Consider the following 60,948-nt stretch of genomic DNA (forward strand, 5'->3'; position numbering starts at 1 on the left):
ATTGCTCAGTATTCTGGTCGTTTTTCTCCTGGTACTTGGCTCTACTATTTTGTATTTTGGATTCTGGTTTGTGACTGCTTTTCTCCCTGACATCGTTTTTGGATTTCACTTGTGGTTGTTGTGTTTGGTATTGCTTCTTTCGGCTCTCGGACTTTCTGGATTTTTGGACTTTTGGTTTACGAATTTGGCTTAGCGATTTCAGTTACGGCACCTTAGTAGATTATTTGGCTTTTGAAACTTTTGGTTTAGACTTTGGATTTCAATTGTCTGACTTGGCTCACATCTCTGCATAGGCTCCTACAGTACTTAAATCCCCTGGCTATTGTAACAGATGCAGAAATTCAATAAAATCACCACTGGTTGCCATCTCTGCCATGAAGAGCCGAGACCCAGAAAATGAACCAGAAGCTTTTTTACGGCCATTCCGATGCAAAGTTTCAGAAATAAAATATGAGAAGATTTTGCTGAATGACTTCAGCATTAGTTCTCCAGATGGCACTCAGAAATGGCTACAAGCAAGGCTTACAGGGATTCTGCCACATTTTCTCTGTCAACACGATGGTTTGCTTTTTACAGAAGATGATAAAATGAAGGGAGGCAAACAATCTCTTGGGCAGAAGGTTGCAAACAATGCAAAAGCAGATTGAGGAAGAAAGGGTTTAATATTAAGGCAAAGGGAAGATTATATGGGAATAAGAGTGAAGAGGTCTTGTATGCTTTAGAATTGAGCAAGAAAATTCCCATTTTGTGTTTCAATTAAATAAGGATTTCCAAAGGTTATTACGTCATTTTTCTTAGGTTTTGCTATAAAACAGTTCTGATCTTAATTCATAATTTAAAAAAATAATTATGCATACTCTTTAAAAAAATATGCAATGTTCTCTACAAAACACTGTACATGAATATGAAATGGTTAAAAGAACATTTTCTTAAAGTGCTTACTTTTCCTATGTACAGTATACATTTCAAGATTAAGTATATAAGACTAACTTCTTATATTCTACACAGCATTAATGTACACAATATGACCTGAAAACAACAGCACTATCAGCCATGGATTTTATTTTACTTTGCATTTAGACTAAAATGTTTGCATTTACACTAAAATGTAGATTAAAATGTTCCAATTTTGTCTCATCGGTCCAGAAAAACTAGTTCAGCCTGCTTCCCCAAACTGAGCAACCAGGCAAGGAGGGAACTGTATGGCTGAGTTGCAAGAAGGAAGTGACTATTGAAATTAATCGTCCCAAATCCTGCATGGTTTACAACAAAGAATTTAGGAGACACTGCAAACTTGAGGAAAGTTATTTTGTGGTCAGATGAGACAAAATTGGAACATTTTAGTCTAAATGCAAACATTACATTTTATGCAAACCGAACATACTGCATCACTCAGTCAACACCATCTGTCAAACATGGTAGAGGCAGCACTATGATAACGGGATGCTTCTCATCATCAAAGACTAAGAAACTTGTCAAGGCTAAGGGGAAAATGGATGGAACAAAGTATAGTACACCCTTGTCTGACATGGGGCTTTCATTCCTCTAAAAGTGACCTAATACAGTATGTTATGTAAAAAATAGAGATAGGTTAACATGCCACCCATTAATACCTATATTTGGTATAACATTACACACAAACAAATAACACTACCTAACGTGTACTAAACTATGTATGACATTAAAATCTAATAACATATTATGTTGTAAAATAAATGCATAAGCTATATTATATTTGCGAATGGTAAATAAAAATTATTAAACACTTACCTTTTAATGGTTGTGATGAAGGGTGTCAATGATGCACTCGGAAGCTGATGATTTACTTGTCTGAGGTCATTTGACATTGTCTTTCGCCAATATTATAGCCTTACACTCTTCCATGTAGTGCAACTTTCAGGTGCCCTTTGTTTTGATACAAAACTGCTTTGTAAGGGAATCAACTAAAGCAAAAGTACAAAAATGGTTAAACAGTAAACCTGTGACTTGTTATGAAGATATGACTCTAGGGCATGCGTTACCGTGGAGTTTGGCGGACCGCTTATGATCTGCATAGCTAATTGTTTTGTGTTTCGCAGATATTCGTTTTTTAATGTAAATCAAATCCGGATTGGACATACCCATGTTAGAAAAGGGATTGCTATGTTTTTTTCTTGTTAGTTTTGCTCACGTTTACTGTAACTGATCTTACCCTTAGAAGTCTGTGAGAATTCAGGTTATGTATAAAATATTAAAAAATAATTTAAAATGTGTATACATCATTGCTATTGGAAGGGCCTGAATACTTTTGCTAAGCACTGTATATAGCATTATCTCATTCTTCATAAAAGGCAATCAGTGACAATTACTGATAATTATCATACAAGTTCTACTACTAGATTGAACATTATTATTTTCAGTAAACATTTAGATCTCTTGCTGCTAAATAATTTATTCAGCATATGTCAGGTAATGAGTGGTCTATCTTGTATCAACCATTCTTAAAATATGCATGTGAATAAGACACTAAAAAGGCAGAGAAGCCTTCTTCAGGAAACTGGTTAGTTCTGTGAGTATTTCATGATACTTGAACTAGTAAAAACGTGGCATTTCATATGGATATTTGAGTTTACAGGGTGACAATCCTTTCAGGACATGGTGTGATAGTTCACAGGAACCTAAAATGTAACTGAGGAGGCAATCTGTTGTCACAATGTTTTCAACAACACAATATTTATCTGTACACAGAGATTAACATAATCTGAGAATTCATAATCCATAAAATCTGAACTTCAAATTACCTTCTATAGCACTACCTTTTTTTGCTTTACTATTGAAAACTCAGATTTTAGCTTTTTGCTGCTTCTAGTCAAGAAGCATAATATCCTTCTTTTGGAAAAGGGGAGCTTGTTTTTAATTTTTCAATGTTACAATAATCCAGCATGTAACAGCCGATGTGTTACTATTTTGCTGTGTAAGTATTTAATGTTGGTGTGTGACTGTTAAATTGCAATCACAATAATATCCCAGAGGAGGCACTTATCAAACCATGTGAGCATTATTTTGGAGAAAGACAAAGGCACTACATTATTTATTGCATGGACAGACAGTGAACAGTTACATCGCCATCTGTTGTCCGAAAGAAAATATTGCATTATACCATCCAAATCAGGTTGGCGGATATAAGGAAATGTAAATTGACTTGGAACCAAACGTCACTTATTGTCACACAGTTATTCATACTTTATATATACAGTATAATCTGTAAGCTGTGCTTTTTTTTGAGTTATGTGAAAAGTCAGTATGACTTGTTCTCAGTAACCATCCTATTCATTTCAGTCAAAAGAATGTTTCATTACACCATGTTTTGGCTAGTTAATAAATAACTTAGTCCCATTTTTTGCATTGCTTTTCTTGGCCTTTGAAGTCACACTATGCCCCTGCCATCAAAGTAACATGTTGGTGCACATTATTCCTGTCCAAGGGTAAAGACAGAGCAGGGGGCTATTATCACAGCTATCCTTTAGATGAGATGTTACATTAAGGTCATGTGTATTTGAACAGTAAAGGTCTCATGGCACTTTGTAATAAAGTAGGTGTGTCACCCTTGTGTCTTTGTGAAATTCCACTCTGATCTTGAGCAATCTGCTCTTTCTATACTTCCCCTTTAATTCAATTGGTGAAGCAATTTCTCACTTCTCCACTTGAATTGCTGTGTAGAGGGGATGTTGGGGCATAATGCCTGCCATGCAATGTTTTACTGGTGGATTGAGTTCTCCTCCTATATTCGAGATGCTTTGGGTTAAAACCATAACTTTGCTTAATTAAAGGACCAAGAACATTTGTAGCAAATATTACTTGCAGCAAACATCCATAAACCCTTACCACTTTAAAGAAAGTAAAGGTACTAAAACAGTGCTGTAGCTGTGGTAATTCTTGAACTTTGTAGTCCATTTCCATGAGATTAGAAAGTTTCCATTTATATACTATAGGTATATATGTACATATCACTTTCAAAGCCATCTCTCAGTTTTGTATTCTATATTATACATTTTCTTTAAGTGTACTAATACAAAACTAATAAAATTATTTGCCTTAAGTATTTTTTTTCAAAAACAAAAAGGTATGTTGGTTTAAAATTATTTGACTTGAAATGCCACTGTATACATCAATTTTTCTTAATAGTAATTCATAGTTTTTGACAAGTGCTTTTGTGTTTTAAAAAAGATGAATGCTATGGACAGATCGAATTTATTGGAATAAGGAATAGATGTACAGTACTGTATATATACTGTGAGTATGTTTTTGTAACAATGAGCTTCATATCTGCAATATAAAATCATACCATTGTGCATTTAAGGTAATTCATACAATTATGAATTATGCAGAGGCAAACAGTATTTTTTGCCTTATAACAAAAACACTGTTTAATTGTTGTTTCGTAATAAAATAACAAAAAATATCAATTCTCCCTTTTGGGATTTGGGCTGTTGCTTGAGTTGAGTTCTCTCATTTGAGCAACAAGACTGTTTCATACTACTAAAAGGCTTGTAGTATTAACTAGCAAGGACAAATGTCTGCATCACCTTACATAACTTTTTGTTATTCAGTGCAATGATTGAAATCAAAACTTTTCTCACAGGGGGTGAATGCAGATAGATACTAGATTATATTTCCTTTGTATGTTTCAGTTTATGTGTGGGGGTGTGAGTACAGAGTAGCTTCCCTATTTTTTTCATTCACATGAAGAAGATAGATGCTATTTCTGACACGATTTCTTTTAAAATAATTTGAAACATACTTTATTTTATAAATGATTTCAATTACTGAATATGCCTCAAATTACCAATGGCTTTTTAATGCTATTAAAACCCTATGCACTATGTTAGTATATCATTAGTAAAATATCACATAGTGTATATTTAAATAGCTTTTTCTTAGAATAGTCTGTTTAAATCAGTCATGATAACCATGTGTAGTGATTTAGAAAATAATTGCCACTGAAAAGTAGCTACTGTCGTGAAGAGAGTTTTGCTTTCTTTGCTTACTTCATCACCGATAACATAGGTCATGGAAGAATTTTTTTCTTTCACTATAGTGCTTACTATTTATTTGATTTTATATATAGTATATGTAACAAACAAAGGATTTTTTGGGGAATGCAATTAACTTTGCTTCATATTCTTATGAATCTTATACTTGGATTAATATATTAAGTTTTCTTACAAAAACGTAAATGTGTTTTTTTTTGTTACGTGTTTCAGGAAGCAAGTCATGTATGTGACAGAAGCTTAAATGCTTATTCGCAGGTTTTGCCTTGCAAGGAACAAATCTTTGCAGGTGATTTTGTTACGAATTGGTCAAAGGAAATGAAAGATACATTTTGGTAAATTCTTTTAGAAATTTATTTTCCAGAATAGTACAAAGGTAATCTTTAAGGTTACCTTTTGGCTGTTCAATTAGTTCTTCAAGGACAATTTCTAGACTTTTGTTTTTAGGTTATGTATTCGCAACATTTACAACTAATTTTAGCCTTTAAAAAAAGTTATATAGAGTTCTACTATGCTGTTCAAAAACAAAATAAATTACTGAATGAATAAAAAAGTGAATCATGTATCATTTATGGTTCTTACAAAAGCATGTCTGTTAGCCGAGATTAGATTTCTCAGAGTTATTTTTAATAGATTTAATATTACTATTTTAGTAAAAAAACATGATAGCTCAACAGAAACAATGATATCCTTGGAAAATGCCATGTGTTCATTTAAGAATCTAGATCCTATAAAAAGAATGGGCTTTACATTCACCTGGTCACCTTTGTAAGGGCACTGTTGTCATTCAGGCTCAAACTACATACAACAGCAACCAGTGTAAAGCAGGAGCATAATCTACGGCTCACTTCATCTCAATTAACTCATTGTGTTTGCCACTTGTAAAAACACTAACACCACTGGGAACAGCTCTGCAAGAGCCTAGATTGGAACACAGGACACACTTGAACCTACTGCCTTCTTGTCTCACTGCCAAGTTAGGTTCCCTTTGGAAAATAAAAACAGAGGCACTAGCATACAGCAATCATTCTAATGTGTATTTTAATATAGCTGTATATATATATAAAAAAACATTGATGAGCATCACTAATGTTCATAGATATTTTTCACAAAACAAAATATTATAATTAATATATGTATTTACACAAATATTTAAATACTTCATATAATACTTACAATTTGTCAGTTGAAATCTTTTATTTACTGTGTAATAATACTGAAGTTTATATTTCATGCCCAGGCTTAATTAACCTCAAGTATTCCTGTATATTTTCGTGCCTAAAAAAGTGCTCTAAATTCACGATATGTTTAAACAGTAACTCTATTAATCTTTAATAAATGTTGAATACACCGTGTAAAAGCTATGAATGGACTTGTTATAAATATTTAGAAAGAATGTCATAGATGTCATTTTTGAAGCTTGCTCTTAATCACTGCATTAATTTTATGCGATTTTATGGATATGAAAGTGATATAGATCAGTCCCTTGTATTATCATTGTGTAGAGACAGCTAAATTAACTTATATGAAATTATAGTGCTCTGCCTTTGAGAAAACATTTCAATATCCACTTGGATCCAGGCTGACACCAGACAAACAAGGAAGGGTTGTGGGAGTACTGAAGGTTGAGTGGTCTTTATACGAGGTCAGAAGATGATTACACTGCTACCACATTACAATAAAACATGAGGAATTCCAAACAGGATAACAGAATGAGGGACTGTCCTTGCTTTGATCAGGCTGTTACAACCCTAATACGGAAGAACCGCTTGCTTTATATCCGCATTTAAGATTGCACTCTTCTCGTTGAAACAAGATTTCCTACAGTTGGGACATAAGAATGGTATAACAGGGTTTCTGGACTATTTTTATACTTCGTTTCAATCAACACTCGCACATTCTCAATTATGACAACACATGTTCATTCATTTAGAACATGTCTACAGTTTTAGTATTAATTGATCAATGCCACAGTATGCTTCCCTGGCATGCAAGACTGAACACTTCGGGGGTTTTTTGTGTGCTTTTTTCAGTGGTGTTGTATGGATTACCACAGCTTATATCAGTATGAATGAACAGAATGCATTTTTAGTAGTGGACTCTAAGATTCTATGATTGTATTCAAATAAAAACCTGTAACCAATGTACTTTGAAAATAACAATAACTGTCTTAGGAGCAAATGCTAAGGGATGATTATTGCATTGAATTACCTTGTTTCCTAGAAACAGAAATGGATTGCCTATTGTTCTGTACTGTATATTGTTTATCTATCCATTCAGCGTTGTCCAGTATCCTATGAGAAATTCAGTGGCACCTACAGTAGCTACTTAATATTCCTGACTGTCAAAAAACGAAGAGGTCTCCTGAAATAATGTCTGGCAACTGTCCCTTGCTAAGCAATAAAATTTATTATGCATTTTAAAGAGAATTAACATAAGCACATCCTTTTCAGTAAATGAATCAAGGGACACATGCATTGTAAACTTAGAATGTTTTTCATCAGGTTGAAGGGAATTGCTCCAAATAACCGAGTACAGAACATTTCAAAATGTAAACAAAAGGAGAAATGATTAAAATGGAAATTGTAGAGCAAATTAGACCTATGGTTTAATACATTGTATATTCAATGAAAGCACTCGTTCTTAAAGCAGCTGCTAGTAAATTCTGAATTTTGTCTTCATACATCTCAGATATCCAGTTTCTATGTGATTATTTATAATTGATTGATTATTGACATAATTATTCATGATGCTAAGAACGTATTTTAGTAAAAAAAAATACACATTTACATAAAACCACAACAGCAGAAAGTGACAATGCTCATGTGAACAAAATGTGCAAATACAGTATTTGCCTCAAGTAGCTAAAAAATGATCTTATTTGATATAGCCTCCTAATGAAAAATCGTATATTGTGAAGCACTACATGACTCTAAATGAGATTTTTAAATACTGTAATAGAATATGACACACTGAGTGGTATAACTGAAGATAAGATCATCCTGGCACAAAAGGCTTTAGCAGAGGATTGTAACTGATACAAAAGAAGACAAGCAGATTATCTGGAGGGAACTTCCTGGTTAACTTTCATGGTTAAAACAGTTAGCCAGATTTTTAGGTAGATGTGTTTTGAGGCGAACTCTCATTTTTCAGCCTGGCAGGCAATTCAGTATTTACTCTGTCAGCATTAATCAAAGGTCTCAGTATGAGCTCCTAGCAAGAAAATTCTCCATATGAGGGCAGAAGTTTATGTCCAGGGGAGCAGTCTAGTATCTCCACTGAATTTGGCTCAGTCGGACAATGAAACCATGATCATTACTCATAGACTTCAGTGGGATTTGCAACACATGAGCTTCTTCACTCTGCATGGTTATTAACAGCTGCACTCTGGTGTATGGCATCAGCAATACCTTTTCCCTTTCATGGAATTCTAAGCACTCACACACTCCATCATCTTATTCTCATGAACAGTTTTAACATCCTTGTCCACAAGCATCGTGATTTTCCCGACATTTTCCCATCTTCTATTTTCCCAGTGCATTGACCCTAATGCTTTACTACAGTATATCACCAAAAGGCAACCAAAAAGGCCATATTAACAATACACAGCATATGTTTACAGCTGTGTTCTACATCTCTGCATGCAACCATTGCATTCGACAAAAAAAAAAAAACACTTAAAAAATGTAAAACAACCAAGTTATACACATTCACTGTGTGACAATCATAGCAGACTTAATGCACTGGTGTTAAACAAAGAGTTAATTTATTAACACCAGTGTTTAAATAGTTAAACACTGGTGTTAATTTATAGTCTTTCGCAATAGCACTATGAAGCGGGTTTCAAATAGACCTAAAGACAACAGAATATTTACATGTTGGTAGTGTAATATGAATTTTATACCTCACCATGATCTTTCAAACAAAATTATTTTAATAGCTAAGCATCGCAACAGCAAGGCTACAGTACAATCCCAGTTTGCCTCAAGAAATCTACAGTACCTGTCTGAAGCACACTTCAGCAGATCATTATACTGCACTACTTTGAAGCTCTGGTTGCTTTTAAAACAGTAAATATCAACAGGAATGGTACAAAACAACATTCAAAATGGATATGTTTCAAGTATATGTCATCTACCTCAGATACCAAAAAATAAGATATGCTGCACATGATTAATTCAATGAATTATAATTCAACTGGTGTAGAGGCCAAAGACTTGATATTCACAGTACTACACATTACACTTAATTTTCCTACTACCAATGGCAGGTAAATAAAACACACACACAAGACAATTGTATAATCTATTTTCCTACTCTGAAAATTAAAAAAAACACAAGATATATGATGTAAGAGTGACATCTAGTGGGACATCTAAAACATTTCCACCTCATTGGGAACAGCATTTGGCGAAAAAACAATCCATGAACAACCTCTCCTTAACATAAGCTCTTATGAGTATTATATTTTTACAACTAGCAGTTCAACCACTATTAAAATTAGCAATGATTTGTTGTTAAGCGTTCTTAATCACTACATTTTAAACAATGCTGTTTCTGTTAATATTTTCAGGAAAGCTGATATCAAAGGCAAAATCTAACTAAAAATATATATGTGGGTTAAAATGTCTAGTAGCAAAAAACACAGTGTATTGTTTCCAGTTTGAAACATTCATACAGTTGAGTCGTGAGGAAAAATTGTTCCTCTTATCTTGTTCTGAACAGAAATCTCATGACCACTGCAAAAATCTTAAAACAAACTTCTTGTTCACTCAATGTAGAATTATTTAAGATTTTTTAAAACATCTTTTATTTTCTACAGGGAAAAGCATGGATTTTCTCCAAGATATTAATGGCAAAATAAAGAAGCAGAACTAATGCATAACTAGAAAACATCTGTTCAGACAATTTATTGTTAGCGATTTATGGCACTAATGTCATGGCCCAAGACTAAATATTTCTTTCCCTTTATGTTTTGATTAAATAACAGCTGCATTAAATCTCCAGTTCAGTAAACATGAATTATTTTTTAGCTTTATATTCTTAACTGTTACAAATTGTGGAAATCTAATCCTATTTAATCAATCATGCTATTACTGGTGATTTACACTTTTTTTTTCAAATGCACATAATGAAATGAACCACATTTCAAATAGCAGCAGACAGAATGCACCTTGCTACAATAGTTTAAAAAAAAAAGCTTGTGAGCTGAGCTGTCTTGAACTTGAGGGAGTCTAATGAAGTAGTTTAGAAATTCCTTTCATATCCAGTTGAATCAAGCCGAAACACATTTGGAGTGATGCGATGCGATTGAATAAATCACTGTAATGATTTAATCAAATGTAGCTTGAACAAATGTGAAAGCTTACTCTTATTGCTGTAAAATCAAATACAAAGCATATGAAGACAGGAGATGTTGTTTTTGCTGTAACATCTTAACAGATAAATGTCTGTAGGCTGCCTGGTGTGAAGGCTTTCAGAGGGTAAAATTTGGATGTGGTTACTCTAATCAGGCTTAATCACAGAAAAAGTAATATGGAATATTTTATAGATCTTCCTCAATAGGTGTATAAGTCTATAACAATCTGGTAAACCTACTGTATATAAATGTACTATACGGTCTTGGGCAGTGCTGATTGATAAGAGACAACAAGTACATTTGAGATGCAAGGCATTAACATTAAAATATATATTTTAATATTCATGTTTTACTTCATACTTTTTCAAAATAAAAACAAAGTTTTGTTAATTTACTAACTACTGTACCAACTGTTTAGAATGAGGTTGGAAAATAACTTCAGATTTAATAAGTATTATATAATGGCTATAAAACACTAATGAAGTAGTCAACAAAGTTACCAAGTAGCATTTAAGTTTTTTAAATCTGAAACAGGGTTGCTCTTTGGATGTTTAATTAGGTTAATCAAAGCCTGAGGCACTTCTCTGTCACTGTCTACCACTTGAAAAACGTGCCCCTTATGTTATCTAGAGCTTTGGGAATTTAGATTTTCCATTAACAGTTTTGATAACTTAGTTCAGATTACTTGACACCTTAACAAGAGTCACTGCACAGAGCTCAGGACACCTCATTCTGTGAACAACAACCTGACAGAACACTTAGCTCTGTCTTAACAGCTTCGGGCACATAGCTTAGCTTTATCTAGTGCTTGAAGTACTTGTCTGCAGCCTGGGCATTTCCATGTAAATGCTTAATACCTCTGGTTTTAAATATACAGTGTATATATACAGTATACACATTTCCTCAAGCACTTTTGATTGTCTTTCCCCATCACTGTAATTGCAACCTATTTGCAGCCACTATTCAGCTTTCCATCGAGAATACCACTTCAATTATGTTAACACTTGCCATCACACACCCCATTCATTGTCATCATATTACAGCTAAGGCCAACTTTGATCTTATACTGAGCCAAATATTTAAGTCATATTTACTATAATATTGCCACATATACTGTACAGTAGCGAAGGAACTTAATCTATCACTGAATTTTTTTATTGTGATTTTAAACAAGCCACAATTGGAAATGCACAGGTCACAGACATACTGTACATTAAGTAATATGGAAAAAATTACCAAGAAATGCATTAACATGCACATTAAATACATAAGAGGCAATTTCAGTGCATTCTAAAATTTTAGAGTTCAATATCCCCTGAAAATCGAATTTAAATTCAATGAAGAGGATCATCTACACACATAATTGCTTCCAAAATGTGCAGCTTCTTACGACATAATGTGTATAATCAGCGCTTAAGGCCAAGGTTAGAGTACCCAGCATTGCCCAACACGCTTGGCAATAAATGTATTTGAACTAGCAACTACTGGCTTTTAATACATTTTATAACAATAACCTCAATCGTACCTGATATTCTGTTTCTTCAGTACAAAGACAATTTATTTTACTTTTGTCTAAAGTTAAAAGGTTAAAGCATTTTTAATTAAAAATTAAAAATAGATGTGATGTTTAAGATAAATGTTATGTGAAGCTATTCAAGCCAATGTAATAGTCACAAATAATATACTGTACTGTATGCATGTTCATGATCAGACACGACATTTAGATACTGTATGCAAAATACCAGATTTCACTTACTATAGTAGCAGCGTTTAGGGTACTTCTACTCTTCAGTTTTTAAGCAGAGAAATTCAATGCATTTTAAATCTATCCTTATTTGTTGTATTAGTCTCAATTAAGGCTTTTCGTTCTCAGCATTTCAACTTGTATATACAGTAGTGCTTGGTTCAGCACTTGTAAACATTTCACATGACAAAACTACATAAAGTAACAAAAATATTAATGATACAACAAGTCCATAAGGATAGATGGAAGATGGAAGATCTATTTTAACATTCAACATAATACTTTTTGGCACTATTCAGAGCTGTTCTTAAGAGGCACTCCGAGGATGGCAATAACAACCATAAAATACATAATTGAGCAGAGTTGTAAAATACTGAAAATACCTTCTATAAACCTAATATGGCTTGTAAAAATCATAACAATGACATACCCCAACAAGTTTATTTTAGAGTTGCATTGCATTTTTGTGGAAACGAGATTAAAAAAAAAGCAGCATTCCGACTGTGAGCAAAAGTGACAAGTAGGAATTCCCCACATTGCTTGCTTATTGTTTAAGCTTCAACAAAGCCCACTGAAGAATACGTGAAATAAAGTTTCCATTCTGAATAAATTCTACCACAAGACAAAACTGAATTGCACTTTTTGCTTTAAAAACAGACGAATGATAGCACTTAAGACGATTTCTGCAAGTTACAGTTAGATCCCAATTATACTGAAGTCAGCCTATCTTCCAAGTAAAACACAATTACGTTTAAAAGTCTAATAGTTTAATAGTTGTAACATACAATTGTGATTTAACTAAACTAAAATCACCACCCTTTCCAAAAATGGTCATTTGCAAGTCCTTATTAAATGATACACATACAGTATAAGTGGTCAGCTTTCAATAAAGCAAAACTTTTATGCAGTAAAAAGATTATAGAATAACCTATTACATTAACAATTAGATACATAAGGACTTGAAAATTAAATTTAAATTATTTAAAGGCAGGATTATGTTAATTTATTCCCACTGAAAAGTGCTTATTCTGCTTTATTTCTTTAACATAGCAATACTTGTAATTAAAAGCATTTACCACAAGAGGGAACTATAAATTAGAATACTGATAAATCGCAGTACACGTTAGAATTACAGTTCATGTATTTTATTAAATGTTTGACAGATATAGTGATGAAAATCTACACATATACATTAATTTTTCATTACTGCTGCTGCTTTCTTTGCAGAGGAGAAAGAATAAACCAATGATGAGTAATTCAGCAGATTTATAGAGGAATAAAAGTCAATAGAACTACTATACACCTAACATTTATCTGAAACACAGAAGCATCCCATGTTTGCAGCTTCTTCAACAGGATTTTCATTAAATGATTGAAAGGGAGAACTTCAAAGAAAGTGGGATACCTGGTACAAATATAGTGGAAAGAGATGGTGAACACGAAACAAGAAATTTTGATTTCTAACATCTCATTGACTGAGAATCATCAACCCTGACATGAACCTCATGCTCCAATTAAGGTATTACAAACACCTAATACCAGCTGGAAGTCTGTTACTTTAAGTAATTCTAAAAGGTAAAGGTTAATGTGCTGTCAAATCCAGTAACAATACTATACAGAGACTGCATGCTCATTCCCCTTTGTCTGGATTCTGCCATGTGAAATTTTACCAATGTACAAACTAACATAGCCTATGCACATTCCCATTCAGTGGAAAAAAGTTATTTAAATAATGATATTCTTAAAAAAGGAAACACTACTGTTCCATTATTTCTGTTGCAAATGACAACAGAACACTGCTAAAATACAAATACAAGTTGCACATTACCCATATCAAAATGCAGCAATGTGCACAAAATTCAAACCTCATGCATGAAATCATTTAATGAAAATCAAATGTCTGAATGCTTAGTCCATAGGTTTCTGGGCTCTTTTTTGCTGTAAAACACAGTAAACTTGATATTCCGTTTCATGTTCTGTGATCTATAAAAATCATTTTAAATGTCGATTGTGAATCGTAAACACAACACATTACCCTGGGGAACAAGTTTATTGTGTTTTGGGGTGTTACAGCGGTTGCTCATTATCGCTGAGCTACAAAAGGTTAAATGAAATCTCTTCATTACAAACTGACAAAGGTAAAACAGAGTTCACAACAGCATGTACCACATAACTGGAAATGGATCTGGGTTTAATATAAATGACATAATTCCTAATATTCTACAGCTATTTTATTTAACTTCATACAGATAATGGATTAGGCTAAAATGCACCATAATATTTGGTTGACTTTAGGAACAATTTCCTTATTACATCACAAAATACATTTTGATATCCCAAAGAAGCAAGACTTGCAAGTAGGCATTTAAACATAACTAAATCTACAGCTACAAAATTCTACTCCAGTAGCATTTACCTGTGGGGAACTCTTCCCAGTCTTCATAGGATAAAAGCATAGAGTAGAATCAGTTTAACATATACACAGAAGTCCGTATTGTAAAGGCTATAAAGATTTGTTGCACGTTGTAAAGTTGCCTCCTGATTCTTCACACTGCACAAGAGCTCCTGCCATCTATGTAGCATATCTCTTTGTCCACTGTCTGGCTATCCTGTCATGTTCTGCTCTGTTGGTCAGATACTGAGTGGCTATGCTTCCAACAAGAGGGTCAGCTGAAAAAGAAGCAGAAATAATTGAAATAAGCCTTGAATTCAGCAGTAAAATTTATACTTGAGCTGTATTATTTTTTAATTGTACGACAAAGATTAAATCTAATTTAGGGAATACATTAGTACATTTCAAAGATTTGTTCGTTGAATTAAGAAAGAAATACAATATATTAAATTAATTTGAATGTGATGAAAGTGCTGCTTCAGTTTACGATATATTAGGCAAAAATTACTGTCAAGGAGCCCACACCTAAAATGAGCTATCTAATTAGATGATTTAAACATTTCACAGTTTTAAGAAACCTTAAATCCACTGATTCACCACTAATCAATTCATCAAACAAATGGGCCATTAAAAGACAATTGCTTTTAAAGGCAATGTGGATATAGAGTCTACAGCTGTCACCATTTCTTTACCAAGATGACTAATGTGCTTTTTCAAAAAGATTTAGACAAATGTATACTTGTGTACTGTACCGTCATTGAAACACAACGTAATTTTTACATTAGACAAAGCAGCAAATGAAATTGATTAAGCATTCAATGTAGCTTTGTTAATAAATTCCATGACTAAAGGCCACAAAACAAAAACTTCATAATTGATACAGAGGACATATTTTTGTATTCCAGGCCGAGTCGAAAATGAAATTTCTGTACAAAAAATTATATTAAAAAAGTAACAAGAAATAAAATTGAACATCACATATGGTTTCAGTGAAACTGAAAGAATTAATGCAAATCTACACTGCTTAAATAGATCTCTAATACCTTCAATTATTTTTTGGGAGACATTTACCACTTAATTTTCTGCTGACAGCCAGTCACCATTTTTGTTGGCAAATATTCACCAAAAAGTGTAAGATATATTTGTTTTTAAAAATGAAACATCATAATCAATGCAAATAATGTCTTCTAATATAAAGTGAAAAATTAACTGCACACAATAAAATACCTAACTGCATTTGTCAATGAAACTGAAGTTGTATTGTTATCATTGTTTAAATTATCTTAATTTCTCTCTATATATCTATTAGGCAAAGCCTAAGGCAGAAACCTTAGAAAAGTAATGAAAGTAAAACCATTCACAGTCATGGTTTATTCGTTTTAATAATAATGCACTCACCAGGATTGCAGTCTGTCAGGAGGGAGCAGATCGACAATAGGACCTTTGAAATAGTCAGAGCAGGGCTCCAGTTGTCTTTCAGTATATCCAAACAGATGACTCCCTGACTGTTGATATTGCAGTGATAAATCCTAGTGCGGAAAGTGACCTGAAAAAAAACAGTTGTGTGCAACTCATCAGGAAGTTACTCAAATGGAAGGTAACAAGCAGAAACAAACAAGCAATCAAGGTCGATGATGAAGAAAAACATTTAACAAAGCACCCCTTTCAAACTGGACAGCAATTCTGTGGCTCTTTTAGTGCATTTTTATACAAAATCTTTTTATTTGCCTTCCTAAGGAGAAGGATAATTATTTTTTTAGAATTAATTAAAAAAGATCCGTCTGTGGGCTTAGATGGCTTTTCACTCTGTACCACAGTAGAACTTAATTCAACAAATGGAATACTGGACATAAAAAAGTTAGCCACCAGGTCATGCTTTAGTGACACAATGATGAAAAAGGAAGACTGAAGATGTTTATATGATGTAATCCTTTATATGACTGAAACAATAATAACAGCTTAAAAAAAATAATATATAAATGTAGAAACCAGACACCAAAACAATGTTTAGCTAGGATTTAATATGACAAATAAGTGTTTTAAATTCTGATTGTGTGCAAAGGCTCCCTAGAACCACCACAAAAATGACTACAAATGGATAAGTCTGCTTAAGTTTGACTATTCAGTGAGACCATCTGTACCAGCTGTTTCTCTGGGATTTGCATTGTCTTGTGACTTTCATATGAAATGTATCAACACATTATTCTGTACCTAGAACTAATGAGGCTGGTCATTAAAAAAAAACTTTAAGAATATGTACTTCTTTCACTTTCATCCAGACCAATAAATTAAACTTTCATTCATTTTCACACAAAATATATAATTGTATTACATAATGACAAACAGAAATAAGAACAACTAATCTAATAAATTTGTTTTAGCTAAATAGAATAGAAATAAATATTCTGATAGAATTCTCTTCTAAAAGTAAGTTTTTCACAAGTTATTTTTGATATCTTTATTTTTAGAACTGAGATCTATAAATCTTTCACATGGTATTAAGCAAACACTTAGCACTGAAATTTATTTTAAAAATGCTGTTCTTTAGCTTTAATATACATTGCTTGTTAAATATCAAAATAATAATTGTGTCACTGTTAATGACGTGATTAGGAACGTTTTTCTAAAATGTATATAGAAGATTTATATTGATACACATATGAATGAACAACTATTAATTCCATAATTCTCAAAGTATGTGGTACAATTAATGATATATTATATGCTGTGTGAGAAACCTATTAGTCCTACAGCATCACAGGAAGGTGTCTACCTCTAATATGGTTTGTTTAAATATTTAATTTAAAAATGACATTAACAGTTTAAATTAAAAAAAAAGCTCAGGGGCATGAAGTATTCTCCAAAACTACATGTCAATGTCAGCTACTAATTAAATCAGAATAGTGTTGGGAAATCTTTCAGTTAACGTCAAAGTGATAAATATAGACTGGCATCACTAGAATCATCGGTTGCTTATTAAATTCACTTTCCACTGAAGTGTTTCCTACTATAAGACGTTATCATTCTGTTACATTTTACTTAATAAGACTTTAATACAAGAACTATGGGAAAACTATATAAACACCCAGCTTCTGCCATGAAAGAAGGAACTTATATAATTAATTTACAGAATTATTCAGTAAAGTCAAAGCCTACCTTTGGTGGTTTAAAGGGGTAATCAGATGAGAAGGTTATGTCCAGAAAGAACACTCCTCCCTCATAAACAGAGCCAGGAGGCCCAAGGATGGTGGATCTCCATTCATATATATTGTCTCCTTTTGGCCCAGCACTGAAAACAATCAAAAAACAAAGTTGCGTAAGCAGGAGAGTCATGTTTGCTATTTAATTACATTTTAAAGATCCATTTCTCCAAAATAAGGAATAATCTGCAACAACAGTTCCAAATATCTCTCTTGACATTCATTGTTTTGGTGAAACTCAAACTTTCTCTATCTCTTCTTTCCACAAAGAATAAGGAAGAGTTGTGAAAAGATTTATGAGGGCAACTGAGGTTATAGTATATTAGTGTGAGCTGTTGTTGTGTTAAAGAAAGAGTGAACAGATTTGAAGAGTGCTGTACAATACAGTCTGCAGTAGGAACTAACTTCATTCAAAAACATTCATTGTATTTATAAAAGATAACAATTAATATAATCAGACTTAAGGGGCATTACCAAACTATTCAATGTCCTACTGAAATTCAGAATCTTTCATAGAAGAAGTTTACGTTTACAATTGCACAATATAACATTTATTTTTTATCAAAAAATAACCTGTAGTCTGAACATATTATCACCAGAGAATGATTTACTAAAGAAAAAAAGTCCTGATAAACTTTTTAGATGACAAAAGGTAATTTCAGTCAATAAATACATGATTTATGTTTGTAAGGCTAGGGTGGTGAGAAAGGATTAAATGATATTTCTATCTCAAAGTTGATTTCCATATACTATTTGAACAATACAGATAACCTTGTTTCAGTAGCTTAAAGTGCTATTTTTATATATTTGTTGTTAAACATGACTCTTGGTTAACGAAGATACCAATAATGTATCTGGATTTGGTTTCTTCCACTTTGACATTATAAAGTACTTTGTATTGATGAGTGGCAGAAATTCTCAGTTAAATACATCATGGTCTCATGCTGTAACACAATAAAATGTTAAAAGGTCCAAGGGGGGTGAATACTTTTTTAAGCACTGTATATGTCTAGATTTAGGAGTGTTTTGAACTCCGAGTTGTTGTGAAGTAAATAACAGACTATAAGCTGCAATGATCACGGGTAATTTTCTGTGCCATGAACTTGCTGAACAGAACAAGCTTATTAAGTATAAGATCCCAGAAATCCATATACATGTTGTCTATATATGAGAGGCCTATAATTATATTAACATAGAACTGCTATTTAAAGTAAATAGAAAACTGGCACTAGTTCTTTAAATTTATTGAACTTTTCACGGGAAAACTAATACTTTAGCAAATTGTCTACATTACTGCAGCAAAGCTGACAAGATAGGGCAAACCATTTCTTTTATTGTTTTTACCAAGGAATAGATGATAACAGCATCTTGCAGAAAATGTACTAATTTACTCATTTAGGGAGTTTATCTGGCTAAGAACAAAGATTTTAACCGCCTGTCTAAAACTTCTTTCAGAAAAACAAAAATCAAGATTTTTCTTGCAAAGCCTCCAAGTTTTCACTGCTAAAAGACACAAGAGATGTCCACTCCTGCTGAAAAATCCACTCTTAAGCACGTGAGTTTCAAACAGACTTCTTTTACACTTTAAACTGCAATTTAAATACATTTCAGAATTTAACAAAACATTAGCAATAAATTAAGGTGTTACATGTAATTTTTGAGGGTAGCACGAGAGTGCTGAGGTAATCACTGCTACTTTGCAGCGCTGGGGCTCTGGGTTCAATTCCTGGGGGTCTATCTGAGTGCTTTTTATGTTCGTCCCGTGTTCCAGAGAGGTTCCTCTGGGAAAAAATCTTGGGTTTAAGTGTGTGTGTCTGTGTCTGTTCTGTGATGGACTGAAGTCCAGTCCACAGTGTACACTGCCTTGGGCCTTTTGCTTCTGGCTTCATGCAACCCTCAATTTGATGAAGTGGTTCAAAAATGGGGGGTTGTAATTCCTGTTGCTGAAAGTGACTATCTGGTTCATTTGAAGTAATATTACAGAACACTGTTTGGATTGATCGTGATAATTAAAACAATATTTAATTGTTATATATATTTTTACAGTAATAAAAACTTTTTTTGTAGAATTTCTAAAATTCTACAAAAAGAGTAAATGAGATTTTAATTCACCATGACCATTTTATTTGGTTTAATGAAAATATCTCCAATGTAAATTACATTTTACATGTAAGATAATTTGCAATACACTAACTGCATAAAATGATCGCTTATCATTATTAGTGTTCATTCTTCAGTAAAGCGGAAAAAAAACAAACACAAACAACATACCTCTATGATTTCACAACAAAGTGCAAGGCACACACTTTTAAGGCTTTAAAGACCTTTTTTAAAATACAGCAAAAAGGATGCCATCAATACTTTAGCGTGGCGATAAAATTAACCTTAGTACACCCTGTATGGTGCATTTCAGTAAGAAAAGGCTGATAATTCTTGTTCCAAAACATTATTTTAATGTAAGAAGCAATAGAATTTGGTGTCTGGACAACAAACATACAGTAAGTTATGTACCTCCTCATGATATCATAGAACCTAAGTCTACACAACAAAAAATGTAATCTCAAAGGCACTTTGAGCAGAAAGCACAGACTATTTTATTTCTATTATCTAATGTCAACAGGCAAATATTTACTCAAGAACAATCCTATTTCCAATTACATAGAGAGTGCACGGAAAGGATCGTGACACAGTAGTCAGCCAGGAAAGTGCAGTGCAGTGTTCCGCATGTACAGTAGTGTGAATCAAAAGTGTCACGGATGTGCATAAGCAGACATTCTCTTGTAAATCCACGAGTGGAAATCTAAACAGATATGAGCTCCTGCCTCACTGTGTATTTCTGTAGCATCATTAACTATAACAACCTGTCCAGAAAAATGATTTTGTACACAAACCAGCAGACTAAAGCACTCCAAACATTAGTGCCTTTAAAACACGTTAACTAGTGTAGTTACACTGCTTCTCAAAATAGTGCTGGACATCAAAAGGAGAGCAAACCATACAAAACAATTTATGAATAATAAATTACTACACTTAGAAAGTTAAATCAATCATACAAACAAAAAAAGACACTTTTAAAAGTATTTAGTAAATTCAGAATAATAGTATGGTTATAAATTCTAAATGATCATTTCCAAGATAATCTTCTGCTCACTGCAGAGAAAAACATACTGCAAATGTATATAACCCCTACAAAGAAAAACATACTGTATGCAATACACCCTGAAACAAATCTGAGACCCAAAGGTTTCAAGTAAAGCTGTCCGTTTTTCATGGATTTGATTAATTCTACAGTGATTTCTGATGGCATTAGTTAACCTTGCAAACAAAGCATACTCAAGAAACAATGAGGGCTTTTGTAATGTACTGCACTACTAAGCTATTAACGTAACAAACTGGTTGGGGAACAAAAAGGGTATGACCGATGAAACAAGCTTTGACTATAATATTTAACATTAATTTTAGGGCTCTCACTGGGCTACACAAGCAAATTCATTTGCCAAACAGGATTCAAAAACTGCAAGAAAGTCTTAACATAAACCAAGTGAAGTCTGATTATAGCACTAAAAGTTACAGCACTGAATAGTGGACACCAGAAATCTTTCATTCTTTTTATTTTATCATTCACACAGCAGAGGAATCCTACTCCATTGGGCCCCTGAGCAAGGCCCTTAACCCCAATTGCAGACCCTGCGCTCTGACCCCAAGCTTCTCTCTCCCTGTCTGTGCGTCTCATGAAAAGCAAGTTGGGGTATGCGAAAAGACAAATTCCTAATGCAAGAAATTGTATATGGCTAATAAAGTGATTTATATGAAGCTTGAACTACAATTTTAGTAAAAGGAAATTTTCCACTGTCTCCTTGTCTCCTCCACTGATAACCATACTGATGACAAGATACCGCACTTAAACCACATTAAGAGCAAATATTTTACACAAACGAATGTGTTGATTAATGGTATGTAGGTTTGCCTTTGCTTCAGATCTCAAAAACATATTGCTTTCTGATAGGAATTATGGAAGAAATTGCATTTACAGACTAAATTTGACCACTAGCTTGTTGAAAGAACTCATAGAATCTTATGCTTCAGAAATAGAAATCTACAATTCTGGCATTTAGCTAAGAACTATATTACTACAGGACTCAACAGCAGACATGATCTTACAACTCAGGACCAAAATAATAGAACATCAGATGCTACTTTACACATTGAATGTAAGTCACTTCATATTCCGAGATGAAAACCTGTAATATATTTTTCACCCTCTGTTAAAGTCTTGCTGAATAACAACAATTTCTCCATCACTTGCAGTATTCATTCCTAAAATGCAATGACAAAAAGCATTTTTCAGCCACATCGTGGTGTTATTACTCAAATAGTCACAATGTAGCTGATGTGGTTACTGAATGCATGAATAGTTAAAGAAACAAAATTGTAGTTCTTTAACTAAAAACTAACTATAGTACTGGACAAACTATGCAGTCTTCCTGACTTAAAGAAGTAAAATCTGAAATAAAATTTGGTTTTGAAACCAAAAATCAATGAAATTACATCATAACCCGCAAATGAAATCCAGCAACTAACATGAATTCTGCATGGTAACATGCAACAAATAAGAAATCCTATAAGGAGGAAATATGTTTTTGTTTCAGTTTTTTGTATTTTTCCCCATTACCATGTATGATGTATTCTGGTATGGAAATCAATTGTAATAAATTAAAAGGTGATGATGAGACTGGGAAATACAGATAACTGTAATAAATTAGGGGGTGTTTTATTAAAGTAAAAGGTAAAACTCCTGATGTCAAATTGGAATACAAGACAAAATGCCCTCTAATGTCAGGAATTAAACTGAAACCGAACCCAAAAACATTACGTGGTTTCCCGTTTCCCTAGAATTATGTAATTAGAGCAGAACAGGGAGCCACAAAATGTAATGACAAGCACAGTGCCATCCACTGTGCATTTATTCATACCCCAAATAAACAGGAACAATAAATATCATGAAGCGGAAAGCATTTGGGATTGGTATCATTGGTCTCACCTGCAGCTACTCAATTACAATGGAATTCATCATCATGGTTAAAGTAAGAGAACTCTTCAAAGAGCAAACTGGCCACCACAAAAAAGTCACTGACCATCTCCAAGTTGGGGATGGTTTTAAAACAATCCACAAAAAGATGAATCTATCACTTTCCACCACAGTACCCATTATTAAGACTCTTCAGGCTAGTGATCACACTGCCAGGAAATGGATGCAAGTGTAAAGCTGAGAATCAAGTGGTTTGGGAGGCAACAGTAGATCTAAAAACAGTTGGAGCTTTGTCTCACATAAGTCAGTTATATGGTCAAGATATACACTGACATGTTTAGAGGTCTGTTGCCAAATTTAGTAAATTTGATATGTAACGCACATGAAGTAACTATTGAGAGTAATAGGTGGGCAAATATTTCAGGTATAACAATGAAAAACAAAAAAAATAAACATTTAAAAAACTGTAAAAGGGGCAGTATGTTTTAAACAACATCTGAGAAATCCTACCAAATAGTTGACTGTACTTTATTCAAAAAGCTGCCTCCTGGGCTATATACAACATGATGGGGCACTTCACACTCTGCTACAGAATACCATTCCAAATACATTATTTTTTAAACAAGCTTGATACTTCACCAAAAACTGGTACCAAAAGAGCAGAAAATGTGAAAGCAGAAATGGATATTTCACCAAATATGGTGGTGTTCAAAAAGAAGAAAACAATGCTTGAGGATGTTGAAGGTAAAGGAACTCAGTTCTATCTGACTGTGGATGATTTAATACAGTGGTTTCACGGTCATAAAGTTTGACGGTTATTGAGTGTTTTAGTTCACAAAACTTAGAATAAAACTTAGGAATTAATAAATGCATTCTGAGCACTGGCACAGTAGATGAACAGCACAGACAGCTCTATAAACGCACGTGTTAAAACCTTCAGTGAAGCTACTGAAAAGCTGATTATATACTTCAAACCATATCTATGATAAGAGAAAACATGCTTTATTAGCTACAGTAGCTCACCATTTCTCAAAGTGGTCAGATTATTTCACCCCAAAAAATATGCACTATAGATACCATCCTAAAAGGTTATTTTGCATGCTCTGATATTCAAACACTATGCAAAAGAACATGGTAATGAAATGTATTTGGATACATTTAGTAATAATACAGCTATAATATTTCGTAGCTTTATACGAAAGGCTAAACTATACTCATCAGTTCATTACCAATTCTGTGGATACTGAAACACATGTTTTTTCATACAGTACAAGCAGGTTTTCACACAGCAAAGTCAATCCATGAATGAAGAATAACTGGGACTGACAATGTTTAATTCGATAGTAAAACATAACACGATGGTTTCTTTCATTGAAATGTAAGTGACATTTACATGCTCCATGTAAACTACCTTTACTTATTTTTAGAACTTCAAACTTCTCCAGTTTAAAGATACTGCAATTTCTGAATTCTGTATTTTTTCTCTCTTCAAATCAAAACCAATTTGTTGACACATTATATACATGTTCCTGATAAACACCATCACGCATTGTCTGCGATACTATTGCATAAGGCAGACAAGTGATAAAGTGTCAATACCAGACATCTTTGTTAATCTACATGCTTATTCACACAAACAGCAGTATGTTAATGATTAACTCATGATAAGGTACCAGAATGACTTTATAAACACCTACAGTGTCTATAAAAAGTATTCAGTGCCTTTGGCATTTTCCTTATTTTATTTTCTTACATCATGGAATCAAAACATATTTGGGAATTTTTACCACTGATCAACACAAAATACCCTGTAGTATCAAATAAAAAACTTAAAGAGCTTTTTCTCAATCAACTAAAAATAATTTGTTTTGATACTTGGTAGAAGCACCTTTAGCTGCAGATACAGTTGTGAATCTATTTGGGAAAGTGTCTGCCAGCTTTGCACATCTGGACACCATAACTTTCGCCCCTTCTTCTTTACAATATTGCTCAACCTCACTCAGTTTGGATAGGGACTGTAGGTGAACAGCAATTTTCAAATCATTCCACAGATTCTCAATGGGATTGAGCTCTGGGATTTGGCTGGGTCACTCCAGGACATTTTATTTTGTTTTTAAGCCATTCCAATGCGGCTTTTGCTGTATGCTTTGGGTCATTGTCCTGCTAGAATATAATTCTCCCAAGTCCTACTGTACATCTCTTACAGACTACAGCAAGGTTTCCTCCAAAATTTGTCTATATCTTACTCTATTCATTTTGCTCTCTCTTTTGACAAGTTTTCCAATCCCTGAAACAAACAAGCATACCCATAGCATTATGCTCCCGTCGCCATGTTTCATGGTAGGGATACTGTTCTTGCTATGATGTGCAGTGTTAGTTTTGTGCCAAACATAGTGATTAGCATTGTGGCCAAAAAGTTCATTCTTGGTTTCATCTGACCATAGAATCTTCCTCCGCTTGGTATATTTATTTAAAAAGGACACAATGAGAAACTGATCACTTCTTCATATATATATATTGACACTGCTCTGAAGTATTAATACATGCTAGCTAAAGCCTTTTTAAGAACATACAATTGTTTGCTAGTATTCGCTTTTTAAGGCTAAACCCCCAACTCTTGTGATTACGGTATGATATCGGAGACGAATTTAATTTTCCTGTTCACACAACCGCACAGACAATACTGGTATTGAATGCAAAATCAACCGCTGCCCCCCAGACAAACAAAGAAACAAAACTGCAAAAAAAACTTTCCAGACAGGGTTACTAACGGTCAAAGTTATCGTACGTGGTCACGTGACTACCCGAAAAAGAAGGCGCTATATCTCGGGGGGAAAAAAGCAGCTGGGAAGCTACTTTCAAAGGCACAAAACCTCACAAAAGCAGTACTAACGAATCAGACTGGTTTGGTTCTTTTGTGCCATTGTAGGGGGGCTGAGTGACATCATGCCAGGGAAAAATCAGGCGCTATATCTCAGAAATAAAAGGAGCACAAACACTATTTTCAATGGGACAAACTGACACAAACGCACCACTAGTGAATGCAGTGGGTTTCATCATCTGTGCTGTTTGTAGGGGGGCCAACTTCACAGAGCTGTAACAGACAGGTGTATTAAATTTGCAATCAACTGAAACAGTTTAATTGTACACAGGTGGACTCCAATCAAATAATTATGTGACCTTTGAAGACAATTATTGTCTGAATTTTCTAATTAACTAAGAAAACATTTTAGAGATGTTTTTTATTTGATATTACAGAATATTTTGTGTTCATTAGTAGTAAGAATTCCCAGATAAATCAATTTTGATTTCACAATGTAAGAAAATAACATGTGAAAAATGACAATGGGGGTGAATGCTTTTTATACACACTGTGTGTGCTCTATAAAGTATATACAGAAGTGGTGTGGCTATCAAAGGCTTTTGAAAAAGCCTTAACTAGGGGCTGCTTGTTAAGGACACCATTATTAGATGTAATTTCCAATTACTCTAAATCCATTACAAGATGTAATTCCACTTCATAAACATTTTAACACAGCAAGATAATTAAAATCGTATGAATACTGCTACAAATGAGTTACTTGCAAGGTTATATTTCTTAGCTTTTCCTACATTTCCAATCTAGACATTATTACCAGTGATGGGTGGCGATAAGAGTACCTTTTAACATCCAGAATCATACTACTTTGTAGTGCATTTTTACAGCCCAGTTACTTTGTGCCTTGTTCGTATGTGCCATTTGACTTAATCTATTCTACTGTGGAATATTTCTATATAGAAATCAAATTCCTTCAGTTTTAGAACACAACAACAGTTAAAACTGTATAGTGGAGATAAACCACTTCATTGTGCTAAGTGCATATCTGATCATCAGCAGCTGCTTTTCTGCCATTAACAGTACCTGCTACTGTTACTGTCACTTTTTGCCTGCATTTGAAGTACTGTACACAGTACAAGAGTTTTGGGAATCCAAAATGTCAGAGATTCTTAAAGTGCAGGATAAGATTTAGTATGTAAAACAGACATCTACAGTAACACCTCACTTGAGATCTTGGTTCCTATCTTTAATTAATTAGGATTCCAAATCTTAGAAACATTTAATTAAAAGTTAAAGTAAAGATTTTTCTTTCAATTTTTGAAACTGATCATGTTTTAAGTCATGGTATCAACATCATATATATATACACAATAAATAAGTTATTAAATATCTGACAAATCCCCCTGCATTAACCAATATGTGCCTGACACATGTATTCAAAACCCTTTAAATATGATCTTATGAGCAGTTCCACTGTATACCCGAAATGGGTCACGCAGTCATTTTTGAAAATGCGACCCACCCTGAAAACTAGGCCAGCCCAAAAACTGTTTATCCAATAAAACCAGAACTTTACAGGTACGGTTTCCTTATCAAAAGGATATATATGTGAAAGTAGAGTTCCTACATAAACTACATTAGCTGCCTGGCCGCCAATCCTTTCTCTTTGGTGTCAGTATGCGGCCAATTATGCAAAAACCTACTGTTTAAAAACCGTTTGGCCAATGAACTGAAATTAGTATGTATCACTGTAATTAGCATAATATTAAGACAGCATTAACATCTTATGCACCACTGCTCCAGTGTAAGCCAAAATGGTGCCATGACATTATTCTGTTCTCACAAATCAAACTATCTATGTCTTTGGAACTGCTACACTGACTGAAGCGAAACTTGACAGATTTCATGAACATGCAAATCTGTACCTCATTTGCACCTCACAAGTTGCTGTGAATGTTCTCCCATCCACATTAGGTGGATGTGGCAAAGTGTGACCTCTTACACAAAGTGCTTCTTTCAAGGATTGTTTGGCTAATTAACTCTAGATTTTGTAGGTATCATTCCAGTTGCAATACTGTTGATATATGGTGAAATGAGGTTCCAGCATAAACCACAATGACAGACCACCTTTTGTCCTAAAAAATCAAACCCTGCAGAGATTGACTGAAGCTCATTAGGTTTCATTACATCAAGCTCCGCTTTGCGACTGCAGCTCACAGGTTGTAGTGATACTTTAAATGCCCACATTGGGTTATCACCTACTTGACAATACATGGTTGTAAAAATAAAAAAGCATCTTTTTTAGAAACGCTGTATAAAGAATAAATGATTACTCCTCCAAACCGCAAGATAAAAAAGGGTACATGCAGTGCACAGACCAGGGAAATAGTGCATTTTCTAACCATGTAGTAAAGACTGAGGTTATATCAGTATTCACCTGTATTTTATTTTTCTCTGAATGGAAACAAAATCAGGTGGTCTGCACTCTGGGGACTGGAGATGAAGAATTCTGGTATAAAGAACCACAGCTTTAACAGGATTTGTTTGCAATAAGACTGATACAGAACAGCTGTGCTACAAAATATATCTAACAGCTACAGATACTAAAAGTACAATCTCTCCTCAGACACTGTTATTGTATTCAATTTATTTAAGCCTTCCAAGTGTTCAGTGTAGTTTATGACAGACTTAAAGTTATTGTCTGAAAAAGCTTTTTTCCCTTTTTCCTTTGTGTCTTTTGGGGAAGAAATATTATTCTAGGCCTGTTCTTGGGCATGAATTGTAGTGGATTTCAATTGTTAATAAAGACAAAGGTATTTCAGACCCAACAAGGCTATAAATCATACTTAATGAATTGACTTAGATGATTTCCCATTACTCTGTTCCCCTTTGAGGTGCAGCACAGGTGGATGGAATGTGACAAAAACAGTAAACCTGCCGTTTCCAGGCCACTAAACCAACAAAATGTTCTATTATGTGATTATGTTCCATGTGTAAGAGGAAAAGCTCTCCCTGTTGTGCAATGTAAATGTTATCCATAGCTTGTTAGTGGCAAATTTCGAGTAATAATCCCCCTTGAAATGGCTGACCCATATAATCCACAAAACCTCCAGTTTGTGGGTTGTCATCTGTCCCACCACCACATGGAACAATCCTGTGTTTCAAGTGGAGACTGCAATCCACAGTTTCCTTGATATGCATCCTGTAATCGACCAAAAGTCATCCATAAAACAGTGATCTCCTATTCACCACAGAAAAACTCTCCAGAACACTTAAAAACTTGGCTATAATTTGTTCCCTTTACTTCCCATAACATGACACAATATTGCAAAAACTCACTTAGCTTTTAAAGTGTAAACTGTAGCTTGATATTTATAGCACTGACTTGATTTTATAACATACATAGCAAAGAAATGGAGAAAAATTACAGACCATACAAAAGAAAATAAGAACAAGACAGGGCTACTTCATTCATTTAGCCTGTTTGGTTGCTACTACCTAAATAATGCAGAGATCTTATCAAGCCCTTTCTTGGAATTAGCCAAGTTAATAGCTTCAACCACATTGCATGGTGGCCTGTTTTAGGTTTTCACAACACTATGTATGAAAAGTACATCCTGTTTTGCCTTCCAAAAATACTTTCATACTTTTGTGAATACAGAGGCTACTGTTCCTAAGAGTTACTACTGTATCTTATAAACAAATAAAAACTACTTTAATACTTGGAATTTGTTTCAAAAGTACAATGCTTGTTTAAGCAAAAGAAGTAACACTTTAACAAATGTTACAAAAAATATCCCCACCATACTCTACTGCCATCTAACACAACTATTTGTTTAACTGATCAACAGATCGTAAACTTCCTTACATTTGACTTTGGAGTGATACTGGCACCAGAAATTGAGACACTGCAGGAACCAGTGTGTACTAAAGGTTGGATCAGATTATATATGAATTACAGATGGATAGCACATAAACAGCTGCACTGTTTCTCAAAAAGTTTAATTCCATAAGTCTGTGTACTGTACATTTCACATATATTAAAAATACTACTACATATCCTTCTGAAAAATAATCATAAGGCAGTCATTTGCAAATTTGCAATTTCATTTCCAACCGTTGTAATGTGCAACATATGGAACATTCTTGAAGAGTTCCCATAGCCAAATCTATGTGTGAAAACTGCAACAAAATCCACTTCCTCCTTGAAAATATGTTCGTGGAACCCCTAATCATCAAGAGAATTAATAAAGAGAGGATCTGTTCCCATGTTGTCAATGGAAGCAGGAATCTACAGCGTATTGTTACAGTGCCACATACTGTAACATCATATTGTGAAACTACACTCCATTCAAAAACCTGGAAGCTTTGTACAGGTCCCAAGACACTATCATCACAAACACTGCTGCAATATAAGACATCAATCACAATTACTTTGATCAATGTTAATACCACACAAAACAATATGAGAAGTGATGGTTCTGGAGGTAGACAGATAAAGACTAATCTTTTGCTCTGGTTTGTACAAATTAAACTGGCATAAACAGCACATTTAACATAAAAAAACAATTTCAAAGACCTTGGACAACCTAATAGCAGCACCAAAACTGTTTTTTTTTTCTCAGTGAACTTGCCAACGTCACTGATAGGTGAACAACAGAAAATGTCAAGCAATCAAAATACAGTAGCTGAGAACATACTGTAGTATACTAAACAAGGCTTTACCCTCCTTGGCCAACTCAAAATCGAAAGTTGTCCATATATTGGCAATGGTTTCTATCTGAATGTGGGAACCAGCCAACTTTAGGCAAGCATTCACAGAGAAAACAAATCTGCAATGGAGATTCACAGGTGGTAGACCAAAAAGATAACCCAAAGGAAGTATAAAACATTAAAGGACTAATTAATTTAAGGCTCATACCAGAAAAGTATTAAAAAAGGACCCTTCTGCAGTAACAGGTGATTATGTTTCATTGATTTTAACTGCATCTTAGTTAAGAGACACTGATGGTGACAAATACAACATAAGTGGATATACAACTTTCTAAAGAGACAGGGAAAATGGAAGAGGTGGAGGTTTTCAGGAACAGGTCCTTGAATCATTGATGTATCACCCAGACAGTATAAAAGCAGAACAGAACATGAATAATGCATGTTTTCCACATCTTATCAACACAATTGCTAGTGTAAGAGCTGAACATCCAAACAATATTCCCCACTTCTAAAAAGTCATACTATTTTGAAACAACATGAAAACAGGGCAATGCATTTTTTCCATGGTTTCTTAATGAAATTCATCATGTGAAACCAACAACTATTATTAACAATACAGTTACCAACAACAATTATTTTCCCCCCACAGCCTCTAAACTTCATTACTAAGAAATCGGAGAATGTACTTAACAAACAAGCTAGTGCAACCTATACCGATCAATTTCAGTAACTTCTTCTGAGATGCCACGAAATGGCTTCTGGAGCATTAATGGGTCATGATTTACCTCTTTGTGACCACAGGTATATGAGAAACAATTATCTCCAGATATTTTAACTTTTCTAATGTAGAGTGGGGAAAAACCAACAGGGACTGGATCTAGAACAGCTGAAGCTGACATGGTACACATGGCTGTATTAGCTTGCAGGTTAATGCCTGCAAACACCAAGTAGTTCCACACTAAAAATATAAAGAAAAACACAGCATTTCACCTGGTGAAACATCTTCATTTGTGAATAACACTTGAATAAGGCTCTCTGGATATGAGACTATTTTTTCGGTCTACTTTTTAGTGTGGAAGTAACCTCTGCTCGTGGCTAAGTACTGCTTCCTTACCCAGCTTGTCTAAACACTTTAAAAGTGGGAATACCTGTATTGATTTTGCTTTTCAAACAATTAAGATAGAATAAATAAAACAGGAGAGAGAAACATTAGGGAAATGTGATAATAGAGTCCAAAATAAAGGTTTACAATTCCAGTCAAGCAAAACATGAAGAAATGAGGCAGAATTTAAGAGAGGCAGAATGGGAAGGATGAAAGTGGAACCAGCAGAGAATGGATGGCAGCATTTTTAAGATATTCTGTTTGAAGCAATGAAAAGGTTTATCCCAACAGCAAGCAATTAAAAAGCTACAAAATAATGGCTCTGATTGTTTAATTTATACGGTACCTTGCAAAAGCACAGAGGCCCTTGCACAGTTTTCATAGTCTTGTTGTTTTAAGGTTTGCAGTCATAACACTTTGAAGCAGCAATTAATAACTGTGATGTACATAACCTGCTCAACAAAGTCAAAGCACAAAAAAAAAAATGACAAAAGTAGATAACTCAGTCTTGAGTGTGTGGGTATTCAAACACTTAGCTTCGGTAAACCTAAATTAATTTAGCTGCACAAAATTATCTTAACGAGCCACACAATAATGTGCAATAAAAGTGATCTCAGAATAAATACACATTTCTGTAAGGTCTGACAGTCTGGAAGCAAATTCTAACACCGAACCATTAAAACAACTCAGAGAAAAAAATGTAGCAATGCACAGACTGATTAAAAGGGTATAAAAACATTCCAAAGTATTTAATATCTTACGGCGAAGTCGATCAGTAAGAAGTGGAAAGACACTGGGACACTGCCTAGATCAGACTTTCCCTCCAAATTGAGCACCTGGGAAAGGGGGAAACTGGATAGGGACGTCACAGTGAGGCCAACAGTTACAAACTTCAGTAGCTCAGATGGGAGAAAACATCTGTGTGTCACTTCACAAAAGGGAACTGCATGGAACTGAAATAAAATCTCAAATCCTACATGGGGATTGCAGCAAAGCACATACTGTAAGTGATACTGCAAATATGTGGCAATAGGTTTTGTTTTCAGTCAAGACAAAACTGCAACTTTTTGGTCTGAAAGTAATAAGTTTCATGTGGCGCAAGGCTAACATAGGGCATCACTCAGTCAATAACACACCTACTCTCAGGCAAGGTGGTGACAACATTTTGTTATATGGTAGTTCTTCTCATCAGCAGGGACTGGGAAGTTTGTCAAGACTTAAGGGAACATACTGCAGATGAACCAAAGTCCTGACAAATCTTAGTGGAATACCTGCTTCAGACTTTAATCTGGAATGAAAATTTACCTTTCAGCACAACAATCATCCAAAACTACACTGGAATGGCTCAAGAATAAAAACTTAAATGTTTGAATATATGTCCTTAAATGACTCAAAGTCTTGAACTGAATCCTACTCAGAATCTGCTGAAAGACTTGAAAACTGCTGACCATTAGCAATCCTCAAGCAATCTGAGAGACCTTGAGCGCACCACCTACAGTAAGAATAGGCAAAACATTTACTAAGCCTGTCTTGTTCTAAATACAGTACTTATGCAGTACTTATTTCATTTTTTTTCTCTTTAGTTTTTGCTGATATTTACTGTAACTTGTCTCTCCCTTAGAAGTCTTCAGTCTGGACATTAAGGTTTCGAATAAAAGATTAAGTTTAAAAAAACGTACGCTTCAGTTTGTAATTTCGCAAAATGGGACACGATATAAAGGTCTGAATAGTTTTGCAAGGCACTTTTCCAGAGATGGAAAAGTCTTCTGAAATAGAGACTAAAATAAACAATAAAACTGTTGGTATTGAAACAAGTAAAGTGTTTGGCATTACAACAGCAAAAGAACAGTAAAGTCTCAGAGATAAAAAAAAAACTGGGAAACATTAACATGAAGAAAGTCAATTTATAGATGGGGATTATTACAAGGCAATGATTGGTAAAGGCCGATGGGAAATTTGGACAGAATGCCAGGATTACACCCCTATTCTTTGAGAAACACTCTGGAATTTTTATTGACCAGAGAGAGTCAGAACCTCGGTTTTACATCTCATCCGGAGGATGGCGCTTTTTTACAGTATGATGTCCCCATCACTACACTGGGGAATTAGGACCCACACAGGCCACAGGGTGAGCGCACCCTGCTGGCCCCACTAACACCTCTTCTTGCAGCAAATGTAGTTTTTCCCAGGAGGTCTACCATCCAGGTACTGACCAGGCTCACACCTGCTGAGCTTCAGTGGGTTACCAGTTGTGAGTTGCAGGGTGATATGGCTGCTAGACAAGAATGTGTTGTCTGTATATTGTAATTTTTCTAGAATGAGGGTTTTTTTCTGAGCAAAGCTAATTCTTTACATTAACCAAAATACTAAAAAAATTATTTTACAAAACCACTTTAATATGTATAAAACCAGTTAGCATTATTACATTAATAGAATTGTGTAGTTTATTTTATTAATTTACTAACAGTTTACAGCAATGTGCAATATTCTGCACATTCATCACACTATTATTAATAACAGTATTAATGAAGGAAGAATAGTTAAGAAATAACCCAGTGGTACATTTTTCTAAGACATTTTCCTTATAGAAACTGAAACAATGGTCAAGAAAAGCTTTGAAGTGGAAGGTAATGCCACCTCACACTGTTACACCTGTAGTGAGTTACCTATTATTTCAATACATACCCACTATTTTCTTTCTGTGGTCACTTTTAGCACATAGAATTTTGCACAATTTTAGTGTATTAAAAGAGCCAGAGTAACCCCACAGTCACTAAAACCACAAATGTCTTGAAAACCCTCCCCTTTTTAAAAAAAAAAAGAATGAACTGCATCTGGTTTCTCAGTTCCTACATGGGGAATTTTTACATTTCAATTTTATGTTGCTTTGACTCTACAATTACATTGCCTCACCATGTGCTTTGGTGCTTAATCGCATGTCATACACAATCTCTCTCCCCTTCTGTGTCCTTAATCATTCCTTCACAAGACTTCACTTACAGCTTAAAGAATTAATAACTTCAAAAGGCAAATTCTGTTAAACCACCATCTTTTCAATCATTTTTTTTAATTTATGAATAACTCTTACCTTGTCTGCATAGCAGCCTGTAACCATACAGAATGCTTTAAATACCAAAGCAAAGCCCCCATGGAGGACAGACTGTCATTAACAACTAAAATGCAGGACCCATTAAATATTATCATCAAATATTTTACCCTTAAGAAGCCGGCATTTACAGATATAAAACCTGAAATTACAAAATTAATTCCTGTAACCTACCACACTTTGCTTGAAAGACTTTGATCTAGTGATTTCCTTCTTTCCGGCAAAGAAGGCTGTAATCAAGTGACAGGATAAGGACTGGACTCTTTTCTTCATGTGACAATTTGACTAAAGTCAGGCTCAAGTCTATAATTACGCTGACATTAAATGAATAACTATAATCCCCGCTCTTAAAATGCCACATTGTACTCAACTTATAACTATGCATAGATAAATTCAAAGTGCTTGTGATAGAAGAATATTATGTACACTAGCACACTCTCCCAGATAAAACAGAAACATACAGAAAGTCCAAACTGTCAACTATTTTAGAATGGGAACTTCACTTTGCACTTGAGAAACAAGACTGTTTTAAAGTAAGGCAAACCCCTTTGAAATCATACTTAAACAACCTTAGTGGAATATTGCCTTCCTTGTTTATTATTATTATTATTATTATTATTATTATTAACACCACGTTGGTGTGGCACTTAGTGCTGCTAGTATATATCTCTTGGATCCTGGGTTCAATTTCAGATTGTGCAAATTACACCCACAAGACAATCCATTCTCATTCAAGACATGCTGGGTAAGTACACTGTTAGATCTATATTGTCCCCTTGCGCCTATTTGAATGTATGGCCTTTAATGGACTGGCATCCCATCCAGGGCATAATCCAAAGCATTCATCAGGAATAAGCAACTTTGCGAAAATGGATGAATTGACATGACTGTGATTGTTTTGGGAATTAATAGAATTCTATGTGGTGTGCACAACTACATCAAAACAGTAATAACCATTGAAACCACCAGACAAACTTCAGGAAGGAGAGGTATAAACATTAATTGTAAAGCTCACACCTGAAGAAGGCGCTACAGCTGAAACGTTGTGTTTTCTCTCTTCTCTTTTCAGCATGGCATAAACCTATTACTTGTTCTTTTGAAGACTACGCATGGTGACGCAGCTTCCCACCTGAAACATTTGTTATTACTGCTTTTTATATTGCCTCCTGTGACTTTGCGTTTAGTGGAGGTGATATATAATGCCTGTCTGTTATCATCACTGTAGAAGGATGATCTACTATGGAAGACAGCTCTTGAGAAGTTAAATAATGAATGGAAAGTAAACATACTAACATACATTGGCAGAGTTCCAAACCAAACTGTAAGGGCTACCACGTAATGATCTTTCAAAGGTCTAATTAAATTTTCAGATGGTAAATAGACCAGGTTTGATTGCATCATATTTAATTTCAGTGCTGTAGCTGCGTTGTTTATGAATACAAGTTACTACAGATCACACAGACTTTAAAGAGAAAAGCAGACTGAAGACAGGCCTAATGAAATTCATATTCATAAAGGTGGTATTATCAGAAAGAACTAGTTAAAATTAAATGATAAGATTGTGTTTTATAAAAGCATGAAATGTAATTGTCATATATTTTGCATTTGATATTTTAAGTTCCATGTTACTATACAACTTTCTGTAAACTTTAAAAGTCTGTCCTAAGGTATGCAGAGTTACAGTGCATTGCAAAAGTATTCAACCAGTCATTATTTTTATTGCAAACTCACCTGCTCAAACAGAAAATGTTCAAAAAAGAAATGTGTTACTTGTCAGCAGATAATTTAAAGAAAATCAAAAACTGAAAAATGCTGCCTGGATACATGAAGTATTCAGACCCCTGTGCTCTGGAAGCACCGAGTTTATAAGGTGAAAGAAATGTCTTTGCCAGGAAAGCATTCCTAATGAGGATATAATTGCCTTACCATTGGTCTCTGCCTGTGCACCACTGAAGTGAGTTTTACTGGATAAAAACCCCAGTCTGTTTAGGAATCATTGGTCAAGCAGTGAATCTGAAGAAAATGTATGAAAATGAAGACTAAAGAGCTTTCTAAGGAAGTTAGAGATGTAATGATAATAATGCATAGATTAGGGAAATGCAACAAAAACATGTCAAAGTGTTTGGATATCCTAATGAGTACTGTTGGCTCAATAATCAAGAAGTGGAAGCTGCATCAGACCACCCAGACACTGCCTAGAAAAGGCCATCCCTCAAAACTCATCAGCCAAACAAGAAGAAGACTTGTGAAGTAAGCCACTGAGAGGCCAACACTCACTTTGAAAGACCAACTTTGCAGAATTCCGTGGATGAGATTGGAGTTACAGTGCATCAGTCAGCTACATCAAATGATCTGTATAATACTGGCCTGTATGGGAGGGCATCCCTAAACTTCATCTGTGGCACAATTTGAAAAGTGCGGTCCACAAGCACAGTCTAGGAAACTTTAATGAGCTGGAGCAAATCTGCTAAGGGGATTGGGCGAAAATCACTCATAACCAGAGCGCAAAGCTGGTAGACACCTAACCCCAAAAGACTTAAGAATTGGTATTGTGGCAAAAGGTGTGCTCTGCCAAATATTAATGTGTGGAGTCTTAATACTTGTGCAAGTCGCATATTTCAGTTTTTGACTTTCTTTAAGATATCTGCTGATGAATAACTAATTTTGCCTAAGAATTTTCTGTTTGAGCAGGTGAACTTGCAACAAAAATATTGATTGGAAAAAGATGTGCAGATATCATTTGTTAATCAGCAACATTTGAAAACTTTTCAAATGTCCGAATACTTTTGCAAAGCACTATAAAATGAAGTATGTATAGTCATAAACGACAGAAGACATTGCCAGCCGACCAACAGCAGTCTTAAATATCTAATTAATCATAACTTGTTTAACTGTCACCTTGGCACTTTACATAAAAATGTAATAACAGGCTATAGTGAATTACAACTAGTAACAATAACTAATCCACTTGACCTCTTGTACACCATAGAATTATTTTTACACAAATATGAATTTGTATAGAATAAACAACTTATAGTCATTCAGTTTATGTACCTTTAAAGCTATCCATTAGAAATAGTATAATTACAATATCTTTTAACATTTAGAGTCAATTAAATTAATTTGCTGTAGCTGTGTAAAATGCCTGTATTTATAGTTCATTATCCAAAGATATTAAAAGGTATTAAGGTATTCACTTTTCCTATAGTAACAAACCTTTAAATGCAATTAACAGGACTACATTAAAACACCTTTAAATATAAAGGCATGTAAAAAGGTTTTAATAACCATTATTAATAACAATACAAGATCTCAGTAATGTCCTGCTTTCATCAACAGGCTTTTGTTCTGTATGGAATTTGTAATACAGGACAACTAACAGAATACTTTCAAGCCATACTAAATTCCATAAATAACTTTGCACAAAATATATAAAATACAGCAGATGTCAAAGTCAGAAACTTTGCAACTTCCTGGCTACTCCAGGCAGAAACCAAATTAACCAGACATTTTGCATCATTTCTGTTTCTGCCTGGTCAGATCAAGAGATGCCCACAGCACACTGGGCAAATCCTGAAGAAAAACAAACTGTACTGTCTTCAACACTGTACCACACAAAGCAGTAAAAAACAGCCATTAGGTCACACTCAGCAGTACTGCGCTGAACATGGTTTTAAAGTCCACATTTATGTTCTCCCTGTTTGAGAATGAAGATGTTGACAACAGCATTACAACACAGAAAGAGGAATCTAGTGTTAAATACAGCAATTACAGTAGTATCTACTGTGTAACTATGACAACTTATGGTCACTCATACTTCAGGGCCATTACGGGTTTCTTCTCAATGATAACTAACATATGCATATACTGTATAATGTTTGTATGCAACACATTAAAAAAACTAAGTTAAACACCGTTTTACTGTTTTCATGTTTAATCACCTACATTTTGCAAAAAGTAAATCTACAGAACATTAGTAGAGAAATTATTCTAATTAAAAAAAAAAATCAAATATGGCATAATAACCACTGCATAGTTAGAGAGATTCTGGCAGTATTTTCTTAAAAACAATACAGCATACCTTTTCAGGCATGTTCCTCCTTTAGGCTAATGCATTTTATAATGAGCTCTTTGCAAACGCCTAAGGGAAAGGTGATACTATAGCTCTATGGCACCACTCCAACATGCAGTCTTTCACTTAACAACAGGAAGAACATGAAGGATGCACGATTCTAAATATGTTCTATCTACAACATTAGATGATGGTAAATACTGTATGTAAAATAAGATGTTCATAAGATGTTTGAGTAACATGGAATTTAAGTTCAAAACCTAAGCATAAGTTTAGTGTTGGTCTAGTATAAGAACACATACCGTATATCTACAGTATTATTACTTACTACTGTAAATGTTTTTATAATAGTTGAGTCTACATATTAGTTTAGAATAGCACCCTAACTACAAATGAGCTCAAATGCACAGAGCAGTTTGAATTTCAAGGTTGTGGATATCATTAGTTCAAAACCCCTATCATCACCTGCACTATTAGGAGAATGCATTTTTAAATGTTATGCTGCTGCAATTGGTGTGTTAGATTTACAATGAGCAATACTGTTATCTAAAAGAGCATAGCTGATGTTACATTAGTGGACAACATGAGAAAAAGTAAGAATTCACAATTAAGAAGTGACACCATAAAGTTCTGACATCACTGGTTAGATTACAGAAAATAAAAAAATAATGAGCAGTCCCATCATATATTAATAGTATTAACTGTGAGTTTGATGCTTCTATAAAAATGTCTGAAGGCTTTTGACTATCACACTGCATGGGCAAACAAGTCCCCAAAGTGCTCTTTAATCACTGCATGTAAAATAAAGCACACAACAGAGTTACTGTCTGAATGCTCTTCACGTAATAATCATGCTGTAAAAGGAAAAGGAAAAGAAAAACTGACATCAAAATTAGTTCCATGAAATAATCACTCACTATTCCCCGATAACTTTTTTCGCTTTTCTTTTTTTTTTAAACTGTATATCTGGAATTAATCCAAACCTCAGACCACCTGATACACTTTAGGGTCTCCATAAAAAAAATCTTACAGCAAGTACCTCTGTTCATTCTTCAACCCCATTATATTACCCCAGATACGACTGGGCTATAATGGATTTTTAAGAAGGCATTCTAGAACAAAAAATTCACTCTACCATCAACTTGGTCAATTACTTTATTACTGTTGTCTTTATTTTAATGATACACAGAACTCACACTAGACTGATTCGAGGAAAGCCGTTCAGAGCTATTTTATATTACATTTATACTAATTATAGGAAATACATCACTGAAATACAAGTTTCAGATTTAATTGAATCACATTACTCATGTTTTCAACAAGATTGATTTTTTGTGCAGGAGTGTTGGATAGCAATGTTAATTAAAATGCAATGCAACATACTTTACATTCTCACCTGTTCAATACAGTTATTGATATTAACCAGAGACCTCTAGAAAGAAATGTATATGTAAATAATGCATAATCCATTCCAACATGCTTCCTAACTTAATTCTACAACTGTTTGTTGATGTCAGTAATTTTTAGATGTTCTGCTACATTTTACAAAACTTCTTTATTTTCAAATAAAGTTTTGACTTTAGCTATTAAAAGTACTGGAAAGACAAAATGATTTCCTACTGATAAAATTAATTTAGGTACATTTAAAATGTTTTAGCAACTAAAGCTGCTTTAATTGCATCTTCATATAAAACAGGAAATAAATATCTGAAATATTCAAGATTCCCACTTAAAGTACGTTTAACCGTTTTGTCACAAATAGCAGATAACCATGCACAAGCATAACCAATCAAGAATACTAGAATTTTGTTATTAAAGGTTTCACATGTTCTGTGTTTTGTTACAACCCTGTTAATTAATTTCTCTAAACTATGACTTCAGAGTATCACCTTAAAATACAGAATAATTATTAAATAATAATTAAACTAAACAATTTACTTTCCACTGATAGCTGTTGTAAGCCTTGAAGAGTGTTAGTGCATACTTAAAACGTGCTCACCACTACCAACAAATACAATTATATTACAGTACACGGGACCAATTGTTATTTGCAATTACATAAAGTCTTACTACAGCCTGGAATGTGTATCAATGATTTGTTATTTTTAGAGACTTTTGAAATGCACTGTCAATATTGTGCTAAAGTCAACTTTCTTCAAGGTTTTTTTAATCAAAGTGCACTTTTTTTTAAAATGAAAGTTTTAAAAACACTATTTAATGATGAGCAACAGTCTACTCATATTTTAACACAAAAATAAACTTTACTGCTCCTTCAAAGTATAACTAGAACTTTATTTAGTTCTTTTTAGTGAGATGTGATCAGAAATACAAATAGGTCAGATTCATTCGGTCTTGATAAGTCGAAACACTTGGGATAACAAATGCATATTCAACTCAAATAACTGAGGGCATACACACAATAGTAAATGACATGTTGAAAAATGCATTTTGCTTTATAAACCATATAAAACTGATTTCAATCAACAAAAAAACATTTTAAATAACATTCCTGTTTACTACTAAGGTCAATGTCCTTAAAATCGAGGCCAAAGTTTAAGCATGACAGAGTCACATTAATTCAAAGGCAGAAAGGTAATTACAAAATGTAACAGCCTCAAGAAAAGCATATAAATAGCATACAACGAGAGTAGCTAAGGAAAAAAGGCATCCATCATCATTGTATTTAAAAGCTATTTAACGGTAGTTATTAGCAATTTCTTTTTGTGAAGTCCTGTTTTCATATTAATGAAAAATATAAGAAAAGGTTGACATAAAAAGCATATTTAGAATCCAGTCATAGTTACAAATGCAAAGAAATTGCTCTGAAACAAAATGCCTTTTTGATTATTTGAACATTTAGGCTGCTCACTTTCAGTGTAAAGCTACCCAATATGTATCCTGTTCTGTAATTCTGGCAGAATTTCTTTCTAGTTATCATATAATGGCGTTCAATTCCTCTACAGCTTTTATCACCCTTCCCACCAGCTATAGTTCCTGCAGGCTTGATTCAAATTTCCAGCTAAGCACTTTAATTAGACCTTATTGATCATTCACTCAGCTTTTTTCAAATGAAAGCCAAAGAAGTAGGGTCTTCTGAAGGGTGCTGCTTGTGAGGGCCTTATCAATGATTAGCATCCAGACAATGTCACCAGAAAGACTGCTGTACTGCTACAAAGGTCAGTGTAATCCTCCCCACCCCATTGCCACTGTCACATGATTTACCCAGTTTTAAATCCTAATTCAGGGGTCCACTTCATCTGCTCTTTATCCGTCTAGAAAATAAACAATATACAACAACAACCCCAAACATCTCAACCCACCATAGCACCTACACTAAGTAAATTATTCAAACGTGACTGCTATATCTTTTTCTGAAAATGGTAATGTGGCAAGAGTTCAGCAGTGTTTGATCATTGTACATAAGTGTTTTTTTTCCAAAACACCCAAGATGTGCAAATTCTCAGTGCAGTTCTTACAAGGCCAGATGTCATCTTCTGAGTACATTGCTTGATCTAATGACATGTACTGTTAGCACTCAACAGTGACTAGTTAAAGGTGTTTTGACAAGGTGTAGTGCCAGTGGTATGTCAATAGCTGCAAGAAACAAACAATGAAGAGCACAACTGATTTCATAGCCAACAAATAATAATAATAATAATAATAATAATAATAATAATAATAATAATAATAATTGCTTACACTTATATAGCGCTTTTTTGGACACTCCACTCAAAGCACTTTACAGGTAATGAGGTCTCCCCTCCACCACCACCAATGTGCAGCATCCACCTGGATGATGCGACGGCAGCCATAGCGCGCCAGAACGCTCACCACACATCAGCTATCAGTGGGGAGAAGAGCAGAGAGTAATGAAGCCAATTTATAGATAGGGATTATTAGGAGGCCATGATTGGTAAGCGCCAATGGGAAATTTGGCCAGGATGCCGGGGTTACACCCCTACTCTTTTTGAGAAACGCCCTGGGATTTTTAATGGCCACAGAGAGTCAGGACCTCAGTTTTACGTCTCATCCTAAGGACGGCATTTGGGGCATTAGGACCCACGTGGACCACAGGGTGAGCACCCCCTGCTGGCCCCACTAACACCTCTTCCAGCAGCAACCTTAGTTTTTCCCAGGAGGTCTCCCATCCAGGTACTGACTCAAACCTGCTTCGCTTCAGTGGGTTGCCAGTTGTGAGTTGCAGGGTGATATGGCTGCTGGCTCAAATGAGATGGTTAGGTTCTAATGGCTAATGTGTGTGCAACCACAGTTATTTTACTTTTACAGAGATATTTTGGCCAGCCTTGAAAGTTCATTAACTTACAGAAAACAGAGCATGTTTTCAGTATGTGATAATAGCCATGACAGACATTCACATGATTTTAATCCACATCTCCAAATCGTGAGAGCATATGATCATCTTCAAACAAAACCAACAAGAATTCTCTATTGTACTGTACAACTGGAACTGAAATTGCATTTTCTCTTCAGTATATCCAGAAATGTGCCCTTTAAGGGTTTCTTGAATAGTATTATTTCACAATCTCCTCTTTCTCTTTAGCAATTGAGATTTTGAATGTTCTTTAGTTATTTGTCAGATTAATTCAGAAATATTATTTTACCATTATGTATCTTAAATTCAAACAAAACCAAGCTATTTGATATTACTTCTCATCACTCCTAACATTTTTGTTAATGAAAATATTCTGACATCATAAGGGCCACATCTGTAAAATTACAAATTCTGTCTGACTCATTTAAACTTTCCCTGCACAGCTTCTAAGTAAGATAAAAATAGACACTCAAATCAAAGAGTTTGGTCTGAATTAAGTAATGCACACCACACATCTTTCTATCACTGTATTGCTCATCTATACGGTAGGAATCACTAACTTATAAAACAGGGCTGAAATATCTTCAGAAATAATCATGTATTTTATTCACACTGTGGTGTTAAGAACAAACAATACTTTGATGAAAATCAAATTTGATGAACACATCACTGTTTTTAGTTAAAATAAGAGGGGAAAAAAAAGACGTATCCCAAAACCTAAAAAAAACATTCAATACAACAAACAGTAAGAAATAATACAAAACATGACCGGCAATTACTGAAATACAAAATGAAGCTTCATTCTTCAGTAACATATTTTGCCATTCCACTATCAGTAATTTTAACAGCAGGTTTTCTTTATTATTCAGTAACTTATTTGGAAGAAAGGTTCAAAATCACTCACTTGCAGAATGTGTTTCCCATTAGGTCACAGATTTACAAAGCAAATTCACATCAAGAGGACTGCGGCTGTAACTACTGTTTCATTTCCTGAAGATTTGTAAAGCGTCTTCCTCATTTCCTGCCCTGTACCCCACTACCCACAACTCAAATATTAAATAACTGTAGGCGACTTCTGGAGTTTCTTCTACCTCAGTACTGAAACGGACAAATGCCTGATGCCTGGGTTTAAAAATCAGTAGACATAACAGAAATCTAAAGATTCATAACATGGTAACTAAGAAATAAAGTTAAACAAATTTGTACAGTTTGATTCCCTAGCCTGGCTGTGAAAAAATGAATAAATCATTAAAAGCAAACAGTTACACCCACTACTTCCATTATGCAATATTTAGTTTTAAGTAAGGATACTTTTATAGGCAAGGCAATATAGCTTTGTTCAATTACAGTCTTTTTATTTTAGACACAGGGCTTTACCATGAATGAAAATAGAATTAATGGCACCTGAAAGTTACCATTTGCTGCACCACACGGACTGAAGTAAGTTTGAAGCAGTGCAAATTCAGTACTGAACACTTTTTGTTAAAAAAAAGAAGAGATCAGCTTCAGAATTCCATATGTTAAGCTTTGTCATAAATTAGATATGGCAAATTCTTACTGGCACATGGATAAAGACCAGTGTTATTTATCCCTGATTGTGGAGGACCAGCTTTTAACAAACTCATTAAATCAATTAGTGACACAAATGGTATAAATTACCCAAATCCATGTCTTTAACTACTGTAACTATTCACTGAGTCTCGCTTGGATCAGATTTTAAATAAAATGTGTAGGACTATGGCTCTTCAATATCATGAACTCGCACTTCATATATAATAAGTTAAGGAGAAATTGTGATCTATATATATATATTTTTAATTTAGAGCCACTGATTATTTTTGTTATACATACCCTATTTGGAAAAGCCAAATGCATTTTTACCATCTCAAACAGCAACTCTAAAACCTGTGACCGCATACAGGAATAGAATGAGAAATTGTAGGCAGACCCCTCTGACCTGCCCACCTTTGAGCCATTCATTTATGAACACTTCACAGTCAACACCAGAGGTCCAACATGCCTGTTTGTGCCCATAAGGCTGCAGGAGTCTCTGTTGCAGAGCTAAGAGCCCTGTTTAGCTAATCACACCCTACCCTCAGAGGCACTCAGTTGTGGGCTACCATTCTGGGAATCATGATCACAATCGAAACGTGACAGGGCTCAGACTCAAGCCCATTATAGAGATCAACTTGCACTTGGGGAGAACATTTATCAGTCTAGTCACTCTGGAGACTAGGCTTACTTTCACTTTAACACTCAAAAGTAAATTAATGTGCATAAATATTGGCTTAAGAACCCCAAAATAAATTAGATCATATCTCAAATACAGAACAATAATCTGCTAAAACGGAAGTTGATTTGACTCGATATAGTAAGCATAACATAGGAATACATAAATTGTGTATATTTTTCTGCAATTTTACTGCCCACAGAAGAAAACACTACCCTGTACAGTGCATGATTATTAGTTTGTATGGAAATTATACAGATTCTGCATTGTTAAAATTAAAGGAGAAGTGCAGTCCTAATTTCTCATACCAGTCTCACTATGTGAAAATACTGTAGGTCACCAGTTGTCAGAAACTGCTGGTCTCACCACGCACCAGAGCAAATATTTGTGCAAACTGTACTGTGAAGTGGCCCTTTCTGCTCACTAGTCACTGTAATGACTAATGTAATGCAACGTATGAGTGAATAAATACAGGTTGTGCAGCAAACATTTCACTTCAGAAATGTTCCAGAGTGATTTGCATGTAGAGTTAACAAGTAGTATTTGCTGGCAAAACTGTCTTGAAATCGCAATATTTCTATGGGATTAAAAGAGATGTACAATATTCAAGACCCTGCTTGTTTACAATGTAATATGGCCACTTTCCATCACTGGAATTTTTGATGCCTCGTTCTGAATCTCAGTTGTGCATACCTAGAAATTTTGTCTGTTTTGTGATGTAAATTGGAGGTTTTAAAAATTACGGTGCACATTTTACTTTTATGGTGATTTGAAATGTACTAAAAAAATGCTCATTCTTTTGAACTGAATCTTCTTAGTCTTGAGTAAAGACAATGTCAGGACCTCATTCAAGCATTCAAAATCCTTGAGGGGACTGAGAAAGACAAACCAAAGACCTTCTTCAGAATCAACAGAGAAATACAAACTACAAGACACAGCTGACAACACAGTTTATTTTTCAAGAATGGCAGGATAAAGTCTGTGGATCAATTAGTGGCTAGCAACTCAAAGAGCTAGATAGCCCTAAACACTTCAAATAAGATGGTGTTCTTGTATTCATAGGTAATTTCAGATTGAAAAAATAGAATTGCATTAATATTTTGAAGGAGTATGCTCTTAACCTGTGAAATTCACTGTGTAACATGCCACAGGCACACTGGCACATATTGGCACAGGGACAACCCATAGCATGAGTTGCATACTTGACATTGGCTGCAGATGTGGTAAAATCAATCTTGCTTACTTAATATAATACTTTCAATTCTGACAACAGCACCACTAATATATATATATATTACAGGACACTATTGCACTGCTAAAGCACAGCTTAAAAGTTTGTTTCATGTCTTCCCTTCCACTTTGTTTCTTTTTAATTATAGTACTCAATAACTGTGTGATCATATTTCACTGTGGAAAGGGAATTTGCATTGTACTGTGCTGGCTAGGGCTACTTGGGCTATTATAGCCCTAAGCAGAGGTAATATGACTTATTAAAATGAAACATTTTTTGTTTTCTTTGAAACAATGACATGTATAATATGGGAAGTTTTTTTTTAATTATCTGCTCTCAGTCAAGTATTAAAGAATTAAGGATTACTCGTACATAACATCAGCTTGCACTTTCCATTATCCAAAGTACAAAATAACAAAACGCATGTTACAATTTACAGTGCATAACACCATGTACAATTTCTATCAGTTCTGCACTGACACACTTCTACTGTTTCTATTGATTGTCTGAGTAGAAGAGCGATAATGAGAAGCATGAATAAATATCAAATGAGTTATTAAATGGCGTTTAATAAGAGCATACACAGTATTACAAAATAGCATTTTATTAGCATTTATTCTGACTTATTTTAGAACTGAAGCTACAAATGTCATTATATTTATGGTATAAAAGAACAGACAAATCTACAATCCTTGTTAACAATTGTATATGTACTCTGCAAAGCATGATACCATTCCATGAATGTAATGCTTATCCAGAAAGAAAACATTATCGTAGCTAAATTGGAATCCCCTGAGAACTTTAATTTTCTAGACTAATATCTGAATTTCTACAATCATTAGAAATATTTAAGAATACATTATAAATTAATAATAAGGATTAGTACAAACTATCAACACTCTACAACATGAACACATTTTGCTCTCTTTTGCTACATTTTAACCATACGTCTAGGCAATGTTGCATATATGCCCTTTCACAATGAATGGTTCCAGAATTGTATAACGACTTCCTTTTCATTGAAAACATTATTATGGTTTGCTAAACTATAATGTACATTATTGAAATGTAAGATTTAACAACAGAGATTAGTTCATGCATCTTCTAACGTCACATAACTAAAGACCTAAAACCAGAAAGAAGTTAAACTGATTACTCAATCACAGTAGGCAGTCATAAAATAACATACTGTATATACAAAGTAAGAATAAGAAAAATGCATTGCTTATAACCAACAAATCCCCGATTTTCTAATCTAAAAGATATTAGGAGAGAGCACTCTCATATTACTGAACAAATATGACATACAGTTGGTAAATGCATTATGCTGATCAACATTTATTATCACAAGGAATTGCTGTGAAAGTCTCAGGCTAGCACTGTGTTCAAACTTTGTCAGAAGCACTAGAAGCTACGGTAAACTTCTATGAAGCTGCAGTTGCTGTCTTGTGAGATTCGATCCTATTACTCCCAAAAGGCCTGGAGATGAGCCCACAGGAAAGTTAACAGGTGAGGCTGCAATACTTGATCGATGTATTGTTATACAATCAAGTTGCCATCGATCACGAGAGGTGGAGTTCTGGAGGGAGTAGATGCCCCTGCCCTGGCCATCACACTTGGACCTCCCCCTTCGACTAGTCAGTTGTACTCACTAGTCGGTAACATATAGTTGTGCGCTTCTGCATTTGCTAATGTCCATCAGGGTAGCCTACACATCACTTCAAGTGATAAAAACTAAAAGGGGACTAAAAGTCACTAAAGAGGACTTGGCTGCACAGTAGTGCCATCTGAGGTGTTACTCCAACATTATGATAGAGCAAAGTGGTTGCTCTCTTGTTAAACCTGGCATATTGGTTTCTTTCTTTGTTTTTCTTTCTGACATTCAACATTGAAATAATCTCTTCATCTGGGCCCAGTCAGCTCTCTCACTAATGAGGTGATTTAGTGCTTATTCAATGGTCAAAGTCACTTGAGTGCATTGCTATCCGTGCTGAATGAAAAATTATCAAAATGATGCCAATATCATTTAATCATTATGCCAGATTATGCCAGGATGTTTGTTCCTGAAAGCATAGATACTCTGGTTCTTTGATTTCCAGTTTAAAGTATATATAAGAAATATCATGAGTACCCTGTACTTCATGTACTTGCCCAGAGTTTGAGATTCGGGTTTACAGTTAATAGCTAATTATATAATATTATTCAAAAGTTCTTAAAATTAAATAACACCGTACATTGCATCTAGTTAAACTGTGGCAAGGGCACTACTACCAGCCCACATGAATTGCAAGGTAATGAAGCAAAGTAGTTCTATTTAAAGAAATGAATACCAGGAAGTGGTAAGCAATGTGGTTCACATGTAACATGTTTTCTGCTCTAATCTTCCAAATACTACAAACTTCAATCAGTAGTGTATAGCTGCAAGTGCTGCCTCTGCCTGAGCTTTCACAAAAACCAGGTGCGACGCAGACAGTGAGGTGTCATGTTTACATCTAAGAACTCTGACGGACTGCTTGACTACGTACAGAATGCCTAATGTGCTGCAACAGAAAAAAACAAGTAAAAAATGTTAATAGCTCTGTCAAGAGTATAAGTAGCAGGCTAAACAACAGCTCTTAAGAGTGTCTTGTAAGAGTATTGAACCCCTTCCAATGAAGCCGCATTTTGTGATGGATTAACATTTTTAAAATATTTTAAGTCAAATTGTGAATGCTCAAACCGAACACTTTCTGGGGAAAACTTCAAAGAAAATGCAAAAACTGCAACATTGCAGGGGTCTGCGCAATGAAATAACTACAAAATTGTAATTCCCGAACGCTTTTCAAAGTTACTAACCACTACATTTGGTACATATATTACAAAATCGGAATGAGGTCCTAGCAAAACAGCAACAATAACATTTAATTATTTTATGCCATGAACACATTAATGCAATATTATTGCTAGGAAACGTTTAAGATCTTCACTCAAATATTCACTGTACTTAAATGACAGTGGATCACATGGCCATACCAAAACAAAATACATTCATGTGCACAAAATGGGCCTTCCAATTATTACCATCACATACTGTGAACTGTACTTAAGAGCTATGAAGAAAGCTGCTGTGCTCTGACTTGTTGGAAAAGGAATTGCCAAGATATTTAATTGTGGGTTATGTGCTAAATGGCAAACAAAAAGGAATTCAGACAAGCTTAGCAATATGTTATTGACTTTTTCATAGCATTAAAAACCCATACTTCAAACTGCTTGCTTATACTGTAGCTATCTTATACTAAAGATACATTACAAATTCAGTTTAATGCATGTCTTTTATTTACTACAGGAACAAAAAGTACAGGTCTGCTTTGTTCCACTTATGCCAACACAGACAAACACCGGGAGCTAAATTCACATTCAAAAGCAGTCAGGATAGATTTCACACGTCCTTCATGCATAATTAAATTTCTCAAGCCCTGTCCCACACGAGCAAGCTTTACAGAGAAATCACACTTGAGAGTTTAGAGTTCACTTAATACATTACAATGCTTATCAGACGAAAAATAGGTTAGATTCAGTGGAAAAAAGGTTCCACTTTTGTTTTAAAATAATCTAATCCTAACATTCAATCTCCCATAATATACCTGCTAGAATATATGCTGCTAGAAAAGCATGCTAGTAAGCATGAGTGGAGAATGATTACATTTTCTTTGTTACTCGCCTTCAAATGTGGAAACATCTCTACATGGATGAATAAACACAATTCTGGTAGTCAGGTTCATCCATGTTCATCTCATAATGGACATGGGGTGTTTAGCTTTTTATAAATTTAAATGTGACAAGTCATTTCAACAATATAATTTGGTCTTTCTTTTTTTAAAGAGACTAAATAGAATTGTTTAGAAATTCTGGATTAACAATGACTCACCCTAAAGAATTTTTTTTTTAATTGCCATGATGATACATAAACCATCAAGAGAATGAATGTTTGCATATGGTCTCAATTTCAGTCGCAAACATTTTCATTAGGTCAAGGTTTATTTTCCCTCCTGTTGATTTGTACTCAATTTTAGCAAGCAAAAGCACGAGACAGACAGGATCAGACAGACTTTTTTCTTAACTACAGGTTTGTGGAAAGACCCCTTAGACAATGTTTTGATGGGAGGAAACATCTTTTGCAGAGCTCAAAGAACAGGGCAATAAAATCAGTTAACCAATTTGAAATGGCTTGTTTTGAATCTGGTCTTTCTTTTGTCTGCATATTTCTAAGAGACAAGCAGCTGGCCTGAAGGTCTGAAATCTTTTGTTCTGCGAATGTAGTAGGACAGGACTCTTTTAGTGTCCTTTTCCTTCTTTATAACAAGTACAGAATGGAACCAATTCCTCAGTGTCAGTGATAGAGTAAATACAGTAGGTGAGAACCCAATACGTCAGAAAGCCAAGGGACATATGTAAGCAAATTTCTCCTTAAAGAGGGGCAAGTGCTCATCCATAACTAACACAACTAAACAGAGGCCTAGTTTTTGTTTCCACAATGCTTCATTGAGTATTCTAAATTTCCAGTTTTCAGTATGACAGGGTAGTTCTTCAAGGGCTCAAGAGAAACTATGGAAGGAAAAAACTAATTCATTCTCCTTATTAACTTGGCTCCTGCAGGTAATCCCCATTTAAAATAATGCATGAAAGAGTAGAAGATTAGGGGAGAGGAAAATAAGATGTTTTGTATTCTTGAGCAAACAGTCACAGTTGTGAAACGTCACAGATTCAAACATGAGAGTCAATCAGAGTAGCGTCTAAGCGTACCAATATAAGTATACTCTGTGATACCTACATTCATTTGTTTTAAAAATAAATGTAGTACTTTAATACATTGTATACTGAAACATCTTCGATAACTGAAAGCTGTCGAGCAAATGAAAGTCACAAGAATAAATTTTAAAAAACACACTATGTTGAGAACTACAAACACCATACAGCAACCTTACAATCTAAAACTAATTTAAGGCTAATACATTAAACTACTATCTTTCCTAAGCAATAGGAGCACTTGGTTCAATGTGAAAGAGTCCCAAATGAAGACGGCAATTCAGACAACTTAGTGTTGCAGCTCAGTGTTGAACAAAGCAGACCATAAATCTCAATACAAAGTAGGCTTATATCTTACTCAAGCTTCTTGCTGTACAGAATTATGTATGCATCTAAGATTTGGTTTATCTGCAAAACTGAATCGTATGACATTCTGCACAGCGCTTGACAAGTTATAGATACCGTACAACTATACAAAAAGTATACAAAACATTATTTTCATCGTGTAGTTGCACTGGGCACTTACTGCAACATATGCAGTCGTAAAAGATATCACTTGAGCAAAATGTAATTGTGGTATAGTTATCAAAGAAAGAGGCCAAACTGCCAATCCATGACAGAGCTCAAATCTGTTATCAGCCTTGACTGATGGGCTCAGTGGAGAACAGACATCCTTCTACAGGAATGTGCATATGGAGAAAAAGATTATGGGGACAGACAAGGGTAACTGAAATCTTGTGAAAAAGCAACCACAGAGATAATAAGTTATTTTAAATTTAAAACCAGTGGATATTCCTGCTATAGACACAGGGCAAATTATCTGCTCCTATTTTTAAAAGAAGTATTCATTTACTATTTGCCTATTTTAGTTTCACACAGTGAATTTAGAAGAATTCCCCAAATCCCTAAAAAGCACAAACAGTTGGTGCTTTGGTGGTAGCTTTCAAAAACTGATTTTAGCCCAAGCATTTTAGGAATGCTTAGTAATAATCAATTGTTTAGGGATACTTGCACAATACAGGAAACTGCTCCTTCTTGTTTTTCTACTGCCCCAAGGCTTAGGTAAATTACAACTGACGCTACTTGGTTCATTATCAAGTGCATCTTTAGGTTAACCATACGAATCTTCTAAAGAATCAATCAAATGGAATGAAAGTTGAGACTACAGTAAAAAAAAAAGTTAGTCACTAAAAAAAATGCAGTGCAGCCTCAAGTAGTTATCAAACAAGGAGTCACCATATCTAATGTAATTACTACACACAGGGCATTTCAACATAGACTTCAAATTAAAACTAGCCTGTTTTATGAAGATAAAAATGCCATTAGCCTACAACAAAGTAATAATATATTAACATTAATACCAGCTAAACAGACTTCATAGTTTCATTAGTCAAATCTACATTCAACAGTACAAAAAAAAAAAGAATATACAATAAATCATAAATCATGAATTGGCATACAAATTTCTCATTTTTTAGTCTCCTGTACTGGATACTATTAACTACTAATAAGCACCAGATTCCACAATTTATCCCTTAAGTAATAATAATGTTAGAGTTGTCTCAAAACAGTAAATTCCCCAAACACTTTGATGATGAATCAAACCGAAAGGATCTTCACTGTAAATAGGATTAATTAAGTGCCTACATAAGTAAGAACTGCACAATTTGTAAGAGACAAGTTCTAGAATGGCTTAGTTTGGAACATGAACCATTTACTACAATGTGTATTAAACTGGCTTTAAAAGTCATATAGCCTGCTAAAACAATGAATTACCCCAGTAATTTTATAAACGGTCCATGGACACCACCAATAGTCTTCAATAAAGTAACACAGTTTAGCAAACTCAAAACAAAAATGTTTACTATTTTTTTCACCTGATTGCAGATCAATAACTTCCTGGCACCCATTCTATTCACACTGAAACATTTCACAGATCCTCACAGCAGTGCAAATGTCTGCTAGATGTTTTGTGACACAATATACCCTGCCATGAATTTGACAGCTGGATTGAAGCCAGCACTAGATAAAGACCAGGACTGTCACTTGTATAATAAATGGCTATTTGGCTGCCAAAACGGAAAAGAGAACCTTAGACATTAAGGAGGAACAGTGTTTTCTTAGAATGGTGCTATAACACTCTGCTTTCACTTTAAAAAAAGAATAGTAAAGTAATACCTCTTTACTCACCTTGCGCCATCTGGTTATTGCCTAATCTGACAAAAATAGACGTTTACGCCTAAGACGCCTGTAGGTGACTCAAACTATTATTGGCAATATGATTAGCTTTTGTGATTCATAACCACACAAATCACACCTTAACGACAAATTTAAGTTGGAAGCTCTGTTATAAACCTATACCATCTATACACTTTAAAAAATACACAGCCCATTCCGAGTAATGTATATCCTTTTACAACTTCAAACTTCAGCTACTCATATTAAATATTTCTGTCTCTGCAAACAGCATTTTTGGTATTACCTTCACAATTCTTTTATACATATAACAAAGACAATAAAATGTAATGGTCTGTTAATAGTGTCTAATGCCAGTCTTCTTTTGTTCTGTGCTACTCTCCAATCTGAAATACTATATAGCATGAATTCAGATTAGCACGGACATTGATAAAATCCAAAATCTAAAAATATCAGAGAGTAAAGATATTTCAAAATCCATAAAACATTTAACTCTTCTTTCCTTTTGAATGTCACTTTTCATAAAATCACTGTTTAGTAGTAAAGAATACACCTAAGCATCAAAAAGACATGACAGTGAAATGTATCTTGTGCTCCTGTTCAAATGCAGGAACTGAAGAATGTGACAATGTGTAACAGATACTGACAGATTTACATCGTTTAAAACAGATAGATAGAATTTGCATTTAAACCTTCTGGATATTTAAACCATTGACAAAAAATGAATCTTCAGCATTCTCTAAAAATGTATAACCTTTCTCACAATCCCATATTCTTTTGTTAAAATACCATTTCCATAATGCTATTTTTAACAGCCTATAATAACTGACATAAAATCACAATTTTTTTCTTCAAAATTCAATGGCATAATATAAGAACAAAATCTGATAATGATGCATAATGAAGTGATTCACTTTTTTATGGTAGGAGAATTCCACTGCCATTAGGCATGCTCTCAATGAAAATACCAGTACTATGAACAGTGTATCTTGAAAGTAAAGTGCTACAGATCTGTAATAATCCAATTCAGTTCTAAACAGGATAACAATGCCCTGATTTGTGAAGAATCCATTGCAAACACTGTAGATCTTGTTAAAGTGAGCTCTGCATGTTTGATTTCTGTTTCTTTTGTTTGCTTGAATTTCTTTTTCTGTATTATTTTACACAGACACACGATCGTCCTTTGATCATGAAGAGATATTCATTTGAAAGCCAACAGATTTCTGCAACCATACCTATATGATTAATGCAGATCAGTCAAATATACCATTTTCTTTTAGCCAACATTGTGTTCTGTACACTTAATAGTGTTACTAGCAGGAGCGAACAAACCTTTTTAAAGGATTTAGTGGCTAATTACAACAATTCAAAAGAGAACACCAAACATATGCACCTAAATTGAAAACATATCCCACTTCCTCTTCGTGTTTTCCGGCTTCTTAAATACCTTGTCAAATATTCTGTTTGCACAATGTAATTCTTGCAATAACACAATATATAAGATGTCATAAAACCAGTGTGTACCAAAGCTATTTAAGACAATACTAAAGATTTTTATACCTTGAAGAAAAATGTTGCTTTTATCTTTCATACAGCGTATTCCAGCTAAACAGCCTTATCAATGTTCAGGTCATTCTGTTGTAGAGGAGTCAAAATTAAGATGAAATTTCACGGTTATTCAAACAGATATTGTAGTACTTCCCTTACTTGCCAGTTACAGTTCCATACTGAAAATTTGAACGAAAAAGATAATATTTCAGCTGTGGAGCCTTCATCAGGTGTCGTGTTATAGCAGTGCCTCAATTTAAATGCACATATAATGATTAGGGCTTTTTTATAAGGCCTTCTGGTAGTAACATCGGAAGGTTTGTATTTAATTGTAAAAATATGCAAAGAGAGTTCCTCAGGAAGAAAAACAAATAATCTGCATTTTGTAAACAATAACTTTGAGCCTTAATACAGCACCTCAGGAACTCATTGATGAAAGCAGCATTAGTCAACAATGCAATGAGACTTATAGATTTGCAAGTCTTTTACTCTAGGCAACTGTGTGCAGTAAAGTATGCTATCAGATCAAAACAGTTTTATCTTCCAACAAACATTTCACAGCCTTAAGGGAAAGAATTCACTAACAATCTTACAATGCTGATGTGGCTAAAATACTTATAATTTTTAATCAATCATAACAAACAAGACATTGTTCTAAAATCTCATAATTATTTATAAAGAATATCCATTGGAACACAGACCTAACCATTACAAGCATGTATTACATGGAGACTCAATTAATTACTGAAACTAAGCAGCTAATATAAATTTTTGACACAGGAATTTATTTAATTATTCAGTTTCAAAGCTAGGTTTTACAACAGCTTCTCAATACCACCTCTGCTACTGTATATACATACTTCAACCTGACACTGCAACAAAACACTAAATGAGCTGCAGAGAATAACATACATACCACTTTAATTTTAAAAACATTTAAATCATTTTCTCTTACAAAGAGAAAATAAGCACCATACTTTCAATAGTTTACAGGAACCTATGAAACTTGCATTAAAATCCCTACTTCATTTAACATATTTTAATCCTGAGAAATAATACTTAGGATGATTTAGGAACCAGAGAAATTAATGTTCACTATTCTAACTTCAGAACATTTTTAGGAACAAGTTACACTGGCATACAGCATAAAGCAAATAGAATTGCAGTCTAATTGCAGTTACTTGTATGATATCAGTACTAAAAATAACATTTGTAAACCATCTGATGAGCTTTGAATTCAACATATATTTTGCTAACTGTGCAGGCAATTCCCAATTCCCTGAGTTTTGGGACAGGGGCATTGAACTAAAAACCTAGTTTGCTTTGTGTAGATCGGGGATGGTACGTTTATTTAAAAGTAAACAATTATTGATAAAGAGCACAATCAAGTACTAGAAATACAAACATCCATAAAGTACCAACTATTCAAACTAAATGTCACAAAGATTTAAAAAGAAATCCCAACTGACAATTAAAAATGCCCTTTGATGGTCAAAATAATTAATGTACTTTTCATTAGTATGTCAATTGATAGCCTAAGCACTTATATTATTTCTGAGAATTTACTCAGATCAAAGTACTTAAGATTTTAAATAAAACTTGAAGTAAAACTCCAAGGCCTATTACTTTATCATACTGTAGATCTCATCATAAATCCCCTTAAATTAGGAAATGAAATACCTTAGCTGAAGGTAAAAAAAACTTTGAAAACATCTGAATGTCTTGATTGAGTTCTTTAGAGAACTGTAATACTGTTACTTAAATACCTAATGTAGATATATACTCATAAGCTTTATAACAGTGAATTACAGAAATTCAACCTCATAAAATCCTAAAAGACAGCACAACTTCATAAAAAATAAAACAGTTCCAAACAACACTTCCTTTGCAAATAATCTATGAAAGTACAGAATTATTTTTCTTCTGCTTTTTGTCAGTTGAAGAGAATGCAATGTAGGTATAAAATAAGATGACATTCAATAAAAGTATGCAATACCCAATATTCGTGCTAGCCAATGTGTCAAAGAAACAATATTGATAGCTGTTGAAACTTGGATATACTACTAACCTATCATAAATCTTATAACACACTCTGCAGAGAGTAAAGAATCTCTGCAGAGACAGATCCGCATTCAATATTAAATACAAAAACTTCTGTATATTCAGTTATAACCACAGAAGAGAAACACAAACTCCCCCCAAACTGACACCAATCAGTTTTTGAAAGCAAATATTCATTTATAAAAATCTGATGCAGCAATATACTGTAGTCAGCAACACAGAAACCCTGATCTACCCTTTACCAAATGCAGGTAGATTTAATACACATAACCCAAGGTATACATTCAAATGCAGTATTTACTGTACTACTGAAAATGCAAAATAAAAAAAAAATTCTAAAACATAAGAATCTCATTTTCCTGGAATGCCAGCCTTGTAACAAAACTCAGAAAATATCTACTGGCATCTCATAAACTGCTTAATATATCAAAACCTCTAAAAACATCAAATGGCAACTACCAGTTTTTGATTTTAATAAACATTTGTCAGTCAAATTAGCCCCCAAAGAAAACAAACGCAAACTACTCTACATACCTGCAGTTAGGCGGAGGATCCAGAGTAATTTCAGCTAGCTCCTTCTGAATTCTGTGAGAAAATGAGAAAAGACTCTGAGAATTTAAAGTAGTCGGGGAATTACACTGCCCTCTACCACCACGCAGTTAAATGCAAGACTGGCTTTCCCTTCAGTAAAGCTAACATGGCTGCTTCCTCTTTGTTCTCAGAGGCATAACCCGAATCCCATAACAGGAAAACTTTGCAGCATTTATTTCTCGCCTTCTCTTCACCTTATAATGCCACTCTTCACACCACCATACAGGTTTCTTTTATAGGCATCTGACAAGACCGCAATCTTCAGGTTCCAGCCACTTCCTGCACAAAAGATTTTCTTTTAAAGCTTATATGCAAATGAGACAGAAAGGGAGGGGGGTTGCTCAGGCATATTTGACAAGGGCTTTAAACCAATGCTTTAATACTGTTACTAACTTAAGAGCATGCAGGTAAAATGAAAATATTCCACTTTTTTTCATTTTAATGTTTTTCTATGCTCTATTCCCCACATTTTGTAAACTTCATTTAAAATATTTTTTTTCTTGATTTAAAGTATGACTCCAAGTGTTCTTAATCTAAAGCCGTGATTTTCTTGCTGCAGCAGCTGTCCGATCTTCCTCCACTGCATGCTATTTGTCCCTGCCTGTGCTTTTATTGTAAACAGCAGCCTAATGTCACCCAAAATCAAAGGTGATCATATCGCGTCACTCGTCTATTCAATGAGGTCTTACAGTTCTACCTCCTTTTGACTTAGAGGCACACAAAAGTAACAATAGGAAAGTTGTTAAAAACACATATGGAAATGAAAACCCAAGACTTCAAAGTCACACCAACAGCATAGAAATGTCAAACTCATTTGCCGACACACCTGTTTAGTCCAATAAGCAGTGCATCCTTTTACCTTAATACAGAACTTGATCCTTCCAACCATAAATTATTAGCGAAAGAAAAAAAGAATGATTCAATATATATCTGATGTATGAACATAGTAAAAAAGTGACTCCTTTTACTCATGATTAAGCAGTAAGAACTGACTGGAGATGTTAAGAAGTTGGGTTTATGAAGCCTTCAGTGAGTTACAAACTCAAAACCTACCCTTAAATAAAGAAACCATCAACTAGAAAATCATCTTTCATAAAGCAATTTGTCTAAAAGAATGCGTTAAGACATTGTTTAAAAACTTAAAAACATTATATGTCTAGAACATCATTTATATTAAATTAGACCTAATGATGGACCGTAAGGGTGGCCTCTCTTACAAATATGTGAGAAAACATTAACCTTCAGGAAACCGCAAACACGCCGATTTACAAAAAAAAAACGAAACAAATGTTACCTTTTAGCACTGGTGGACAGTTTAGCTGTTGTTTTACTGGATAATTTGGTATTTTTCTTTTGCTGCTGAGTTGCTGTGGGCTGTTTTCTCTCTTCTTGCTCCTCAGGTTCTGGTACCGGCGGATCCCTCTGATCCGCATCAGAACTGCCACTGCTGGTGCTCGGACTTTCGTCGTCTGAACGTTGTCTGTCACTAGACATTTTCCCCCTTGAACAACAAGAACTTCTGAACTTTGACTGGAGTTGCTACACCACCCTCCCTCCCCACCTCGTACTTCACTAACAGCACATAAGTGCTTAATCTGTGTTTTCTGCACCGTTTCTCTTTTGGATATGTTTATAAACAGCGCTACTTGCCTATTGATTTCCTGAATGCACTACTTGCATTACTGATTGCTGATAAACTTTTCAAATACACACAAATGCCATTGCAAGCTTTGAAAGGTAGGTTATTTCCAAGCGTACTGATCATTACCAGCCCCAAATTAATAATGTTTATTGTTAGGCAACTGTTGGGATTGTAACTCGTGCAACCTATATGTAGCTGTGCAGCTGTAATCATCTAGAAACTTATCCATTAACTATTGTAGGACGTGTGTTTTTAGTAAGAATGAACAGAACTCTATACACGAATTCGTGCGGGACCCGCAAGAACTGTGCATTATTGTGTAGAATTCTGAGGTATGCACGTTATTTTAGTACTGTGTTTTCCTTCTGAAGGGCAGGCGATGCACGCGTTTCCAAGCGTTGATCAGAAACGGTAAATAAACATCTATTTCAATATTTAAAATGATTATGTGCCGCAAAAATTAACAGTCAATAAACAGCTTGTAAATATTTACACTACCCACCGTGCATTTGCATCGTTGACAGTAATGAAGTATTTTACATGCTTTACAGAGACATAGCTAATTCTCTTTCCATATTGCTATTGTTTAGTGCGAGTGGACTTTTTTCTTTGCCTCTAAAAGCATTGAGGCTGGAATGTTTTGAGAAAATGACACGGAAAAACACGGCTATTTACATCGCCAGCAGCACACAGAAATTGGTCGGATTCGAGAGCTGCAAGGAAAGCATAATTGCACCTTTTCACAGCGAGGGGGGCTAAATAAAACCTTTTTATGTTTCGCTCACTTTAAGGAAGGAGCGTCATTTTACCGACGAATAAGAAAATATAACTAATTTGCCGCGGACTGGGAGCAAAGTAAAATTTGCGGACCCGAGCTTTAAATCCTTTGTAGAACGAAGAGGTTTGTTATGGTAGGAGGCACTCCAGTATCAGCATGGTGTACCAACTGATGCGTGAAGTCAGTTTCTAGCTCCCTCTCTAGCGACAGCTGCTAAAAATACTAAGAAAGGACGATAATTCTCCCCCTACCCCGGACTCTTCCTATACCTGAAAGCTTCTTCTTTACCTTTAGCGCGATCCTGTCCTGATCTGGGGCGGTTACGAGTGGTAAAAATCCTGTGGAAATGGAGCCGGGAAGACGACAGGCTCCGGCCGAGCTGTGAACATTGGAGAATCGGAAGGAGAAGAGGGGTTGTAATTCCAGCTTGATTTCAGCAGGTGGCGCTGCACGGCGCACGAGTCTCGGGACTCGGAGCAAAGCTGTGAGGCGGAGGGAGGACGGCTCTTCTGGATCACTCCCTCCGCAGGATAATGTGCCAAAACAGCCGACTCAGCGATTATGGTTCTGGCTGCCACTGCTGCGAGTTCATTCTGAATTGAGAATCCTGCGCGCACTTAGGATTTATTAAAAACAGAGGGCATCTACAGGAATTCATAAGTGCCAAGGACAATGTTTTTTTGTTGTTTTGTTATGCAATAAATTAAAGGACCGGGAAAGGACAAGTGTCTGCTCTCATTTAGCTGTGTTCCAAACTTTTCAGAGTGTAAATTCTATGTGGAATCTTAAGTAAAGTTCTGTACTTTCCAACATCAGGGTGCAAGTTCACCAGTTACCTCAGTGACTTATAACTGCCCAGTCAGTTAAGGGTAATTACTACGAAGAAACTTGAAAACATCTGGACAATCGTGTAAGAAGAAACCTTGGTAAGCATGGCAAATCAGGTCGTAATGCGTTCTTGGAGAAAATAACTGGATATGTCATGGTT

At 34.6% G+C, this 60,948-nt stretch overlaps 1 protein-coding gene across 3 annotated transcripts; it reads right to left on the minus strand.

Annotated features, from left to right (window-relative positions):
• Nucleotides 1-14,164: 14,164 nt before the first annotated feature.
• Nucleotides 14,165-60,357, minus strand: ube2e3 (ubiquitin-conjugating enzyme E2E 3 (UBC4/5 homolog, yeast)). Of its 3 annotated transcripts, none has more exons than XM_006636476.3 (6): nt 60,249-60,357; nt 58,835-59,041; nt 57,484-57,534; nt 17,682-17,814; nt 15,924-16,071; nt 14,165-14,803 (listed from the first exon to the last, which is right to left on the minus strand). In XM_006636476.3, exons 2-6 carry the CDS (start codon nt 59,032-59,034, stop codon nt 14,706-14,708), a joined length of 630 nt encoding a protein of 209 aa, XP_006636539.1. In that variant the 5' UTR covers nt 59,035-59,041; nt 60,249-60,357; the 3' UTR covers nt 14,165-14,705. The 3 variants fall into 3 exon arrangements, with proteins under 3 accessions (XP_006636539.1, XP_015214565.1, XP_015214564.1); XM_015359079.2 differs by having other exon boundaries at nt 58,835-59,056; nt 60,249-60,355; XM_015359078.2 differs by having other exon boundaries at nt 60,230-60,355.
• Between the last annotated feature and the right edge of the window lie 591 nt (nt 60,358-60,948).

This window comes from Lepisosteus oculatus, chromosome 12 (genome assembly GCF_040954835.1).
Source record: "Lepisosteus oculatus isolate fLepOcu1 chromosome 12, fLepOcu1.hap2, whole genome shotgun sequence".
NCBI classification, from domain to species: Eukaryota; Metazoa; Chordata; class Actinopteri; order Semionotiformes; family Lepisosteidae; genus Lepisosteus; species Lepisosteus oculatus.

What these genes read in the sequence shown, in the direction of transcription:
- ube2e3 (XM_006636476.3), bottom strand. Translation starts at nt 59,034, where the DNA reads ATGTCTAGTGACAGACAACGTTCAGACGACGAAAGTCCGAGCACCAGC. An exon ending in CTGTCCACCAGTGCTAAAAG is followed by an intron (nt 57,535 to 58,834) that starts GTAACATTTGTT and finishes ATTTTCTCACAG; the next exon opens with AATTCAGAAGGAGCTAGCTG. An exon ending in CCTGACAGACTGCAATCCTG is followed by an intron (nt 14,804 to 15,923) that starts GTGAGTGCATTA and finishes CTTCTTTTTCAG; the next exon opens with CTGACCCTCTTGTTGGAAGC.